At 41.2% G+C, this 70,227-nt stretch overlaps 6 protein-coding genes and 1 long non-coding RNA gene across 7 annotated transcripts; 5 read left to right on the forward strand and 2 right to left on the reverse strand.

The window, feature by feature from the left end:
- Positions 1-810: 810 nt before the first annotated feature.
- On the forward strand, positions 811-3,992 carry LOC112200253 (uncharacterized protein At4g15545). Its single transcript, XM_024341282.2, has 8 exons — positions 811-1,343; positions 1,427-1,495; positions 1,571-1,703; positions 1,977-2,072; positions 2,213-2,449; positions 2,761-2,803; positions 3,389-3,467; positions 3,581-3,992. Exons 1-8 carry the CDS (start codon positions 1,065-1,067, stop codon positions 3,671-3,673), a joined length of 1,029 nt encoding a protein of 342 aa, XP_024197050.1. The 5' UTR covers positions 811-1,064; the 3' UTR covers positions 3,674-3,992.
- Positions 3,993-5,078: 1,086 nt separating this feature from the next.
- Positions 5,079-8,924, forward strand: LOC112200252 (receptor-like cytosolic serine/threonine-protein kinase RBK2). The gene is made up of 9 exons (XM_024341281.2): positions 5,079-5,453; positions 5,844-5,992; positions 6,113-6,502; positions 6,651-6,902; positions 6,997-7,151; positions 7,239-7,318; positions 7,409-7,544; positions 8,089-8,238; positions 8,374-8,924. The coding sequence occupies exons 1-9, from the start codon at positions 5,386-5,388 to the stop codon at positions 8,557-8,559; spliced, it is 1,566 nt and encodes a 521-aa protein (XP_024197049.1). The 5' UTR covers positions 5,079-5,385; the 3' UTR covers positions 8,560-8,924.
- A 10,796-nt stretch (positions 8,925-19,720) lies between these two features.
- On the forward strand, positions 19,721-22,991 carry LOC112200839 (probable prolyl 4-hydroxylase 4). Its single transcript, XM_024341846.2, has 7 exons — positions 19,721-19,961; positions 20,051-20,108; positions 20,192-20,296; positions 20,491-20,548; positions 21,540-21,715; positions 22,227-22,296; positions 22,433-22,991. Exons 1-7 carry the CDS (start codon positions 19,831-19,833, stop codon positions 22,726-22,728), a joined length of 894 nt encoding a protein of 297 aa, XP_024197614.1. The 5' UTR covers positions 19,721-19,830; the 3' UTR covers positions 22,729-22,991.
- A 3,210-nt stretch (positions 22,992-26,201) lies between these two features.
- On the forward strand, positions 26,202-27,717 carry LOC112199417. The gene is made up of 3 exons (XM_040517745.1): positions 26,202-26,715; positions 26,812-27,363; positions 27,516-27,717. Exons 1-2 carry the CDS (start codon positions 26,636-26,638, stop codon positions 27,356-27,358), a joined length of 627 nt encoding a protein of 208 aa, XP_040373679.1. The 5' UTR covers positions 26,202-26,635; the 3' UTR covers positions 27,359-27,363; positions 27,516-27,717.
- A 1,398-nt stretch (positions 27,718-29,115) lies between these two features.
- Positions 29,116-29,751, reverse strand: LOC112199419. Its single transcript, XM_024340440.2, has 3 exons — positions 29,466-29,751; positions 29,279-29,335; positions 29,116-29,154 (listed from the first exon to the last, which is right to left on the reverse strand). The coding sequence occupies exons 1-3, from the start codon at positions 29,731-29,733 to the stop codon at positions 29,141-29,143; spliced, it is 339 nt and encodes a 112-aa protein (XP_024196208.2). The 5' UTR covers positions 29,734-29,751; the 3' UTR covers positions 29,116-29,140.
- Positions 29,752-30,745: 994 nt separating this feature from the next.
- LOC112195830 (histidine-containing phosphotransfer protein 1) lies at positions 30,746-32,695 on the forward strand. The gene is made up of 6 exons (XM_024336044.2): positions 30,746-31,118; positions 31,271-31,401; positions 31,537-31,605; positions 32,023-32,094; positions 32,214-32,286; positions 32,377-32,695. The coding sequence occupies exons 1-6, from the start codon at positions 31,059-31,061 to the stop codon at positions 32,434-32,436; spliced, it is 465 nt and encodes a 154-aa protein (XP_024191812.1). The 5' UTR covers positions 30,746-31,058; the 3' UTR covers positions 32,437-32,695.
- A 22,332-nt stretch (positions 32,696-55,027) lies between these two features.
- LOC121052637 lies at positions 55,028-55,864 on the reverse strand. The gene is made up of 3 exons (XR_005809688.1): positions 55,654-55,864; positions 55,480-55,564; positions 55,028-55,362 (listed from the first exon to the last, which is right to left on the reverse strand). It is a non-coding gene; the product is annotated as an uncharacterized LOC121052637 (long non-coding RNA).
- Between the last annotated feature and the right edge of the window lie 14,363 nt (positions 55,865-70,227).

The following is a 70,227-nucleotide window of genomic DNA, read 5'->3' on the forward strand; positions in this document are numbered from 1 at the left end:
CTGATACCATGATAAAATAATTTGGGGTTCACATCCAAAACCAATTGACATTGAATGGAGTGGCTCAAACCCTTATAAACTCATAGGCAAGGTCTCATTTTTCCCATGTGGGATGTATATATATTCTCAACAAGTGTACCGATATCAAAATATTACATATGAATTTCAGTATGCGTCCATGTATTATGATATGGGATTAATCGAACAATCATGGAAAAACCTTCCATCAAGCAAACCAGCGATTGCGAACTCTAACTCTAGAGTTTCGCTTGGGAACTCTAACTCAATCCACACGGTAGTTACTTGCACTAGTTATGAACTGTTACATTCAACACCATTATACTACTAACCCTAATTGTTGTTCTTCCCTTCCTCTAATAAATCATAGATTGTGATGTCCATTTGCCCCAAAATCTAAGGCATCATATGGTCCTTGGTCCTTGTACATTCCCTGGTCCTTCAACACAATGTCAGCACTCTGAGCATGCTTTATTCTGTTCTTTCATTTAAAAATTTAATTTATATCAGATTTTAAAGTCCGACAAGAATTGAAATATTGGAAACTCAATTCTTAGCAAATGGGTGTCTACTACTAACTCAGTCCACACAGTAATTACTTACACTAGTTAGTTATGAACAATTACATTCAACACCGTTATACTGCCAACCCTAATTGTTGTTCTTCCCTTCCTCTAATTAATTACAGATTGTGATGTCCATATGCCCCAAAATCTAAGGCATCGTATGGTCCTTGGTCCCTGTACATTCAATTGGATGTAGTACCTCTACTTGGTTACATCCACAGGTTTCTTCTTCCTCTCATCACCACACAAACTCATCACCACCATGAAAACCAGCTTCGGTTCCCACACTGCTATCCATTCCCACACCACATATTCCCCCGCCTCCATTCCCAAAAACCAAAAAAATGCTGCCTTTCCTTTCTAGGACATGTCCCTACCGCCCTTGTTCTCTGAATAAAAAACAAAAAACGGAAAGAAAAAAAATCTGAAAATAGAAATTGAGAAAAAGCGAAAAGAGGGAGGGAGGAGAGAGAAAGAGAAATGCTGGCGAGGGAATCGAGCAGTTGGAACTTCGATCTTCCCGAGGAAGTGCTGCAAGTTCTGCCACCCGATCCTTTCGAGCAGCTCGATGTGGCCCGCAAGATCACCTCAATTGCCCTCGCGACACGTGTCTCCTCCCTCGAGTCCGAGGCCGACGCTCTTCGCGCCCAGCTCGCCGACAAGGACCGCCTCGTCGCCGACCTCCAGGCCCAGGTCCAGTCCCTCGACGCCTCTCTCTCCGACACCGCCGACATGCTCGCCCTCGCCGAGCGGGAAAAGGTCCGACCCGGCCCGGTTTCACTCCAATTATTCTCTGTGGTTTTTCCGTTGACTGATTGTTGACTTGGCTGTGGTGAGTGCAGGAGGAGTTGTTGAAGGAGAAGAGCTACCTGTCCAATACTGTGAGGAAGCTCAACAGAGATGTCTCCAAGGTAAACTCGATTTTGAAATTCACAAAACGATGTCGTTTTTGCTGGACTGAGTTTTGTATTTGTAATTTGGCGCAGTTGGAGGTGTTCAGAAAGACGCTTATGCGTTCGCTGCAGGAGGAGGACGAGAGTGGAGCTTCGGAGGTGGTTGCTAAGGCGGAGGAGCAGACCGGAGAGAGCTTATCTTCTCAATCGCAGACTGGACCTGCAGGTCTGCTGACCTTGAATTATATAATTTTCAATTTTGATTATCTGAGGCTTAATAATGTATACATTTCAAGATTTCTCAGCCATTGATTTGTGACCGAAATGCAGAAAATTAGGGAGTTGTTTAGTCTCCATGTTTGTAGATGTCGTGGAAGAGGATTTTTGTTTGTTTGGTAGATGTTAAAATGTGGCATCTTCTTAACGTTTTGCATATGGTTAAGCGTTTGATTTGTATGCTTAAGTGTGAAATGAAACCATAATTTCACTATGATTTCAGAACATGATGCCACATTGCCACCTTCGAAAACATCTTCAATCCAGAGCCAATTCTCTGAAACAGGAAGCACATATACTGAGGATCGTGACACAAATGGTACAATTTGAATGCTGGTCTTAGTTGTGATTGTGCCAGACTGCTCATTTTTGTGCTAGGGAATGCTATGCTGAACCTTCAACTTACTGTGTTTATTTTAATCTTGTTGCATTTCTTGTTTCTTATTGTTGCAATGGCAGCCTCGAGGGCTCCTCGCATATCACCAGGGCTCCTATTAGCATCCCAAACCAGCACACCGCGGCTTACTCCCCCGGGGTCTCCTCCTATCTATTCGGCATCCACATCCCCAACTAGGACATCAAAGCCGGTGTCCCCAAGGCGGCATTCCATGTCATTTACTACCTCAAGAGGCATGTTTGATGATAGATCTTCGGTGCCCTCAAGCCATCACGGCTCCATGCCAGGCGCTGAACATGGTTAGCTTGAGAAACCTTTTGTAGATAAAGTTTTTTGATAGTTTAATTAGTTTATCACATGCAAATTAGGATGTGATTCTCTGCTAGATTTTTAAAAGAGTTTGGCCATTAACCAGTTTGCAAACTATGGTTCCTGTTTGAGCTATACTAAAGAGTAGCTAACACTCTTTCAGATGTAGAGTTGATTAATATCGTAACAACCATCCTTATGGAAATTACCCTCATTGAACTGCTCTTGCTTACGATTCTGCCTAAGGTAGTTCTATGTGCATTGTTTTAATGCCGTTTATTATCTTCTTAATCTGTTTCAGGAAGGACTCGAGTGGATGGGAAAGAATTTTTCCGCCAAGTCAGGTAAAGACATTGTCAGTTTTGATCATCAAGTCTGGTGGAAAGAATGATTTATAGAAAACTTTACATACTACTAAAATATGTGTTTCTGAGTATGTAAAATTGTGTGCTCTTCCAAATTAATAACACAGATGAGACCCAAATGGCTAGATGGTGTTTGTATCAGATTCAAATCAATTGAAGTAGGTTCACTAATACTAGTGACTATAAAGATAGTTCAAATGCCTCGACCCTAATCCATCCATTCCCTATTCTGTACGCAAATATTTCCAACTTCCAAGTAACTGGACTCAGCAGTTTTTGAACATCAACACATTAGCCAGGAATAAGCCCCTTATTTACTATTTACTTTAGCTCCCCCCATTTTCTTGTATCTACTTGATATGGTAGTAAGTACTGAGTTGATTTTGAATACCAATAAATGCAAGCAGCATGAGAACAAAGATTCTGGCTGTTGTGTTCTTTCAAGTTACAAATTTGTTTCTTGTATAGTCATATGTTTGTAATCTTTCTTCCTCTATTGCCATCAGAAGTCATTTTGCATATGGTGCTTTAATAAGTCTCACGTTGTGCTGTTGTTTTCCTCAGGAGTCGTTTGTCTTATGAGCAGTTTGGTGCATTTCTGGCAAATGTTAAGGAACTAAATGCCCACAAGCAAACAAAAGAGGTATATGCTCCCTACCTCTCTCTCTCTTTTTCGTGTGTGGTGTTGTTCTTTAACACTTGATTTAGACTGTTGCTTGACTGTTACTCATCTAATATAAAACTGGAGCATTTCAGGAGACTCTGCATAAAGCTGGTGAGATATTTGGCCCAGATAATAAGGATCTATATGTCATATTTGAAGGATTGATCAGTCGTAATGTCCATTGACTTTTCGTGGCAATTGAAGTCTGTGAACGTCAGTTTCACTACTTGCATCTGTTTTTCGATGTAAATTAAATATATGTCTCTACTTTTTTTTTTTTTTTTTTTTTTTTGAGACTAGGGTATCCGAGTCTTTGACCCGACTAATCCCTAGGTCCCCCGCCTGACCCCACAACATTTGGGGAACTGGAAACTCTAGCAATTGCTAGGTGGGTACCTTGGGAGAGGGTCGAACCCCAGACCACTTAAATATATGTCTCTACTAAACCAATTCTTTGAACTCCTGTAACTGTATGAGTAGTAAATTTGCGAGAATGTTGGCAAATGACTTGTTTCTAACTTCTTAAGAGCATCTTTATTTTTGAGTTAGATTTTAGCCAAAGTAGCTATAAAATCATTCTGACTAGCCATTTTAGAAAAACGTCTACACTAGTACTATCTATTTAAGCTAGTTTTGAATTTATATTATTTTTTAAATAAAGATTAAATAGTTTAAATGTACTTATAAAGTTACATAAAATAACTCAAAATGAATGTTTTAAATTATAGAGAGTCTTATCTCGCTCTCTCTATATTTAGGAGCGGGATAGCTAAAAGTTATAATAGATAGTCACTTAGGAGTTTAGTGCAGCTGTTTAAGTTAAACACACTCTCCAAAATACTAAGGAGCCAAAATATAGAGTTTGCAAAACATGCTCTCCAAAATACTAAAGAGCCAAAATATAGAGTTTGCAAAACATGCTCTCCAAAATACTAAGGAGCCAAAATATAGAGTTTGCAAAACATGCTCTAAGGCTTGTGGATGGAGGCTAGGTAACACAACACGATTAATGTTGTATGTTGAAGACTTTACTTTCTTCAGCTCCAAACTTAGGAATGTGGACATTACAACTTCATTTTACTTGCTTCATGGTCCATGTCTAATACAACTTTAAGGAAGGCCTTTAGTAATGCCCTTGTGGCCAATTGAGTCCAATATCATTTTCACATAAAATTGATACTAGTGATTGAATTAGAAAGATTCTATTGTTTTGGGATGACGATTATGACACTCTAGTTTTAGTCTTTTTCACTAACCAACTATTGTGATGACGATAATTGTAATGGATAAAGTGAAAGAAGCTAATTTTAGAGTGTCATTATCGTTATGTAATGTTTATATGACGCGGCATTACGTGGTCGCTTTATCTAGTATTGTTATGGAATGACTTGATGTTCATATTTCGTGGTCACCTAGTCCGCCTTGGTCAGGTTATTTCAAATAAGAAATAATGACCTAATTAACTATTAAGATTGCTAGTCTGGTAGCATATATATTATGATAGCCTCAACGTCCAGACCTTCTCTTGTTAATTCCGCGTATCAAGAAACCCAAAAGACGTGTATAGTGTACAAAAAGCGAGGGAATCAGTTAAGCTGCATAAGCGAAAACCATATACGTGCTTGCTTGAAAGCCAAGGTCGTTCATGAACATTCTAAAATTACCCATCTGTGTCAAAGTGACAATGAAACCCGATTTTCATGCATGAATATCCGTTGAATTGTCCAAAAATATTGGAATATTTACAGCACAAGATGATGCCAACCACTACTTTGAGTTTTCCTCTCTTTGGTTGCCTGTCATTTCCCTGGCTTCTGGAGCCTCCTCTTTGGTTTGGCAGCCTTTGAGAACAAAAGTTTATGGAAGATGCCCTACAATCTGACCCTGAAACTTCTTCATGGTAATCGCCTCCGTGCCTGCTCTTCAGTTCATAGCTTCTGGGTTTGCGGCTTTTGTCTCTAAGCAGTACGTATTCTCTCTGGCTTTTCATGCATATGTAAATGTTCTATGTAATGCCCGACTGATCTTGGCTGCATTTTGATTTTCTTTGTTGCATGTGTTTAATTTGGTTTTGTCTTTCTTTTGGATTTTCTGTTTTGCTTGATTTCCCTTGTTGCTCAAGAGATGATGTTTCAATGGTGCCTCTGTAACCGGACGCAAATCATTTGTTTGATTCTTTGGATTTTGAGATATTTTGCCATATGCCATATATTGTTTTTGGCATTTTTCTTGATTATTAGTAGTACTACTCACTATCGTGGTAGGTCTGAATTTGCTATTGGGCACTTTGGCTGTGTTGGGTTTTGTCATATTTTCTGTTTCCTTGCTGACAAGAGGCTTGCATTGAATGGGCAGCAATGGCTCGCGCGATGTCCCCAAAGAAAATCAAGAAGGACAGGCTGCTAGCTCGGCACCAGCTGCTACTACCGTGGCTGCTAGTCCTGCAGGAGGTAGTACAACAAGAAGATCAAGAGCTGGATTCTCCGACACCTTTTCAAACCATGGTAACAAATTCATTTCTTTTCCTTCTCTCTACCTCGGAATTGTTTCCTTCTCTAGCTCGGAATTGTTAGTATTCGTGCATATATGTAGTGGTACTTATGTTGGTAAATTGTCATGGTTAGATTTGAGAGCATTGAGATTGGAGGAGACGGTCATAGATGACTGTACTCCTAGAGATGTTCTTGAGGATGACCACTCAAGAAGCTTAGAATCTGAAGCATCAACTCCCAAGGCAAGCACTTCAGACTCGGAAGGAAAAATTAATAATGGCCCCATTCGTGGTTTCTTCAGAATGTTGAGAAGAGGACAGCAACCCTTCCCTCCTGTGAAGATTCCAGCAAAACCAAAACTCACAAGACGGAAAAGTAAACGAATAAGAGAAGACCTCATTCCACCACTCAACAGTCCCGCTCTGAGGTCTCCTCTGGATCCTGAACTATACGGCTTCAAATCTTCCTGGAAGAATTACTCACTCTCAGAGCTCCAAGCTGCAACCAACAACTTTGGCAATGGTCTGTACTCTTACTTCTTCAGAGAACTTGCATTACATTTTCTTAGCTAGTAGCTACTTTGATGATATTCAATAAGGTTATATATGCTCTCTTTAAAGGGTTCTCATCCTATGGGGCTGATAACGTGTTCTGTTTGTCTTTTGTAAAGAGAATTTGATTGGGGAGGGGGGCTATGCTGAAGTTTACAAGGGGACATTGGAAGATGGGCAGATTGTCGCAATTAAACGTCTAACTAGAGGTAACCCAGAAGAAATGACAGCAGACTTCTTATCTGAGCTTGGTGTTATAGTTCATGTTGACCACCCCAACATAGCAAAACTGATTGGGTATGGGGTTGAAGGAGGGATGCACCTTGTTCTTCATTTGTCTCCCCACGGGAGCCTAGCATCTATACTATATGGTTGGTATATCATTATGAATCTTTTACATCTTAAATTCCTCCCAATTTCACTGACATTCCAATTATCGGTTCTGCTTCTTTGTCAAATTTCTAGGCCCGAGAGAGATGCTAGATTGGGGCATCAGATATAAAGTAGCTTTAGGGACGGCTAAGGGCCTTGTGTATCTTCATGAGGGGTGCCAGAGAAGAATTATCCACAAAGATATTAAGGCTTCTAATATATTGCTCACAGAGGATTTTGAGCCTCAGGTAAATCTCTTTTATCAGTGGCTATTGCTGATGAATGAAAAGATGCTTTTTGAATAGTTGAAAGTTTTAAAACTTCTCTTTGTTCAGATATCTGATTTCGGGCTAGCAAAGTGGCTACCAGATCAATGGACTCACCACATTGTATCAAAATTTGAAGGCACATTTGGGTTAGTTAATCTGAAAGTTTATCTTTTTGTTTTAGTAAAGATTTTTTTTTAAGATATATTGACAAAATTCCACTCCCCCAACCATTACAGCTACCTTCCCCCTGAGTTCTTCATGCATGGCATAGTAGATGAAAAAACTGATGTCTATGCATACGGGGTACTATTATTAGAGCTCATCACTGGCCGGCAAGCTTTGGATAGCTCACATAAAAGCCTTGTCATGTGGGTATGTTTGTCCTAATTTCCCAAACAATCCAACATATTACTATGTCAAGTTCAGTAATTACTTTTATAGGGTGTGGCTATACATTATTGCTGGTGTAAGGGATTTTACAGCCTTTGCATCACTCACCAAGGACATAAGTCCTTGCATTTACATTATCTAAATGATACAACTCCAGTCATTCAAACATAAAAACAACCTTTTCTCATTCCTGAAATATGCAAAAGAGGAGATAGATGCTCACTTTAACCATATTTCACGGAACATCACTTAAAAGTCGGAGAAAAAAGCAGGTAAAAGGTTATGCATTTAGTGTAAATAAGAATCTGACTGTAGAGAAGTTGAACAAAGGCCATGATCAAAAAGAAAATGCTTCAGTCTAAGATAAGATTGGCTTACTCTTTCAGTTCAAGGGCGTGTCATTTTCCATGAAACATCGGCCTGTCTTGTCTTCTGCATTATCCTGGTTTCTTAGTTTATTTGAAGGTGGTTAGTAGTAGTGGTGAAATATTGTGGACAATTTCAATCTGTTTTGAACATTTTACAGGCCAAACCTTTACTCATGCAAAATAATATTAAAGAGCTAGCTGATCCAAGCCTTGTTGATGTCTATGATGTGGAACAAATGAAATGTCTTGCCTCGATAGCTTCGATGTGTGTACAGCAGTCTTCAGTGAATCGACCACAAATGAGACAGGCACGTATTCTTCTTTTTTATATAGTAATGACTGTTATCAAATTCATGATTTTCCGGTTTCAATATGAAGACTTAACAGTCAAATAGAGATACAGTAGTAAATATTCTTCTGATTTGAATTTAAACCTACCGCAGATTGTCCAGGTCTTAGAAGGTGATCAAGAGAGTTTGGATCTTGTAAAAAAACGGCAAAAGTCTAAAAAACTTGAGAGGACATATTCTGAGGAGCTCTTAGATGCAGACGAGTACAACTCCACCAAGTATTTAACTGATCTGGATAAGCGTCTGGAGTTTGTTTTAGGCCCCTCTAATGAAGTGTAAATATTTCTGTGAAGAATTGGTTGGAGAATGCACAAACTAAAAAGTTTGGAAGGAGGAAAACAGATCAACATGGAAGAGAATGTTATGTAAGCATTGTAGTTACTTATAATGAAAGTAACCAGATGAAGAAAAGAGGTGGTGAGTGACATACTGACAAATTTAGGGATGCGATTTTAGTGATCCATAGCTGGTGGAAAGCTAGTTGTTTTCAGTGAGGATGAGTGCTTTAATTTCTGCAATAATTCTCGTTTTTATTTGCCAGAAGTCTGTACTGTAAATTTGTAAGCGATTCTCATGAAGGATAAACCTACATCAAGAGAAGATTTCAAATATCAAAATTAGATTGTCTCATAGTTGTTTACTAAGTTGAAAATGATTCAAGATTTATTCCTCCCATACTGCCTGCCTGCCTGCTCGTTTGTTTTTTGTTTTTTTGAACATTGGTATTTGGACTGGAGAGATACAGCCCACTAGGGGTCATCATGAGCCGGGCTAGGGCCGGCCCTACCCTAAATTTTAGGGCTTAGGGTCGGACCGGGCCGGGCCTAGTCAAAGTCAACAAAATTTAGAGCCGGGTATGGTCGGGCCGGAGCTTAAATATGATAACCCTTACCTACCCTAAAAGCCCGATCTATTAGGACCGACATTCCGAATAGGGCCAAACAGGGTTGAAAAGAGCCTTATTTTGTTTAATAAAAAAAAAAACTTACATTATGTTTAAGGATATCTCTATTTGTGTTTGGCTCAAACTCTAGGTTACTTGACCTAGTGGTAATAGAGTTTAATTAGAAGAATCTAGATATTATCTTTCCTTGTATGCTTCTAACTCTATGCATTGTAATCCTCTATATAAAGAGACCCCTATTATCAATGAGAATACACAGCGATTATCTCTCAATTTCTGATTCCATACAACACGTTATCAGCACGAAGCCCTAACCTTGAAACCCTAAATTCGTAGCCTTCAAATCCCAATAACCTCCGCCGCCCACCTTGAAGCTCTCACCTCCAGGAGCCCAGAACAGGCGGCGCTGCCCCCAGAACCGGCCAAAATCAACCTGAACCGGCCACCGGAAGTGACCAAATCGGCCTCCCAAGAAGAATCCGAAGATCTCCTACCTGGTTTGCCATCTTCCCGTCCACCTTCCACTGCCATCTTTTGTCAGTAGGTGCACCTCGTCCCCAGATTCCGGGAACCGGAAAAACCATCACCAGAACCGGCCTGGAAACATCTGAACTGGCCACCAGAAAAGACTGCAACCGAACCGGCAGAAAAGAAAAGAAAAAAAAAAAAAGAGGCAGAAGCAGAGCCCAGCCCAACAGATCAGCCCTAGGCCTAGAAGCAGGCCTGAGGCCCACAGTCGCTGCCCTCGGCCCATACAGGTCAGCCCAGAGCCCGTCCACATCAGCACTGCAGCGTCATAGCCCAGTCAGCAGCCACGTCAGCACCAGTGCCACGTCAGCTATCCGGTCAACTCCAATCAACGCCGGTCAACCCTCCGGTCAACAACCGCGGGCAATTTTTTCCGGCCAACTTCCAGCGACTTTTCAAGTCATCTACAGTAACTTTTCCGGCGACATTTTTCTGGCCAACTTTTCGGTCAAGATTTCCGGCAATTTTTCAAGGTAAACTTTTCTAAAAGTTCCCGTTTTTTTGAAGTTTTTCAATTTTTTATTCTTTTCTCGGGGACTTCCATCATCCATTCTCTTACCCCCCATTCTTCTTCATAGGGGAGACCAATAGCCGAACTGTGGGGGTTCGTGCTCTCTCCAAGCTTGGAGCTTGTAGAGTCCTCCAAACTTAGAGTTTGTTGAGAAGAAAAAGATTGACCACATACATCGTTGTTTCGATCTAATCCAAAACCCCTCTTGGAATCGGATTTTCTTGAAAGTGACTACGCTCAGAAAATTCCTAATTTCTTGGAAGCGACCACGCTCAGAAATTTAATAGTTTTTCGTGGTAGCCTTTTTTCGCTCCGAAACTAACCCTAATCTTGTGTTGTTTTTCAGGATGAGTAACCTGAACAAGTTGAACTTCGTTCCACTAGAGACAACTGGCACAGGATACCATAGGTGGGTCCGAGATGTGCGCCAATATCTTAAGGCTGATGGACTTCTGGGAGCCATCAAAGAGCCTAGTCAGAACGTGCTCTCCATTGAGCAAGCTACTGCTTTTGAAGCAAAACAAGCTAAAGCCATAATTCTCATGACAAGGCACATGAATGACGCGCTCCAAAATGAATACCTCAATGAGGAAGACCCAAGAAAGCTATGGGTAGAACTTGAGCATCGATTTGGCAACGTTCGTGACTCCCTACATCCTGATTTAAAAGTGCGATGGCATAGCCTCCGTTTTTGTGATTTCAAGTCTGTGCTTGATTATAACTCGGAAGCTCTTCATATCAAGTCTCTGATGGAGTTTTGTGGCCAAGCCATAACTGATACGATGTTGATCGAGAGGACTCTCTCTACCTTCCCCGTCTCTGCACTGATGATTTCAAAGAATTATCGGATTGATGTAAATGCAGGACGTATCACAAGATTTCATGAGCTCATTGGCGCCATGAACGTAGCTGAAAAGCACGACAACATTCTTGTGAAGAACTATAATGCTAGACTCATGGGAACCAAGTCTATTCCGGAGTCTAACTATAGTCTCGCCCCCAAGGGAGGACGCAAGGAGCGAAACCCTAAGAGTAGGGACAATTCTGGACGTTCTGGTCCATATTCTCGCCCTAAAGAGGAAGGAAATCGCCAAGAGAGGCGTGCACAGAACCGTGGAGGTCAACGTGTGAAGAGAGAGAGAGGCGGAGCCTCCGACCTCGGTGGTAACGCCACCAAGAGCATAGGTCGTCCAAATCGCGCCCCAATGGCGCCTCGATCAAGGGAGCCTGACCATAATGATGTTTGTTTTTGATGTGGATCAACTGAACATTAGGCCAAAGCATGTACAGTACCCCAGAATGTTGCAAACGCATACAAGACATATCGTGAAGCAAGGGAAGCAAATTACATGGAACAAGAAGATCAAGATGGCGATCTCAATCTAAGGGTTGAAGACTACAAGGATCAAGACCCAGAAACTGGCGATTTTGATTAAGTCTTTTTATTTTCCAAGAGATGTAGGCAATTGCCATATTACTTTCGTAGTAGATGCCAATGATATTAGTCTTTCTTCAAAGTAGGCGTACTCAATGTAAGTGTGATGTCTAGGAAGGTTTTGAGATAAGTGGTACTTAAGCGAGCTTTGCTCCACCGACATCTGTCTACTCATCTAGTCACATTTACATTGAAAATACCGAAAGGAGTTAGACGACTACCATTGTTTTGCATTAACTAGTTTATTGGATTAGATTTTCTTTGATCAAAGAAACAATGATATACTTTGTTGGCTTATGAATAAAATTTCGAATTCTTTCCATTATGACTCAATTTTGATTCTGAGCATATTACTTTGTGACTACGATGGCTGGGCCATCAATATTAATTTAAGGACATGAAATAGCCCAAGTTCCCCTTGCCAAAATTCACCTTGATTACTATCGCAAAACTCTCTACGCTCCTAGGGCAAATCGCACCTATGAGTAACCAACGGATTTCATGCGAAAACGCATGTAGAGAACGGAAATGAGTTCATTTGCAATACCTCTAATGATTGCGAACAAATGCGCATCTTAGAGAAGTTTATGTGTCTCTCTAGTGGACTCTATGTCACTATTCGAGCTATTAATCCAATAAAAGTTATGAGAGAAGATCTCTTGGATTTAGACACATATTGGCTTTGTCACGACAGGATCGATCATCCTAGTCATGATATGATGATCCGTCTACTAAAAACTTCACACACACATCCATCCTTTTGAGCACAACGAAGCAAGAATCTAATGACGCCATAAATGGTGCCAACCATAAGCATAACGCCATGGTTGTTCCTCCTAGTGGCCATGACGCCGTGCATGCTAATTTCCATGGCTCCCTCGCCATGATGGGAGATGTAGTCACACATTTTGCTTCTAATAGCGCCACAGACGCTCAGGCCCAACCAAAATCTTCATTGGTTGCTTGTAAGGCCCCTCGCTCACTTTACAAAGCCTGTTCCTTAGGGAAATTAGGACTGAGACTGTCCTATGCAAAGGATATGAAAATACTCATTCTATTCTTACATCGAATCTGTGGGGAATCTGTGGACTGATTCAACCAACTTACGGACTTTTAAATATCTCATGATGTTGGTTGACACGCAAACACGCTGGTCACGTGTTGTGCCATTGTCCACTTGTAATGCTACTTATGCTACACTCCTAGCACATATCATATGACAACGGGCTCACTCCCCAAATCATCATATTCAGTCAATTGGATTTGACTATGCTAGTGAGTTTACAAATACTCTCGATGGTTATTGCATTGGGACTGATGTTGGACATCATATTCCCATGTACACACCCAAATGGTCTCGCGGAAACAACTACGATTGTAATCCGGATATTGGTAATGCGCACCAATCTCCTTATATCCGCTTGGGGTGATGCAATATCGCATGTAGCTATGCTAATTTGTCTACGACCTACCGCCACTCAATGTACCTCTGCGTTACTGCTAGTGACTAGGTACAAGTATTTTGTACTTACGCACATTTGAGTGAGCCATTTATGTGCCCATTGCACCGCCACAGCGCACTATGATAGGTCCTTACAGACTAATGGGCAACTCAGTTGGATTTGAGACTCCAACAATCATCCGCCAGTTAATGCCCTTGCAAGGCGATATCCTTACCGCTAGATTTGCTGGTTGTCACTTTGATGAGACAGTCTTCCTGTCGTTAGGGGGAGATAAGAACACAGATGTTCAGCAGGAACGACAGAAATTGTCGTGGCCTGTCCCCACTATATCTCATCTTGATCCCTATTAAAGTGACGAGATCACACAAATATGCTGCAAACATGCCTGCAAGGAAGGACGTCCCTACGAGAGGACGTAGCGCCACCCTACACGGAGGTAGGCATGGCGCCAACGCCAAAGAGAGTGGCACTCTGGCGTTATAGGCCATGGCCCCAACTATGATGCATGAGAGGCTCGTGGGTTCGAAGGATACATTGGCACAAACCAATCCTTGAATCATCGACACTCAAAATCCGTCTCATGAGAATCTTCCAGGTTATGGTTATCGTTGGGGGACGCCTCAACGTCAAAACATATTCCAGTGGCACTCTGGCGTTATAGGCCATGGCCCCAACTATGATGCATGAGAGGCCCGTGGGTTCGAAGGATACATTGGCACAAACCAATCCTTGAATCATCGACACTCAAAATCCGTCTCATGAGAATCTTCCAGGTTATGGTTATCGTTGGGGGACGCCTCAACGTCAAAACATATTCCTGAGAATATAGAGCTCTATGAAAATTACACTAGTGTACATGAGACGTGGGATAGAAACTCCATCATGATTGATGATGTAGTTGCACATTTTGTTGCACATGAGTTTGTTGAGTCAGATAATATCGAACCATGCTCCGTTGATGAATGAATGCCAACGTAGAGAAATTTGGCCTAAATGGAAAGATGCGATCCAGGTTAAGATGGATTCTCTAACGAAGAGGAAGATTTTCGAGCTAGAGATGCCAACACCTCCTAACATAAAACCTGTTGACTAATGGGTCTTCGTTAGAAAGCGTAGTGAGAAAAAGATATGGTAATCTCGCCTTATGGCGCAAGGCTTCTCACCAAACGCACTGGAATCGACTACGATGAGACATATTCTCTCGTAATGGATGTCATTGCACTCCACTACCTTGTCAGTTTGGTAGTTTCCAAATAACTGAACATGCAGCTTACAAATGTGGTCACTACGTATCTCTATGGGGATCTAGATACGGAATATACATGAAGGTTCATGGTGAACTTCATTTACCCAAGTCAAGAGGCTCTAGACCACGGAGCGCGTTTACAATAAGATTGAAACGCTCCCTAAAGTGACTACTTGATTGGGAAGGGATATGCCCACGCGTTTCCATAACAAGTTTCGGATTCTATCGCGGTTCATGTTGGACATGATCTTCATTAGAAGCCCTTAAAGAGTTAAGGGAAACCGCTAAACATTTGAAATCCATTTTTGAGATGAAGGATTATGGGAGAACACGATTATGTATCGGTTTCAAACTTGAGCACCGTGTTGATAGATGCTTAGGCATTTTGACAAGGTCAAGCCTTCAAGCACCCCCATGATCGTCCGTAGTCTTGATCCTGAAAAGGATCCTCTTCGTACGAAGGATGATGACGAAGATGCGCTAGGGGCAGAAATGCCCTAGTTAAGTACAATAGGCGCATTATTGTACCTAGCTCAATGCACAAGACCGGACATCTCATTTACCATGAACTTGTTAGCTAAGAAATAGCTCTGTGCCAACGCGACGCCATTAAATTGGTGTAAAAAATATCTTTCAGTACTTGAGATGTACGATTGATATGGGCTTATTCTATCCCTACAAAGAGATGATGGATTCGGACCCATCACACACCAGGAACGCCGCCAACGCTGGCCTGCGTTCTCTATCCTCATCCCAAAACGATACAAGTGTTTTGGAAGGTTTTGTTGATACTAGGTACCTCTCTAACCCACACAAAGGTCGCTCCCAAACTGGTTAAATGTTCACCATGGGAAAAGACCATGATATCTTGGAGGTCTACAGAACAGACTGTCGCTATATCTTCGAACCATGCAGAGATTATTGCTCTTCACGAAGTGGTTCGTGAATGTATATGGATTGGATCCATAATTACGCATGTTCGAATAATTGTGGTTTGAAGTCTACCACAGATGAGCCTACGAGCAGTTAGGATAATGCTGCTTGTTTTGAACAAATGAGGCAAGGCTACATCAAAAGCGATAACACCAAGCATAATCAGCAACAACAGACTCTCCTTGAGATCAAAGTGAACTAGGTTCAATCTGAGGACAGTGAGGCAAACTTGTTTACTAAGTCATTGCCCAAATCCACGATCGAGAAACATGTGGCAAGAATTGGCTTGCGGAAATTATCTGAACTCCCATGATCGTAGTCATTAAGGGGAGGCACAGACATCAGGGGGAGATGTCTACATGTTCGTCTCGAATCGTGAAGGGTGTGTTGTACTCTTTTCCCCTTCAACCGAGGTTATTTTTGTCCCACTGGGTTTTTGTTACTCGGCAAGGTTTTTAAAGAGGCAACGAGAGAAGCACCACGTTTGGACAACACAAGGGGGAGTGTTTAAGGATATCTCTATTTGTGTTTGGCCCAAACTCTAGGTTACTTGACCTAGTGGTAATAGAGTTTAATTAGAAGAATCTAGAGATTATCTTTCCTTGTATGCTTCTAACTCTATGCATTGTAATCCTCTATATAAAGAGGCCCCTATTATCAATGAGAATACACAGCGATTATCTCTCAATTTCTAATTCCCTACAACACATTTTTTTTTTTCCTCAAAATGTGGCTCAATGGTTAAATAGGTAATATAAGACATTGTTTTTAGTTGATCATATTTAATGTGTGTGTGTGTGTGTAGGAATTAACTTATAACATTTATTAATATTAGATAAGGTGGTTATATTCAATTAACTATCTCTCTAAATCTCCTAATAGTAATTGTTATGTAACAAAGAAAATAAAAACTAAAGAAAACAAAGCTTAAGAAATCAATTACAAAGAAAGAGATAAATTGCATATTATAGAAAAAAGAGAAACATAATTAAAAAATAGAAAAAATAGAAAATTATTAGGGCTTATTCGGGCGGGCCTAAAGGGTCGGGCCGGGTTTCATTCTCATGGCCCATACCCTACCCTATTTTAAAAAGGGTCGAGTCGGCCCACCCTAATGCAAGGGTTGGGTCGAGCTTCGGCCCTACGGGTCGGGCGGGCTTAGGGCGGGTTTAGGGCCTAAGGGCCAAATGATGACCCCTACAGCCCACCAACCCAGAACATTATGAATCACCCGTGGCCCGCAGGAACCCAACTAACATCTAAGTTCAGCGCCGCTTACCACACTAGAGCAATTAGACCCCCTGGCTCAAGGTTTCCTACCTTAAAAGCTCGCAGGCCTAGTGATGATCCAATTCTCTAGAAGCTAACACATTCATCAGCGTCACATTGGTCCCGCAAGACCTCAGTATTCAGCAACTTACCAATGAGGGACTAATTGTGAATGTTGACGCTCGATTGAGTGGGGGTTCCACTCAAGCAAGTGCCTTACCATTCTTTGCAATCCTCATTGGCAACTTTACTGCTAGTTAGATATCATATTTCTTAATGACATTAGTTGATCAAATTACTTGATAAGATTTACTCAAGGGTTGCTTTGTTTGAAAAATGACATTTGAAGGATTTAGAAAATGTAACTAAATTGAAATTGTTCCACAATCAAATTGTGGGGCGTGAATTTACACTCCTAATTTTACAAATCACGTTGCTTTTGTGTAACTAGAGGCAAATGCTAATTTTTTATGAATACGGCAGTTGCTAATTTAGTAACACCAACAATTGCCAGTTTATTAAACAAATAAAGAATTATTGTAAATATTATATATACGTGGTTGTTCACTGTAAATACTCATTAGTTATGTCCTTATGATGTAAACACTACTCCTATATAAAGAGGTCTAATGAGAATGAAACATACACTTCTACTTTCTCCTAAATTCTGTTTCTCTCTCTCTCTCTCTCTCTCTCTCTCTCTCTCTCTCTCTCTCTCTCTCTCTCTCTCTCTCTCTCTCTCTCTCTCTCTCTCTTTCTCTCTCTCTCTCATGCTCTAGTTTATAACACGTTATCAGCACGTTGTTGCTCTCATTTCTTTTTCTCCTTAAACCCTATGATGATCCGCAAGCCTGATGATGCAACACAGTTGCCTATGACCGAGGCTAATGATCTATGAGTTTTTCTCTCATTCTTTACGAATTGCTACATATATAACGTAGATATTTTATATTATTGCATAACAGATATATGTGTTTCGTATTTATCATCTTTGTTTAAATTATTGTACTTTTTTGATTGATTAAAATTTGACATGTAAAATATTATTATTATTATTATTATTATTTTAGTAGAAGGAGATCATCCATTTTTATTCAATATGGAAAAAGCAATATTACACAGTTACCCGCCCCTGTGAGGCCGTCAGAAAGAGACACCACTAAACGCAATATCACTCCACCTATTGAGTGAAGCTCAGGGGGGAGTAAACTAATAAGAAACTGACAATAAATTTTTTTCGCAGAATCCATCAGGAAACTCGCTGACAACCTCAGATTAATAATCCCAGCAGTTCCTCGCGAGCATTGATCCCAATAAAAAATTAGGTATCGAGACAAAGATCGCCTTGGATACCAAGTTTTTATAATAAATCCACCGGGATCCCAAATCCGGATCCAAAACAGAAAAAGCCCACATGTTGCAGTCCTAGTAAGCTCAATAGGGCCCAAGCCCAATTTTGGCAAACAGAGGAAAGCCCAAATCCAATTGGGGTTTGCCCTTGCAGTCAACTCAACAGAGCCTGTGATCTTGCCGCAGCCGCACCAACCTGCCACCATACCTCCGGCCATCCGGCACTGTGGATCCAGTGATATCGAGCAAGGGACCCTGACGCCCTTACCAATAGACTACCCAGATAAAGAGATGTTGACGACATCAACACCGGAAGCCACATAACCCTCGGAGAAGTAAGACTCCGACCACCTTGCATCTTCCCCACAACTCCGGTAGCCGTGCATTTTCTCTACATTCCGGTCCATTTGCAAGTGCCCTCGCCGCCATCCGTGGAAGATGGACTCCATCTGAACCCGATACAATCCCGACTCAGTTGAAACGGTGAAAAGCCCGGGATCCCAAATCCTCCAACCACAAGCAATCATCAGATCAATAGGCCGCCGAACAGAATTCAACCTCAAATGAAGAAGCGAAAAAAATTGAGAAGGAGAGAAAGCTCCCAATCTCGACTTCAAGGAGAAAAGCGAAAAAACGGGAAGGAGGGCCTGGACCGTCCTCAATAGCTACGGCACCAAAGGAAGGGCCGGATTTTTTTCCCATCAGAGATGGAGACAGGTACAGAGACGCCTAGCCATGGCCAGCTCTCTCTCAAATCCTAGCAGAGATGGTTTAATGTTTATAGTCCAATATACTTGTATGTAAAATATTATTTTCTTGACAAAACTTTTTCTTTTGAGTTTTTCAATTGGGAACTCTATATTTGCTCTTCCGATATCACATGCTCTTTACTTCTTCTATTTACTTTATAAAAAGTAAATTATGCTAACGGAACCTCTTTCAATTAACACATAGTATGTTTATATTTTTCTCATACATGTATTATTTTATATAATATTTATCACTTTGAGGACTGATGTTACCACTTCGACAACTTATATGGTAACTAAAATTAATGCATGGCTAAAACTTTGCGAATCAATAATCATCGAGATTTAATAATCAAATAGTAAGTCCGACAAGCGATAAAAAGATATATATATATATATATATATATATATTTAAACTATCATGCTTACTTAAGAGATAAGGCTGGAAGTTTGGGTTCGGCGGCTTTTTTCTTCTCCTGGCGCGACGTTACTGATGGTGGTGGTGTGCAGCTTGATTGGGTGCTCAGAGCAATTTCTGCTGGGCCTGGTGCTTGGGCTTGGGCATTGCTTCCAGTTGGCCTCTTGTTGGCTAAGGTTCTTAGGCCCAATCAGTTTTGGGTTCGCATTTGGGATCCCGGTGGATCCCCCACTGCGCAGGGTGGTCCTGGGTTCTGTCAATTAAGTTGGGCTTTTTCTTTTTCTTTTCTTGCCCTAATATTGTCTAGGTTCTGGTTTTGGGTCCTATTACTATAGTGATTTCATTTGGTTGCTTTAGGGTAGTCTGCATAGCTTGACATTGACGTGGCCCTCTCGGGGGTAGATCATGTTGTGTAATCACTTTATATTCGAATATATGAAAGGTTTGACGTCCTATTTCAAAAAAAAAAAATAATAATAATAATTTGAAGAGACTGAGTAGATCTTAGTCACATATGTTAAATTTAAACTCTAATTAATTATGTATTTATTCTCAACCGTAAGATGCAATATCCTTATAATTCAGCAGGTGTTTATAAATAAATAGATAGATAAAAATAGATGGCGCCATGGGCAGTTAAAGAGGAGCAGCAGTGAGATTAGGATACTGACTATTATTCCATTTCCAACAAGAAGTTGAATTGACTCTCCTTCTCTTTCTGAAAACCTCTCCATCAAATCTGAGATGAAGAAAAAGACTAGGGTTTCTTCGCCTCAGCTCTGCTTCCTCTTCTTCCTTCTCTCAATCACCACCACCACCTTTGCCACCTTCACCGTCAACCCTTCCAAAGTGAAGCAGATCTCATGGAACCCCAGGTAATCCATCTCTCTCTGTAAATAAATAAATAAACCAAACCCATTCTAAACTTCCATCTTCCTTGATGCCATTGAATCATCAATTTCAGAGCTTTCGTGTACGAAGGTTTGCTCACCGACTTGGAATGCGATCACTTGATCTCCATTGTGAGTAGTTTCGCAATTTTTTTCTCGCGTCTCAATCCGTTGATTTCTGTGACTTGTGGTGAATTATGTTTTTGTGGGATTAGGCGAAATCGGAGCTGAAGAGATCGGCCGTCGCCGATAACTTGTCCGGTCAGAGCAAGCTCAGCGAGGTACGCACCAGCTCCGGCATGTTCATCCCCAAGGCCAAGGTTTCTTCTTTTTCTCTTTCTCTCACCATTTCTATTCGCCGCTGTCTGTACTTTATCTGACTGTATTGTTTTTGTTAGGGAAATTTTTCGGCAAAAAGAATATTCATAAGAATCAGACAATGTGGATTTTGTATAGGGCTCTTGAATTTGGTTGCAACTCAATATATTTGTGCAATTTGGATTCTTTTGTGTAGGATCATATTGTTGCTGGAATAGAGGACAAGCTTGCAACATGGACATTTCTCCCAAAAGGTAAATAGATTAGAGAGGCATACTGTTTACATTTTTTTTTTTTCGTATCTCATTGAACGGCTAGTTACTCTTAAGTAATGTCACTGTCATCCACGGTCATCTATCTTTTGATTCAGTAATCTAGAATCAGTTCGTGCCCTTTCATTGAGTCCTCCAGAATTGCATTCATTCATCTTCAAAGTTTAATAGCGAATTAAAATTTGTTAGATTTTATCATGTATGACTGTCCCTTCTGATCATTCATGGCGGAATGGTTGAAGCGACCGGCTCATAGTTGGTGAATTCATAGGTTCAGTTTCTAATGGATGCATGAAATTGGGACCTTCCTATAAGTGTTTGGGAATTGGTTCTACTGATTTTGTGCATCCACCCATGGGAGTGTCATAAGCCCTGCAAAGAGGGTACCGTAACTCATAACCGCCAGTCTGCTGGCTGATTGAGTTCAGGGAGTTTGAAGCATGAAGCTAAGTCTCCAACTTGTTCAGTTTTGATAAAAATGGCAATTGGTAGCTCGGAAGGAACTGAAGGTGTGGGCTTTTATTATCCGCCATGGTTTGGGAAAGAGGGCACACATGCTTCACAAGAATATGTATATATGATGCATCAAATACACAATATGCGATGTATGGGACACAAATATGTGAAGGAACATGTTGATCTGCTTTTCATTTGGTTATTGTTTTATGGTCGTATACTTCTTTTCCTGTTTGAGCACATCTATATATGATGACCCATATATCTGGATGTACACTTACAGATGTTCTGATAACTGATATCGAAATGAAAACTAATTTTAAACAGAAAAAAAAAAGTTTTGGTATAAGTCTCATTATGACCGTACTGCTTCAGATGTGAACAAAGGGGGGAAAGAAAGTAAGACTAAACTTGAATATTAGTAGCAACATGGATAAGGTTTTGGAGGTTGTCTGTTCATGAATATTTTCTTAATTTACTGGAACAAGCATTCATGTATCTGCTTTATGATTCTCAGAGAATGGAGAAGACATACAAGTATTGAGATATGAGCCTGGGCAGAAATATGAACCACACTATGATTACTTTGCTGACAAGGTCAATATTGCGCGGGGTGGACATCGTATAGCAACTGTACTTATGTATCTTACTGATGTGGCCAAAGGTGGTGAAACAGTGTTTCCTCTAGCAGAGGTTAGTTGGAGTATTTACCTCTTGCATTCCATTGAGCGAACTTTAGCTCCATTTTACAGAATAATGTTATTAGAATTTCTATAATTTTATTGTCGTATGGGTTTCAGAATCTAACCTTAGTTCCCTTTTCAAAGAGTACAGAATCTTATTACCTGTAGACTATTCTTCCAGGAATTCCAGCTGGCTGCCCTTGGATTATTCCTGTTAACGACCTGAGTCTGCACTGCATTGTTCGATATCACATTTGGATTAGCAAAAATGCACTGCCTTGTTCAATATCACATTTGGATCAGCAAAAACCTCGCATTGCATATAGTGTTTCAACCCAGTGTCTGTTATAGAAAGCATGGAATGCTTGAGGATTTCAGGCAAAAAAATTAAAAAGAACAACAATAAGGAATTATTTGTCATGCTCATCTGTAGGAGGGGTTGGGCAGTGATAGTATGCCAGCTTTCTTATGTCCTTGGTTAATCTTGTTAATGGTTGTTGTGTAAACCAATCTTCCTGCAGGAAATTCACCGCCGTAAGGCTTCAGAACCAGATGCAAGTCTCTCTGACTGTGCAAAGAAAGGAATTGCAGGTAAAAGCTCTAGAGAAATTAATATTGCTTTTATCACAATATATGAACTGTTTGTAGAAAATTGATTATTTTTCAGAGTTGATTAAGTGTGATGTTATATTGTTGTTTTTCTCTCTCCATGTTGGACATATTTTAGTGAAACCACGGAGAGGAGATGCCCTTCTTTTCTTCAGTCTCCACCCAAACGCAGTTCCAGACGAAAACAGTCTCCATGCGGGGTGCCCAGTGATTGAAGGTGAGAAATGGTCAGCGACAAAGTGGATTCATGTTGACTCATTTGACAAGATCTTGGATACCGGTGGGAACTGCACAGATCTAAATGAGAGTTGTGACAGATGGGCTGCCCTTGGGGAATGCACCAAGAACCGAGAGTATATGGTTGGATCTGCTGACCTCCCTGGCTACTGTAGGAGGAGTTGTAAGGTGTGTTAGAGTTCACTTAATGATTTCCATGCTCAGCATCCATTGGAAGCTTCCTGTTCCTGGTGTGGTTATTCATTTATTTTTTGGTGGACTGTAATACTATCTTGAAAAGTATTCTACAGACAGCTGAATCGACCTTTGGTTTTGTCTAGTAATTCAATTACTGTAATTGTGTGGTCTCTACTAATTGTATTTGAGCTAAACTCTATACTTGTTTTTTTTTTTTTTTTTAAGGGAATACAGCAATAGAAAGTTACCAAAGGAAGTGTTAATGTGTAGAATCAAAGATGAAATAAAGACTTAGAGTTAATTTCATAGCATATAATTAGAATGCATCTAGTCAGTTGTGAATGTTATAGGGAGACATTAAATGTAAACTCATGTTTGTACTTGTTCGGATGGAAAGATGAATGAATGGGACAAACTTTGTAGTACCAGATAGATTATACTTGTCCAGATCGGAAGAGGTTTAGATATGCATCCATTTTAAGTTTTTAACCCATGATCTATCTTGATCTTTTTTATTTGGCAAATATCGATCTTGATCTTGAGATGGTGCAAGTGGTGTCATAGTACTGCGGTTCCCAAATGTTTGTATGCAATCTCAGATTTTCTTTTGAAGTTGGGCCAGAAACAAAGTTTAGGGCATAATTGTATTGTAACTTGGTCTTTGTTATTTCATGATCGTGATTTTAGTGACATGGAATGTTGTTATTAATTGGTTTTTGTTTTGGACAAAAATTTAACGCACTTGTATTCTCGGATTGATTCCCCTCGAAAAAGTCGTGCTATGCGTTGTGCAATTTCACTGGACCAGACTGAGATTCCCATCATTATCAGAAGCAAAAGGGTAGTGGTCCTTCATGTCTGTCCTGTAAGCATTTTGGGAACTTTGAATGTGTTCTTCATATATTCTTTTTGGAAAATAATGTCTTCTTCATATTTGGTAATTCATAAAAGCACGAAAGACCCATGTTCTTTTTCTTTAATTTTTTCAAGATTTGTGGTGAAATATATTCGAGAAATGAGGATGCAAACAAATCCAGGTGGTCCAATAATTTGAAGGAGGCCAAGCCTCCAGGGGCCTCGGTAGAGTGAACCCCCAATAAAAGCTGCTGCTTGAAAAAGAATGAAGATAAAGAGATTGATATGGGAATCCCTTATCTTCATCTGGTATGAGTTGACACCACCATAGCTTAATGAGGGACCTTCTCTGTAAAGAAACCTCCACTTAATGAGTCTCCGGGCGAAGATACACATACCCAATATTTGTTTCTTCGCAAACCATCTTGTTGCGGAAAAATTATGAAATATACGGTTTGGATTTTGACTTGCTAAATGCGGAATTATGTTTGACACACTTTTTTTTTTTTTTAAAATAAAGGTTTATTGCATTAGATGATGAGTCAAAAAGTCAAGAGTCTAACATACACTTAAAGACAAAAAAAATTTATGTAAATTCATTACAAGTTAATTTGAGACTGTTTAGTAAAGCGAACTCATAAACAAAGAACAACTCCGTGTCTTTTGAGAAAAAATCATATTCTAGCCCTTCATGCGCCAGACACGCAATTGTGGTACGAAAAGAAAGCTACTTTCCAACAAACAAATAAGAGTCAATCCTCATCCATAAACCGCTTTCTCCAGTAAAACTCGAGATAATTACCAATTTCGTAGAACCATGATCTGAATTATGACTGACATTATAGAGACCTTAAAGGCCCACCATCACCCCAGTAGGTCTAACTCTCAGGCCGGACCAGGCCAAGGCACTAAGTAATGAATGAGGGTGTCAAGGCACTCACCAACCTGGCCCAATTCGGAATAGAATTAGACCTATTCAAATGGGCCCAAAAGATATTATGCCCATATAGTCCAAGCCCAGGTGCCCAAACTCGAGAAAACAAGACGGAAGCCCTAGCCCTTGGTCGCCAGGCTGTCTACTCCATTGTTAAGGCCCCCGGCAATCGACCTGTCCATCGCTGCATTGATTGCTGCTTAGAATCTGAGAGCCCGGCAACCTGTTTGCACTGACGCACTTCACAAACATGAGTCCGACCAGATTGTCAGCCTCCTATCTTCAATCGCTGGCCACCAAATCCAGTACCACACTTACCTACGGACGACAGCTACCAACAAAACTGTGCCCTTGCTCCTTGCTCCTTGCTCCAAAATCCGTCGATGTCGTCTGTCGACTCTGAGCCCGGCGTGAGAAGTCCGTCGTAGTGTCGCTCTCCCGTCCTCAACAACACCTCAATCCTTGAAGGGAACAAGAGCTCGATGTCAAGCACCGCTAGGCTTGACGGAATCTGATTGGAGAAGACGTCGCCGCTGTTGAACTCGAAATCTTCAAACCCTAGGTTTTTTTGGTCTTCTTAGTAGCAGGTGAAGATCATTGTTTAACACTTTAACGGTATTATTATCTATTTTTCGTGTTTGACACACAAAATTGATTCCCTTCTAGATGAAAAAAATTTATTTTCCTAAAGGAATTCACTCATTGCTCAAGTAAGTAATGTTGACAACTAACAGAATCGATTCCTTCATCACGAATATCTCTCAATGCAAAATATCCAACCATTGCAGTCTATCATTATCAAGAATGAAAAAGAGAAGAATAAGAGTAAGCAGATACCTCATTTTGTTCTTTGAAAATTCACATTTTATGAGATTATCTTCAAATGTCTGACGTTTTATGGGTGGAAAGATATGTTAATTTATGTAAAAAATTTACAAAGGTTTAACTTTAAGAAAGGCATATATATGTTTTGTGCAACTGGCCCTTCTTGTTCTTGGTTGACAAACCATTATTGACATTTGATTAGAACACAAACAGCTGTTAGATTTGGTGTTGTTTCCATATCAAGATTCCCTCTGTACTAATATTATTGGTTGCTAGAAAACAAAAAAAACAAACAAAGATGCTAATAATAAAAGTTAAACGAGAAGTGATGATGAATGATTTGGCAACAATGTGTTATTTCACTCAATTGAATACGCACACCATAATTTTTCAAAAATCGAATAGTATGTTGGAAAAAGTAGCCAAATAATATGTTAGAAAAAGTAGATCTTCAACTACCTCATCTGCTCATCATTTGCTCTTGACAAATCGTTTTTCAACATTTGGCAAACTACGTAGGCCACAGGGAGTACCCTGATTATTTGGTAGTAATTTTAATTATCTTCATTACTACATAAACATCTTAACAACGTGGCTTTAGTTTAGTCTAACAGACGAAGGAGCCTCAACAACTTGACATGATAGGCACTGTTCCCTCTATATGTGGATCATGATTTTATAAGGAAAGAACTTCGCTGACCAGGGCTGGTCAGCTCACGCGGACCACACCCAATAAAAAAAAAGACAGTTGTCCATTAAAAAAAAAAATAATTCTGGTTGAAACCCCTGAAACATCTCTTTTCTCCTTCATTTACCGTCTCAGAACCAAATCTAACCCCACCCCCCCCACCCCCGGCGGGGCACCATCCAGCTTTTCCCTACTCAACCCTCTTCCCTCCTCCTCAACCCCAGCCCTTACGGTGTTCGACGACCGAGCAGTGGCTGGTGCTCTCCTCCGGGTCAGCACCGCAAAGTTACAGTGCTCCTTCTCCTCCGCCGCTCGCGGAGCAGAGGATCGTGCCTCTCCCGGAGAAGGTCAAGAAGAGTCGCCGGGGACCGAGTCACCGGAGCTCACAGTATTGCGGCGTCACGTTTTATCGGAGGACCGGGAGATGGGAATCACATATTTGGCCCCCGGCTCTCTCTCTCTCTCTTCTAATACGGGTTTCCTTCTGACTTGTACTACTGAATTATAGGGATTGGAAGCGATGGGTATCGAATTATAGGGATTGGAAGCGATGGGTATTGGATTCGAAGCGATGGAGCGATGGGTATTGGATTCGAAGCGAGACAATGGGTACTGGATCATCAATTAGGCGGTATAAATTCTGGGTTTGGTGTTCTAATCCAAACAGTTCGATCATCAATTCTGGGTAATTAGATTTCGATTTGTGTTCTCGTTTAGCTTCTTGAAACTCTTTCAATGACAAAAGTTGGTTACTTGATACTAATTTGATACCCTGTTGCAGGTTAATGGATACCCAGAATTGTACGAGCTTGGGCAATCAACTAATAAGTGATTCCGAGGACTTACAAGGTAAAGAGCAGTGTGATGATTCTCATTGTGAGCCTACTGATGATTTCCATGTAGTGAATGAAATTGAAAACAATGAAGAGGCAATTGAAGAGGTCATACTTGGAAAAGAGTTTATAGATGTTGAGAGTGCATATAAGTTCTATAAGAATTATGGTGGCAAACATGGATTCAATGTGAGGATAAGAAACAGTAGAAAAAACAATGAGAATTTTGTGACATGGGTGCGTTATTGTTGTGCAAAAGAACGTTTTCGAGAAAAGGACAAGCGTCGTACAAATGCATCTTATTCTCAACTAGTTACAAGATGTGGTTGTCAAGCGCATCTGACCATCCTACTGCAGAAGAATGGAAATTTCCAAGTTATAATTTTGATGAATTACATCTATTTTGAAACCATTTGTAGGAATTTGAAAGCATTTTGGTCAGTTCAGAAACACACCAAAATAGTGAACATGATGTTCAACTATCTGGTGTTTTGACTCAAGTAAGAACATCTTCATATTATAACGTTTTAATTTTCATGTTTTACTGTCATGCTTTCTTGGAATGGCTAGGCCGATATCGCAAGCAGAGGTGCATTATTTCTTGAAAGAACATTGTTGTTGACTATTCGTTTGTTTGATAAACTTTGTTTAGGATGGGAGATTGGAACTTGGGACCTCGGATGGAGGGTGAACGCTGAGTAGTGAAAAATCACAGTATGATGAAGACTAATGGGGTTGCTTTCTTTGCTGTCAATAGAAGATTCAGTCAACAGCTGATATTTCAAAGTTTAAGTTATTTTGGTTTTTGGTATGGTATCATGGGAAGATGTCAATATTCCTATCTATGTATAAAGCTTTTCTTTATGATAAGAGAGCGAAATTGCTACTTCTCTTTTGCTAGCTTTCTTTGCTGTCAATAGAAGATTCAGTTAACAGCTGATATTTCAAAGTTTAAGTTATTTTGGTTTTTGGTATGGTATCATGGGAAGATGTCAATATTCCTATTTATGTATAAAGCTTTTCTTTATGATAAGAGAGCGAAATTGCTACTTCTCTTTTGCTAGCACTGCATATATTACATAGCTTAAAGATGGTCTTGACAACATCTATGAAATTGGATGGAAATGGTGCCCCCAATTTTTGAGGGAAGATTGATTCCTCATCAAGCTAAACTTCAATCCAGTCCATTAAATATTCCACAAATTTTGGAGCAGAAGCCTCTATTGGTTTCTTGAATGTTAACTCCATCAACACATCCGTACTCATACTTTGGTCCTGCAGACATTGTTGGACAACTGACTGGCGTAGAATCCGTACTCATTGTTTCCGTATGAGGAACACGTTGAACCCAGTGAACACCAGATTCATATTTTAATTTGCTGTATACGCGCTTTCCTTTGATCTCCATCACATAGGTCTTGTATCCTCCTCTTTCAGGCCTAAAAGAAAGGAGAAAACTCTGTCAGTTATGTCAAGAGCAAGAGGATATACCTCTATACAATGTCAGCAAAAAAGGATATACCTTTTTTTCTTTTTTTTTTTGAGGGGCAAATTTCAAGTCCTGCAAATTCTGCAAAATATCTCTAAGATTTTTTCCTCGTATCCTTTTCTTTCTTTTTTCACCAGTTTGGTGTTGTATGCAAGAATGGCAGATGGAAGATTTCCTACAGATTTTAGCAATGAAGAACTCTTTAGTTGAAATGAAATCAAAGGGCAAGTACCATCATTGCCAGCATAAACGTAACATTATTAAATTCCAAATATCAGGGGGAAAAAAGAACGGTATAACTTGAAAAGAGGAGCACCAATTTAAATGCTTATAGCCTAATAGAAGGCTCACCAAATCGACAATATTAGATCAAATTAGGCCATCACATACCTTAAGCTTCTCCTCAAGTTCTTTCATTTGATTGGACAAAGACTCAATTTCATACGATATCATTGCTGCCATTTCTTCATCATTGCCATCTTCATCCGCTGAAGCTGATACATTGGTTATAAACAAGGACTTTAGCAAGAAAATACCTTTAATATGTTCGAAAGTAAAATTTTACTTCAAATTGCAGCAAACCTTTACTCTCTTCTAAATGCTTCTCACAGTCCTTATATTCCTTACAGATTGACACAACCTGCCCATCATAAACAACAGTAGAAAACTGTCTTCAGCGAAATCCAAAATAAACTCAATTAAAGAATCTGCTAAGACAAACTCTGCAGTACCTCATTGAGCTCCGCCACCGATTGTGCCAGCCTCTGGGATTCGACTCGACATCTGGATCAGCCAGCTTGACCTAATTTAATTTCCAATTTCCTTCTCTATGAGTAAAACTCAAATCTAATAACAAAGCAGTAAAACTCGTAGTGAAATATTTACTAAACCCTAACCATTCCAATCACAGTAATTGAAAATCATACCGATAATTCCTTCCATGTCTTCTCTGCAGATTCTAGCTTCGTAATCAAATACGGCGCCTGCAATTTTAACAACAGTTGACACAAGAAAATTACTCAGGCAACCTCAGTTCGTTTCTCGGCAAACAATCTCCATGGAAACTAAAGCAAAAACTTAATAAGGAAGTTACAAATTGCTTAATGGACTGACCGCCATGCAAATGATTCGTGGAGCTCTGAGATGAGGTTTGGGGATGGCGATGGAAGTCCATGAATTGTCGGTGAAACGGTGTCGTGCTGGGATTGCGAGTAATCGCGGCGGTGCGGAGGTGGTGGTGAGGCCACTCATTGCCGCCGTGGGGAAGAAAAGCGCGGCGGCTCTTCTTGACCTTCTCCGGGAGAGGCACAATCCTCTGCTCCGCGAGCGGCGGAGGAGAAGGAGCACTGTAACGCTGCGGTGCTGACCCGGAGGAGAGCATCAGCCACTGCTCGGTCGTCGAACACTGTAGGGGCTGAGGTTGAGGAGGGAAGAGGGTTGAGTAGGGAAGAGCTGGATGGTGCGGGGGGGGGGGGGGTTAGATTTGGTTCCGAGACGGTAAGTGAAGGAGAAAAGAGATGTTTCGGGGGTTTCAACCAGAATTTTTTTTTTTTTTTAATGGACAGCTGTCTTTTTTTTATTGGGTGTGGTCAGCGTGGGCTGACTAGCCCTGGTCAGTGAAGTTCTTTCCATTTTATAAAGAGGATTAGAAAGTAAGCTAAATTTTAATATACAAGCCTTGTCTTTTAAAATGAAAATCATACTATTCAAGGGTTGCTACACATGGGTTGCAGTGGATTATAGCTAACTCTAAATTTGAAAAAAAAAAAGCTTAATTTTAATTTTAAAAATTAATTTAATTTTTTTTGGTTACAAAAGAGCCCACATAGACCCAAAAATGAAAGAAAAGTAAAAATTAAAATTTTAAAAGAAGCATACCCAAATTTTCCAAAATTAGCTAAAATATTATTAATTAAATATTAAAATATTTAGTTAACCACCCTATGCTAAAATCCTAACTCCAGCCTTGATATTACTTATGATGATAGGATGATAAAGACTTATTGGTGGGGAAAATTGAAAACTTAGGTTTATATAATGCTTGTAGCAAATGAAAGAATGACTTTGGTTGTCCAAAAAAAGGAAAATGACTTTGTAATTTAGTGAGGAAAAAGAAGCATGAAGAAGAAATGCACATTCTTAATAAATCTTAAAAAAGGAAAATGAAGTCACTTATGTGTTCAACACTCAAAACCCATGTACAACTTACAATGAGGACCAGTAGTTATTGGCCAAGAAAAATCAATCAGGACCAATAGTTTTTTTCTTTTAGTTTTTTAAAATAAAAAAGGGTCTAAAAACTAGAAATGAATGGAAATAAAAAATAAATAAAAAATAGAGAGAGAGAGAGAGAGAGAGAGAGAGAGGAGATTAAATGCTCATAAATCAGTAAAGAAATGGCCAATGCCCATTGTGGGGTTTATGATTCTGTGAATAAAACTACTAAAACAACCAGAGCACATATCCACGGAGAGAGAGAGAGAGAAGAAGGGGGTCAGGGTCAGACTCTACAACTAGTACTAGGCAATAGACAGACCCAAAACAAAGCTTGGATTTTGTTTCTTTCACATTGAACTTATCAAATCCTTTTCAGGGTTTCCAAGCATTTATATGTTTGTGCAATAATTCCTCAAGATCTGTAATTTCAAGGCACAAGCTTTTGCTGCTGCTGGGTCTGTCTGTGTAGGGAGGAACAAAACCAAAAACATGGAGGTGGGTCAGATGCAGAGACAGTGGGTTGACTACACAAAGTCCTTGTTTCTGGAGGTAAGGAACAGAAAAATGTTGAGGATTTATGAATAATTTTCAGATGGGTTTGTTTTGGTTTTGTTGAATTTTGGTTGGTTTTGCCTTTTTGTTGTGTTCTTGATTTTGTTTGGTCATTTTTGTTTTCTGGTGGGTTTTTGGGGGGAGAGAAGGGGCTTTTGGATGGACAGTTTCTGCAGCTTCAACAGCTTCAAGATGAGAGCAACCCAGATTTTGTTGTGGAAGTGGTGTCTCTATTCTTTGATGATTCTGAGAAGCTTCTCAATGATATCACCCGAGCTCTGTAAGGACCCAAGATTTTTCCTTTTCAATCTGTCTTTTTCTCTTTTGGATTGGGTTGCTCGGTTTTGTGTTCATGCTTTGCTTTTGGATACTTCGATTTTCATGGGGTTTTGCGTCTTTTGTTTTCATTGAACAGAGAGCAGCCAAGTGTAGACTTCAAAAAGATTGGTGCCCATGTTCACCAGTTCAAGGGTAGCAGCTCCAGGTACACATAAATTTCCCTTTTTTTTCTCTTAAATAGAAAATTACAGAAAGTAATGTCTCAAATTGAGGCATGAGCTAAATGATCCATTTACAAATCTTGGCTTTTTGGTTACTGCAACAATCGTTTAATGTCTCTCAAAATTGGGTTATGAGCTAAATGATCCACTTACAAATCTTGGCTTTTTGGTTACTGCAACAATCGTTTAATGTCTCTCAAAATTGGGTTATGAGCTAAATGATCCACTTACAAATCTTGGCTTGTTGGTTACTGCAACATTCTTTAAATGTCTCGCAAACATGGGTTAATTCCACTATCTGCATCCTTCAAATTAAACTATGCAAGAACCTTAATCTAGTTTCAGATCTAGGACATCAAAAAGGTCTAAAGCTCACTGTGGTGAATTTTGTTGTTTGACAGTGTTGGTGCACAAAGAGTTAAAAATGGCTGCATTCCTTTCCGCAACTTCTGCGAGGAACAAAACATTGAAGGGTAAGTTTCCTCAACGCTCCTCAGATATAAACACTCCTAGATTAGCTTTCGTATAAGCTTTTTCTTTATCAGCTCTTGAAAATTAATGAAAAAGTTAACTGAGATCTTGTTGTTAACAGGTGTATCAGATGTCTTCAACAATTAAAGCAAGAGTACTACCTTGTGAAGAACAAGCTTGAAACTCTTTTCGCGGTGAGTAGAATACACTGATTTATTCTGCTGAACTCGTAATTTATTTATCTATGCTTTTGTTTCTTAAGATTACATATTGTTGATTGCCAGATGGAGCAACAAATTGTGGCAGCTGGTGGGTCAATTCCTATGTTGGAATTAAGTTTCTAAGCCTACAATTTGTCAAAAGAAAACAAGAAAGTTGGGAGGTTGTAGAAAATCTCTTCAAGATTATTGTATAACACCTCTCTAAATTGATTGAAAGTTCTCTTTCACTAATGAATTATGCTTGTATGAATTGTATGGAAAGGAGTTTTCTGTCTGGTACAACTTCTTAATGAACCTTCAAGGGTCAAATAACCTTGTTACCTTTGTAACCTATGCTTTTCTTTTATTTACTTGCTATAATTTTGTACATGAGTTTTGTTCATTGGAAATTATTTACTAGCTGCTCATTTACATGTCCATTCAGATCTAGGGTGGTTTTTAGACTTGAGAAAAGAATTGGTTATGTTTGAAGTTAAAAGCGCAGAAATCGATTTTGAGTTTGCATATGACACCATGAGAAAACTGACAGCTTGCAGTTTTTGCTTTGTGGAACCTTTGCAGTGAATCAAGTTTGTTTTTGTTGTTCTGTTTGATGGTCTCTATTCTATTATTAGCCCTTGGTTGTCATCCTGCTATCAGAGATTAAACTAATGATAATGGAGAGCCTGTCTACTTTGAGGAATCTAATATAAAAAGAAATATGAATCCATTCGAAAGATTTGATTCTTTGAAGCCTTGGTGGTCAATCTTGATCTGCTTTGGTTGTCTCTGTGTCTTTTGCTAAAGCACGAAAACGTGGAGAATCCATGTATAAAGTCAATCACCAAAGTGGCCATTAAGTTCTTGCTCCTTAATCAAAATTATCCTTGTTTGGTTGCGGAGAATAAAAGGAGAAAGGGAAGCACCATCGTCAGCCTAGGTGCCTAACCAAACAAATTTAGAGCTCTGATACAAGTGTGGTTACAACAACTTTACTTCTGCGTCTTAGGGTTCATAATCATCAAGCAAAGAGCTGCATTTCAATTGTTGATACTTGAAGACTACTACATAGAATTTTCCATCGAGTCAGTTCATTTGGTTCAGAAACCAATCGAATTATTTAAATTAGTCAGTGTAGAGAAACGAAATGAGTCAAATGATTGATGCATACATCAATAGATACAAAGTGGTCTACATAAAAAGCCTTCAATATTGTGAAAATTATTGATAGAATCAACTTCAAAAACATGGCTTCAAAATTTTGATGCAGCACTGCATAAGATACACTGTTGGCAGGTCAGAGATGGTGAAATAGCAATAATAACAGAGAAGGTGATAATTAAGTTTTGTTGGTTGCAATGATCCTAAATTCTTTAATCTCCTAGTTGTTCTTTTAATAAGCAAACCATCCTTGTCAAAATCAAACAGAAAGAGAGTAACATTATCTTCTTCAAGTCATTAGTGACACTTGTGCAATAAAAATATACATAATCATGGGTTGCTTATAGGCACAATGAACAGCTTTTGGTTTGTTAAACTTATAAGCCAAAGACCAAAATTCCAATGACAATTTCTATACTCCTGGCCGGTTCTGTATCCTTTTCTCTGTGCTAAAATTAATATTAGAATACCTACTCGGCAGGCTCAGTTTGATTTGGCGGTTTCTGCCACAGGTTTTTTTTGCTCTTCAAAACTAGCTAATACAGCAGACTGCTTTGAATCGCTAAGCCGTTTCTGCGAAAAGTTTATAATATGCCCTGGGGATTTACTTTGTCCGATACTTTGACTAATTTTCCTTGGTTTTGATGAATCAAAATTTCCCCATCTCTGGATTCAATATCATCAGCAAAAACTTTGATGTGTTTGAGTTTGAAGCTTTGGCTCAGATGTCACCGTCCAAGAGAACTGCACCAAGAAGTTTCCCCAAGAAAGTTCCCTGCACAATAATAACATATGAGAACAAAGATCATTCAATAGAGGGGGACCAAATGTACTTGGGATCAAGTTAAAAGCTCATGTCATAAATTTCTCAAGCTCTTTAAATGCGTATCATCTTATTCCCAGCCGATCAATCTTTCTTTTATGGAAACAAACTGTGGGGTAACCAAACTCTGAACTCCCAGTCAGTTCTTGTTTTCAATTATGCTGTCAGGGTAACAGTTTCACAACATAGCAGCCCAATATATAGTAACAGAACATTGACCAAAATGGTTGGGAAATGTTCTCTTGGCAAACATTCCTTGCATGTTATGTTTCGTACTGTCAATTTGAATCAATGATCAAATATGTAGTGCAGATTATTCTCTCAATGCATAGCATGCTAGATATCACAAACAGAAGAATATTCCTAAAATCGCTACATGCATGAAAAACCTGTCATAATACAGCTAAAGTATTTAGGCATTTTCTTAGATAAGAAGCATTACCATGTGGTGATAGCTATGGTGCAATTGTTGCAAACGGTATAGCCTTGACAGCAATCGCCGGGCAAACAGTGCTTCTGGTGTTGTCTTCTTCGTGCTGCGCAGCCTTTTTAATATTTTTGGAAAATAACTAACTCTCTGCTGGATGCCAAGAGGAATGAGTGTGATGTTAAGTGAGGAATCAAACACAGACTTTGCAGCCAACGGGTCAAGAAACATATTGAACTCTGCATATTCACTGGAAGGAATCGAAAACACATTTCCTTTGTCATTTTCACTGCGGCTGATATGTCCTCCAACTATATACACATCCTCCAATGAACATCATCATCATGGTATCATGTCATTGTTAGCTTGATAGACATTGTTCGTATATTATGAACTAAACCAACTTACCTGAATTAGAGAGCTAGTGTTATTTTCCGACAAAATAATGCTTGCTAGAGTCAATGGTCCATTGGTCAATATGGTAACCTTAGATCCTGGATCCAATGTTTTCAGCACAGGCTCCCAAACTTCCAACGCTAGTGGAGTCAAATAGAATAAAGGCAAAGAGAAAGTTTGGGAATTTCTTATGTATCTTGATTTCTAAAAATAGAGTATATATACAAAGTATGCAGAAACCTAATAGGAAAGTGATTACCTAATTACATCGTAATATACTCCCCCTTAACTACATAACATTCTAAATAATTACACAATCCTAATTACATAACAATTTCTACAATCAAGGAATACAATTAAGGAGTGACTCATTCCAACACTCCCCCTCAGGTTGAAGCATACAGATCACGTATGCCCAACTTATCAAGTGAGTCATAAAATGCCCTACTAGAAATTGCCTTTGTGAGAATGTCTGCCAACTTCTCCTCAGAAGGTACAAAGGGAAAATAAATAATATGCTGATCCAACTTCTCTTTAATGAAATGTCTATCAACTTCCACATGTTTGGTTCTATCATGCTGGACAAGATTATGAGCAATTTCAACCACAGCTTTGTTATCACAAAACAAGGGCATGGCCTTTTTTTGTTTGAATCCCAAATCCTTCAACAAATGCCTCAACTATAACATCTCACAAACTCCACTGGCCATTCCTCTATATTCTGCTTCAGCACTAGAGCGGGCCACCACTTTCTGCTTCTTACTCTTCCAAGTAACCAAATTCCCACCAACAAACGTAAAGTAACCAGAGGTAGATCTCCTATCAGTTATACAACCTTCCCAATTTGCGTCTGTATACCCCAAAACATCCAAATGCCTATGCTTAGAGAACACCAACCCCTTGCCTGGGGCAGACTTCAAATACCTCAAAATTCTAATCACAACTTCCATATGAGCCTCACTAGGATTATGCATAAACTGACTCACAACACTAACCGCATAAGCTAAATCTGGTCTAGTGTGCGACAAATAAATTAATCTCTCAACTAACCTTTGATATCTGCCATTGTTTGTGGGTACCTGCTCCGGATACTCACCTAACCGATGGTTCTGCTCCATAGGTGTATCAGCTGGTGTACAATCGAGCATACCTGTTTCTGCTAACAGATCAAGAACATACTTTCTCTAGCTCAACATAATACAATCTTTTCCTTGAGCAACTTCAATCCCCAAGAAATATTTTAAAATCCCCAACTCTTTCATCTCAAACTCTGCAGACTCTCTTTGCAACTTCCTCATCTCCTCAATATCATTACCTGTCACTACCATGTCATCTACATAAATAATTAGAGCTGTGACTCTACCTTTCTGATGCTTAAGGATTAGAGTATGATCAGATCGAGTTGCTCTACCTGTATCCAATCTGTTTCATAAAAGTTGTGAATCAACCAAACCAAGCTCTTGGGGACTGTTTGAGGCCATATAGAGACTTCCTTAGACGACACACCACCCTGGTCCCAGTGGAAGTACCATACCCCGGAGGCAAGCCCATGTAGACTTCTTCATTCAAATCACCATGTAAGAAAGTATTCTTAACATCAAACTGTTGAAGAGGCCAATCAAGATTAGCTGCTAGAGATAGAAGTACCTGAATTGTATTGATTTTTGCTATTGGGGCAAAAGTTTCATCATAGTCCACGCCATACTTCTGGGTGTAACCCTTTGCTACCTGCACCCAACTGTTTTCTTTCCAGGAGGTGGTGATACTAACTCCCACGTTTGATTTTTCTCAAGTGCATCCATCTCCACGACGATTTCTTTTGCCCACTTCTCATCCCTCATTGCATCCTGCACTTTACTAGGAAGTGACACAGAAGTTAATTTATTCACAAAGGCTACATATGGTTTAGATAACCTATGAGTAGACACATAATTAGCTATAGGGTATTTGGTCTTAGCACATAAACTTGGTTCATATTTCTTGGGAGGCTGACCACGATTGGACCGTTCTGGTAAGACTCGGGTTTGAACATGTGTAGAATCAATTAAAGGAGTAACACTATTAGACAAAGGTGGGTTATAGGACAAAGGCAAACTACTACGTACCTCAGATGAAGATTGAACAGGGGAGACTACTGATGGAGAGAGAGAGACTGAATGATTAGGAGCTCTCTTCTTGAAGGGTAGACGATTCAGCAATTGTCTTTTCTGTTTCGGAATTCATAATGCTCAGGTTTTTGATGTGATCCTCGATGGTGACACTCTTGAATAGCATATCGTCGACGTATACTTCCATTATTTTCCCGATATGATCTGCAAACATGGTATTAACTAACCTTTGGTACGTTGCTCCAACAATTTTCAAGCCAAACGACATTACCTTGTAGTAATATAGACCCTTGTCAGTGGTGAAGGATGTGTGCTCTTATTAACTAACCTCTGGTACGTTGCTCCATGGCGATTTGGTTGTACCCCAAGAATGCGTCTATGAAGCTCAAAAGCTTGTGGCCCGCTGTGGAATCGACAAGTTGGTCAATTCTTGGCAGGGGAAAACTGTCCTTTGGGCAGGCCTTGTTTAGGTTGGTGTAGTCAATGCACATTCGCCATTTTCCATTGGGTTTCTTTACCATTACAACATTTGATAGCCATGTCGGGTAGGATACTTCCTTGACGAACCCGATATCTTAGAGTTTCTTGACTTCTTCCTGGATGGCTTTATACTTTTCTTCTGTGAAAGCCATTCTTTTCTGTCTAATAGGTGGAACGTCCGGCGATATGGTGAGTTTATGAGTGAGTAGGTCTGGCAAGCGGGAGTATGAATTTCATAAGAGAAGGACGTCTCGGGAGCACAATGTAGATGCCTAAGGATCATAGATGACTCATCCATCTTACCCTTATTTTGCCTTTCCATTCTTTTTATGTTTTTTTCTATGTTTTATTTAGTTATATTTTGCTAAACCTTTTTCTAGGGATAACATGATGCCCTATCATGATTATTTATGTACTTTGGTGTTATATTGATGGATTTATAGTTTCTTTATGATGAATGCTTAATCACTATTTGAATTGATGCTTTGTGTTTAAGTTCTTTGATTGATCACCTTAGGGCTTTGCATTTAGAAATTGGAAGACAAATTTGAAGCAGAGATGCAATATAATTTGATTAGCTCTTGTGATTAAGTGTGGTAAACTACATTATTAATACTTGAGAAAGACTAATGGTTTACTTGATTCTCTTATTTTCTAGAACGTAATGAATCCTTGCATGTTAAATTTATACCTGAGAAGGATAGACTACATATCTACGGTATAAGATCTTTACCCGAGAGGGAGAGCATCATACACTTAAGGAAAACTTTGGTCTAGGGTACCTGAGAAGTACTTAGATACGGGAATTATCATATAGAGAAACAAAAGAATCTGTTAATTGCATCGAAACATAAATAGGATTATTAGTGGTTGATTCTGATACCCTAGGTTTTATCATCTTTGCTTTTCAACTTATAAACTTTATTTTGTTTGTTTGTTTGTTTCACAGTATTTCTCTATTTGAAAATCTAAAAATAATATCTTATTTCTCGATTGTTCATTGTGTTGTTAGGATTTTGTGTTTGGATTAATTGAGTTAGGATTTGAATTGATTATCAATCCTCAGTTAGAACGATCTCGTACTTGCACACTATACTAATGATGATTCGTGCGCTTGCGAGTTTTAATTAAAATTTCACAACAGTCAGCTATCAACCACTAACATTAGCTGTACTTACATAGGCATTTGCAAGCATAATTAGCTACAATGAGCCACGCTCATACTACCGTCAGCGGTACCAACTCCTGCCAAAGGAGTGACCTACGGAAACACAGCCAAGCAGGCTACCGCCTGAGCCCCGGCTTACCCCCAGATCATTGCCGATGCGCCGCCATGCGCTGGGCCCCAAGACAGCATCAGAAGCTCCAAAAGCTGGGGACTAAAGCACATCAGTCCCACATCGAAAAAATGGAGAAGATCAGCTCCCTCCTCACCTGTAAAAGGTTCTCTCCTCTCTCCCTCATTAATTACGCATGTACTACTTACCTACGGTTACTTTGTCAACATAAATACATTGACTAACTTAGGCATCGGAGTAGAGAAGACCGCCCAACGCGGTCTCCCTCTGACACCCTCTGTATTTTACTTGACTGGTAAACGGAAGTTCTGAATATCACAAGTAGCGGTCCATCCATCGGATCAGTGTTAACCGAAGTCCAGCTACCACTAAACTTTTAGACATTAACATTGGCACCGTCTGTGGGAATCCTTGAACAAAAGGTGATCCACCACTACCATGACTAGCGGTAGCGGGGAAAACGCTCAGCAGCAAGCGGACCAGTCCGCGGGACCCCCACCCCACAAACCTAGCAGCTAACGTTGACCCAGTGGTAAACGTTAATTGTGCATTATTCAATACCCCATCAAACCTTGCGACGGAGACCCAGCCGGGTAGCAGTCGCCCACTGGTCGGGGACCTCGCCGCTATGTATGAGCTGGCATTGGTGGACCTCCACAAGGCAAACAAGGAGCGCGAGCAGGAGCTCATAGAGAAGGCTGAGGCCCAAAAGCAGGTGGCCACGCTGATGTCAAAATTCGACGAATTAAAAAAGGCGCTGGAAGCAAAAGCTAACACAGCACAGAGGGAGCAATCGCGGAGCACCAAACACAGTCGACCCAATACAGGCGGGATAGTACCCGTACCAGTCATACAGATGCAGGTACCGCTGAACCCACCAGAGGTGATGGGCCCACCTCCTCTGCCCCGCCTAATGATGGAGCAGGAGGCGGAGTCACAGCCAAACGCCAGCCGCCCAATAGCCAGGGCCAGAACAGAAGGTAATCCACCTACCCCCAGGCGGGAGATGATTTAGCGGAACCTCCAGGCGAGATCCGCTGGAGACGCAACCGCCCTAATCCTGAAAAGGATGCAACACTTAGAGCAAAGGCTAATCCGGGCGGAGGCAGGCGCCCCAGTGCAAACACCAAATCCGACCTTTACATCCAGACCAGGATCATTCACTGCCAGGATCCTACAGGCCGTCAGACCAGCACACGCAAAGACACCAAAGATGTCACACTACAACCGCATGTCCGACCCCTTCGTCCACATGGACAACTTCAAGAAGATTACTAACAATAAGGGATTTGATGACGCCACCCTCTGCCACTTGTTTAGCGAAACGTTGGACAGCGAGGCAATGAGCTGGTTCTTCGAATGTCCGCCAGGCTCCATCGGCTCATTCCACGCACTGTCAAACGCTTTCCTATCTCAGTTCATCCTATTGACTGCTGGACATCACAACATAACTCAACTGTTCAACCTCAAGCAGGGGATAGCGGAAACATTAAAGGGCTTCGTCACCAGGTAGCGAGCGGCGGCATCTCAGTGCCGCGATCTCGACAAGACAATGGCGTTGGCAGCCTTCAAGCAAGGACTCTTCAAGGGACCATTTCTCTATCATCTCAATTACAATCATCCAAATGCCGCATATGACCATGTCATGAGTGAGGCGGTGATCCATGCACAGGCAGAATTCATCACGTATGGAGAAACCCCCCCCCCCCCACCGCCACCAACGCCTACAAAGTCCACCCAACCTTCCCCAGCAATCAGGAGACCGCTAGCAAAACCTTTGCTACGCCTCCAACGGATAAGAAGAGAGAGTGGCAACAAAGCACTTACCAGAACAAGCGGCAGAAGGACCAGCATTACAACAAGGGCAACCACTCATCCCAGGGGGATAACCGTAATAAACAGACAGAGTCCTCTCAGCGGTATGTAGTGTTCACGGTCCTCACGGCCTCGTATGAAGAAATATACGACCAGTGCAAGGATCAGATTCCACCACCACCCCTGTAGATACCTCTACTAGCAAGCTACTTTGTTACATCACCAAGCACAAGTAACACCCTCTTTTGGGGGCCCACAAGCCATGGTGGGGCCCAACCGAGACATGCATCTCGTAGCCCGATGTCCAAGCAACATCACGGTAGTCGGAAGCGGCCAATACCTCGCTGGGAAGCCACCTTCCCGGCCTTGCCAACATGCCTCCACAATATGGCTTTCTAGGCTAGAATAGTGGGTTTAGTATCCCATATGGAAGAAAATGTAATGTGGAGGGGTTCCCTTACCTATAAAAAAGACCTACCCACTTAGATCACCATCCCATTACATCTTATGTAATCCTCTTGGGCCGCAAGGCCCAACACACCAGTTAAGCTTTGAAGTGGACGTAGTTTCCCGCTAAGGCGGGAGACGAACCACTATACTTCTTGTCTCTCTCTCTCTCTCTCTCTCTCTCTCTCTCTCTCTCTCTCTCTCTTTCTCTAAAGCTAACTAGAGACCCCCGCGGACTCTAACGTTAACATTGGCGCCGTCTGTGGGAAGCCAACACAAGGGCTTCGTCACTTATCATTGAGTTAAGTCATCTTAACAGAGCTCAAAATAATTTTTCTCTGAATTATATAATTGATATTCTTAGCGGCACATTGGCCTTTTTCGACAACATCAACCCAGCGGTAAAACAAAACAAAAAAAATCTACCGCCAGCAGCTCCAGCGGCACCGCTAGCCTTTTTCAGCGGACAAACGCCATCTTCGAGCCAGTCACGGCAGCTCGCCACAGCAGCTCCAGCGGCACCACTAGCCTTTTTTCAGCGGAAAAATGCCATCTTCGAGCTAGTCACGGCAGCTCGTCATAACAACTCCAGCGGCACCGCTAGCCTTTTTCAGCGGACAAACGCCATCTTTGAGCCAATCATGGCAGCTCGCCACAGCAGCTCTAGCGGCACCGCTAGACTTTTTCAGCGGACAAACGCCATCTTCAAGCTAGTCACGGAAGCTTGTCACAACAGCTCCAGCGGCACGGCTAGCCTTTTTCAGCAGTCTTTGAGCCAGTCATGGAAGCTTGTCACAGCAGCTCCAGCAGCACCGCTAGACTTTTTCAGCGGACAAACGCCATCTTCGAGCCAGTCACGGCAGCTCCAGCGGCACCGCTAGCCTATGTTAGCGAGCAACAGCCAAACTGCCATCCCCTTCGAGCCACTTAGCAGCTCCAGTCACAGCAATCCTTGCTCTTCAGCGGCAAACCCTCTAGTTACCCAGCGGCAAATTTCAGCGGCAACCTTCAGTGGCATACCCGCTAGTAGCCCCGCAGCAAATCCCAGCGGAGACTTCAATCCCAGCAGACCTTCACTTCATTGCACATATTTAATCAATTTAATCATATGAGCAAAAGTGCTAATCATTTACCTTATCTTATGTTGACGAGGCACAAGCACCGTTTCAATCAACGAGATCATTAGCCCTCTACTAAGGAACTTTGCCAGAGCAATGGAGTGTCATGCTTGGACAACTCCAACATGATTTGGGTACTTATATCAATTCCAACCCCAACTCACTCCAAATCGGCATACGATAAGGAACTATATCTTATCTTTTACTCTCTTGCAATTACAGCTATTGCTATGCCAATGCCATGCTTTTACTACTTCTAAGCATGCCTACAATATATCACACTTGATATGCATTTACATGTCTTCATGATCCTTAAGCATGCTTACAACAAATACAAGATGTTATTAGCAACTTTACTACAAGTATATGCTATACACATGTCATGCTTCTATTTAATTGCAACTCAATTAAATAAACATGTAGCGCTTAGTTAAACAAACTATGCCACGCTTATTTGTTGATTAGCAAGATTTATATGTACACTATGTAAATATTTTGTCTAAGCCTCTTGGCCACCATATCTTGTCAAACTTTCCCCGAGGGAAATAGACCTAAACGGGTCTAGACTTCACGAGTCTATGGTCTACGACCAACCACCAAGCGGTAAGGCAACGCCTCATAATGACGATGACTGCTGCGCGGCATTATAGTCAAGCTTTTCTCCTCCGGAAAAGAGTAAAGGGACTGGTTAACACAGCCCACGGCAGCCATTGATCCGGCAGTTAACCCCGACGCTTGGGTATCAAAGATTAGGTTCGCTACCTAATGCCCACTGCCTCCGCCGCATCCCCGAGCTCCGCACCCCCGAGCTCCGAGCCCCTAGCTCTGAGCCCACGAGCTCCGCGCTCAAGCGCTCTAACGCTCACGCCTTCGAGGCACCCCTGAGCTCCGCGCTCATGAGCTCTAAGGCTCACGCCTTCATTGCACCCCCGAGCTTCCCACTCATGAGATTCCGCTCATGCCTTCACAGCACCCCGGAGTTCTAACTCTCATGCCTTTGCCACACCTCCGAGCTTCCCGCTCACGCCTTCGCGGCACCCCCGATCTTTCCGCTCACTCCTTCGCGGTACCCATGAGCTTCCAACTCAAGCCTTCCCGACAACCCTCGAGCTTCCTGCTCATGCCTTCCCGGCAACCCCCGAGCTTCCTCCTCATGCCTTCCTGGCAACCCCCGAGCTTCCCGCTCATGCCTTCCCGGCAACCCCCGAGCTTCCCGTTCATGCCTTCCCGGCAACCCCCGAGCTTTCACGGTCTTGCCTTCCGGCATTCCCAAGTTTTACACTCACATCCCCTTGACATAATGCACATTAATGGAACATTGAATTCTTCTACCATTTGTCATTTGCAACAAATTGAATTCTTTTCGCGTTCCACTAATACGAGCGAAAACTAAACAAACTAAAGCGTTCGCGTATTCATCGTTCATGAATTACAAACGCTTGCCTTCACGGCACTCATGCAACTTACACCTCAGGAGCATAACCTCGTCAAGCTAGACCCCATTCGTTTTCTCGTGCGCATCACGCATTTATCATATGCAATCTGTATATTTAGTCTTAGTATGCTCAAACAACCATATGCGTTCTCGAGCCTATACGTCATAAACAATCATACTCGACGACATTCTCATATATACATCAACTTGTATCATGCACCTCGTACATTCGTATATGCCAACGCATATCAATGCAACTCACATACGTTGCTCAATACAACAAGCATTCTCTATATGCGTGCTTTTGTCTTTAAAATGCAGGTTAACGAGTCCCTTCTTACTTACGGAGTTCGGAAACTTGTAGAGGCTCAGTGCCTCCCGGTTACTTATGCTTGATGACATCATGTTTATAACTCCCCAACCAAGAAGCTCCTCTTACTTGGGGACTTCGGGGACTTGTAGATACCTCTACTAGCAAGCTACTTTGTTACATCACCAAGCATAAGTAACACCCTCTTTGGGGGGCCCACAAGCCATGGTGGGGGCCCAACCGAGACATGCATCCCGTAGCTCGATGTCCAAGCTACACCACGGTAGTCGGAAAAGGCCAATACCTCGCCGGGAAGCCTTGCCAACATGCCTCCACAATATGGCTTTCTAGACTAGAATAGTGGGTTTAGCATCCCACATGGAAGAAAATGTAATGTAGAGGGGTTCTGTTACCTATAAAAGGGACCTCCACCCACTTAGATCACCATCCCATTACATCTTATGTAATCCCCTTGGGCTGTAAGGCCCAACACACTAGTTAAGCTTTCAAGTGGACGTAGTTTCCCGCTAAGGCGGGAGACGAACCACTATACTTCTTGTGTGTCTCTCTCTCTCTCTTACTCTCTCTCTTTCTCTAAAGCTAACTAGAGACCTCGCCGACTCTAACGTTAACAACCCCCAAGAAAATACCCAAGGGTGGGAAAGCCCAGGAACACCGGTAAATGGTGCAAATACCATGAGAACAGCGGCCACAACACCAACAATTGCAACGCTCTCAAGATAGCTATCAAGACTTTGTACCGCAATGGTAAGATGGAGCAATTCAAGATCCGCCAACCGCCACCCGTGGTCATCAACATCAAACAAATGGACCGCATCAATACCATTGACGGTGGTGCTCCAATTACCAACATGTCCCACAGGGCAAAAAAGCGTTATGCGCGCGCTAACCACCCCAACGAAGTTTGCAATATCCACTACGAAAGGTCCGCCAAACTCCCAAGATCTGGTTGGGGACCCATTACCTTCTCAGAGGAGGAGGAGCACGGAGTGCATCTACCCTACGACGATCCATTCTTAATCGACGCCATACTAGATAAATGGTCAGTGGGGAGGGTCCTTGTGGACAGCGGATCCGCTGTCAATGTCATCTTTAATGGTTGTTACAGCAAACTCCAGCGGAATAGAAAATTACTCCAGGATCATGAGCCATTGCTCAGCTTCTCTTGAGATATCACGCAACCATTGGGTTCCGACTACATGCGACTAGTTATTGGCATCATCCCATGTATGGCGGAAATCCATATGGAGTTCAACATTGTCGACTGCTTCAGTTCATACAATGCCATCATCGGTCGATCGACACTCAACAAGCTCAAGTGCATCATAGCCGAATACATGCTTATCATGAAGTTCCCTGTGCCCAACGGGACAGGCTGTGTCAAAGGAAGTCAACAATTGGCACGAGAATGCTACTCCACAACTGTAGCATGGTTGACGCGTTGCCATGAGATACTTACAGTAAGAAACCATGCGCCACCGCCAGACATCTTTGAGGACCCCAGAGATGACGAGAAGAAATATGTCAAAAAGGAGCCTGTCAACCCAGAAACATCTTTGAGGGTTATCATCATCTCCGACGAGCACCCTGAGTGGACAGTCCGCATCGGCCCTCAGCTAGACACAGAGGTAGCGGAACTCACCCAGTTTCTACGCGACAACGCCGCTGTCTTTGCATGGTCCTACGCTGACATGCCAGGCATCTCCCCTAAGATCATCACACACAAACTGAGCATCAAACCATCCTCCTACCCTGTCAAGTAGTGGCGGAGGGCCTTCGATGAGGAAAGATATCATGCAATTGGGGAGGAAGTCGCAAAACTACAGAACATCAGGTTCATCCGCCAAGTCAATTACCCTCAGTGGATTTCCAGCCTGATCATGGTCAAGAAACCTAGCGGGAAATGGCAGATGTGTGTCAACTTCAAGGGCCTCAACAAGGCATGCCCCAAGGACAGTTTCCTGCTACCCCGCATAGACCAACTGGTCGATGCCACCACTGGACACGAGCTACTAAGCATGATGGACGCCTTCTCCGGTTACAATCAGATCAAGATGCACCTTGGTGACCAGGAGTGCACCGCCTTCACCACCGACAAGGGCCTATACTGTTACAATGTCATGCCCTTCAGTTTGAAGAACGCCGGCACAACTTACCAGCGGTTGATGAATTCCATGTTCGTTGAGCATCTGGGCAAAATCATAGAGGTATACGTGGATGACATGCTGGTCAAAAGCATTAAAGCTAGCGGACACGTGGCCAACCTCCGCATGATATTCACCATTCTATTGGCTTATGGCATGCGCCTTAACCCGGAAAAATGTTTCTTTGGCGTCACTGCCAGCAAATTCCTAGGTTACATAGTCAGTGAACGGGGCATAGAGGCCAATCTTGACAAGGTGTAGGCCATCCTCAACATGAAGGCTCCAGAATGGAAAAAACACGTGCAGAGCCTCCAGGGCAAGCTAACTGCTCTCTCTCGGTTCATTTCCAGACTCACTGATAGATTCCTCCCATTCTTCAAATTCCTAAAGACGACACACAAGAAGGTAATCAACTGGAACCCAAACTGTGAGGCGGCATTCCAGGGCTTAAAATAGTACTTGGCAGCAGTCCCACTTCTCTCCATTCCTGTGCAAGGAGAGACACTATACATATACCTAGTGGTATCACAATCAGTCGTAAGCTGCGCCATTGTCCGACAAGAGGGCCAGGAGGAGCTCCCCTTATTCTACGCCGGCAGAGGCATGAACGGGGTAGAAACAAGACATGCCCCCTGGAACGACTTGCTCTCGCACTTATTGTTGCCGCTAGACGTCTCCGCCAATATTTTCAAGCCCACACCATTCATGTCTTAACAAACCAACCGCTGAGGTAGGTAATGCAAAACCCTGAGCACTCTGGGCGCCTCAGCAAATGGGCCATCGAGCTCAGCGAGTTCGACATCGACTACAAACCAAGAGCCGCCATGAAAGGTCAGGCGGTGGCAGACTTCATTGCTGAGCTCATCGAGTGTCAAGATGAACCCAGCTAGGGCACACAAGAGGCCAACACGAAAATGATAACTGTTGAGGAACCAGTCCCCCAGCAACAGTCAGACTGGAACCTCCACGTTGATGGCTCCGCTTGCGCCAAGGCCTGCGGCGCCTGAGTCATTCTCATAGGACCGGGTTGACTAAACCTAGAATACGCGTTGAAGTTCAATTTCAAAGCCTCAAACAACATGGCAGAATATGAAGCACTCATTGTCGGCTTACTCCTCGCCATCGACTCGAGCACTGACAGTGTCAACATATTCAGCGATTCCCAGTTAGTCGTTAACCAGGTCAATGACAATTTTCATGCCAAGGACCAACAGTTAGCGGCATACTTGGGGTACGTCAAGACACTCCTCAAAAAATTCAAATTTCACACCATCACACAGATCTCCAGGGAAAAGAACACCAAGGCTGATTCACTAGCGCGGCTAGCAACCGCTCAACTACACCAATGTCCAATGGACACAAGGGTAGAACGCCTTGACAAGCCAAGCATCACAAAAACCCTGGCGGAGATTTTCAACATTGAGACTAGGCCCAGTTGGATGGATGAAATCATCGAATACAAGCGCAATGGAACATTACCAGCGGATAAGGTCGAAGCACGACAGCTCAAGAGAAGAACAACCGGCTACAACGTACAGAATGGCAAACTTTACCGCAAAGGGTTTACTTATCCCAACCTCCGGTGTCTGACCCCAGAAGAGGGAAAAGACGTGCTTACAATGATACACGCCGGGGAGTATGGAAACCACTCGGGCGCCAAGTCTCTGGCCAATCGCACAATGCGACAGGGATACTTTTGGCCCACGCTCGGCGACGACGCCATAAGGGTGTCCAGGTCCTGCTGATAGCTAAATTTATAAGCTATTGATTTTCCTTATTCACACTTAAGATTGTCAATTGTAGCAAGGGTAAACAAGGGTCTTTCCCACAGAGGACTAAGGTTATAACTACTCAAAACAATGTCACAAAAGTGACCACTATTCCTAGCGAACAGCAGTCGAAAACCTAATTAAAAACCTAATCTAAACTAATCAGAAAATTACGAAAATTTACACTAACGTACTAGACATACAGAGCGTCCAGCATACAAAATTTGGTGATTTTTGGAACTGATTTACTATATTAAAAAAATACTAAAAGATAGAGGACAGAAAGTAACGAAAACAGATTTTAAGATGGTTTGAAAACAATATGATAAAGATAGCTAGGGAAGATGCATCCACCCCGGACAATCACACACAAGATAATTTGTTCAATCATAATTCAATTAATCTAGATGAAGATGCTCAGGTTGGCTCGGTACGCTTGAACACAACCTATTACCCTTTCTTACTTCGTACGCTAGGCAGGAAGTGCTCTACACCTAGACTATTCCCAAGCAATGCAACCTAAAGGTACGCTTATTAGATTAAACATGCAGAGATCATTAAGGTCTAAAAGAGTTTGAGACATCACTAGGCATCGCAATAAACTTAGCGCCTTGCTAAACCTAGGACTTAGTTTACTTGATAGTGAAAACTAACAATTGCTTCTCTAGAAGGTTTAAGGAGTCCAACTATTGACACAGGCATCAAACAATCAAAGTGTTAGAACACTAACATGCATACTAAGCGTGCACTCAAAGCATACAAACAAGCATTCATCAATGGAAAAGTAGTCAACTAAAGTTTCATCTTGGATTAAAAGAAAATAACTTCAAAAGTCAAATCATCTTGTAGTTCATGTCTAGGGGCTTCAAGCAGCCCCCTAACGAATAAAAACTAGCAAAACATAGAATAAACAAAATTAACTAAAGAAGGGGAGAGGGAGAGAGAGAGAGAGAGAGCTGCTGCAGATTGATATCCTTTTATATGCTTAGAGGTTGCCTTCATCTTTCTTGTTGTATAGCTAGGAAATCCAAAACCTAAAAGAATTAGGGTTCACGTGCTTAGGTGGAGTTTTCCTATTGGCTCTTGAACTTGATGACTCATTCCAACCATTCCCATTGTGCCGTTTTTCCATATTAAGTTGGAATATGATACAAAACTCGTCCTCGGGCTTCTCGGTGTGATTTGGGTCTCGAAACATAAATTCCCGTCCAACCTCAGATTCACACGCAGCCTGACCTTCTTGTACTAAATCGGCCATAACTTTCTTTAGAAAAATGATATTGACGAGCCGTAAAAAGATCTGGAAACTAGACATCTGGAGATTTCCATAAATATAAAGATCAACATCTGGTTCATTGTGAGCTGATCTCAGTGATCTGTCGAAGTTGACTGATCTGCACAGGCAGATTTGCTGATTTCGCCTTTCCATCCCTCTTTTACTTCTTTTCTCCTTCTTTGCTCCAAGATACCTATAAAACAAATAAACAACGTAAATAACTAGAAAATATACTAAACTAACAAAGAAAGTATAGAGATTAACGTTATTAATATTGTATAATTATGCTCCTATCAAATAACCCACACTTAAGCTTTGCTAGTCCCTAGCAAACAGAGAACTAACTAGAACAAAAGACACGGACCTAGCGTCTTCCAAACATCTCAGAGAATTTATAATCCCACATGTATGGTCAACAAGATTCAAGCAGTCATGAAATCAAACTCATAATCAGACTTAAGAGCTAATTTACTTTGATAAGCATCATGCTCAAAATATAATGCAAAGATAATCAAAACCGATGCAACAAGAGAAAACTCAACATCTTCATGTTTCAAACAAGCTTCAGCTTAATTTCTCACCAAGATGCGCTCAATTTCTTTTCACTCATGATTTTCTGACTTTAATGCACACAATCCTAAATATTGCTACGTGAGAGAGATGATATATATAAGGCAACAAAAAGCTCACGTAGATAGCATGACAAGGAAAGCTCTTTTTGATAATACATTTTTTTTTTATAAAGATTTCACGAACGATACTAGCATAAGACCAAATGAACCCAAGCCATAGGCTCATCTCCGTGCACAAATCTCCACAGACCAACTGCCGTCCCCAATGATCAAATAGGTCTTTTATTTAGGGTTGTAATGGGGCCAAGTGTTAAGGTTAATAGAAAGAATAACAAAATCTTGAAACTCCTCAAGGTACTCAATCTTCGAACACATGAAGCAAGTATTTTTTTTAAGGCCATATGTCATCTTCTTGGGCCGTTGTTCATTCTAAACCTTCTTTTTAACACTTGTGAAATAGGACAAAGGCCAAATTTTCTTGAACAGGCCTTCAATTCAAAACAATCTCCTTATTCACAAGGGGGGGGGGGGGGACTAAAATCCATGCACGCTTTTTTTTTTTTTTTTTCTTTTGCCATATACTTATTTTTTTTTAATTTTTTTTTCTCTTTTTCTTTTTCTTTTCAGCATACATATATATTTTTTTTATGGACAAGTGTTACCCCCACACTTGCTTACAAAAGTACCTTGAACATAAGTAAGTCTCTCTAAAAATATTTGCTCCACTATTTCCTTAGGACAGGGTAAGGATATATCTATACTAAGTTTTAAGGGTAGGAATTTGCGGATGATGAAAGAAGTAGGCTCAAGGGAGTTAACTAGGGGGTTGCACATCTTGTGTGCATAAAGGGAAACAGGTTAATTTGGCAATGGTGGTAATCCTAGTGCCTTTATCCCTTCAGAGGTTCAAGCATTAGATTGGCAAAAAGTTTCGACAGGCATGAAAGACAAGTTCTAGCATTCTCTAGTCACATTAAAAGCTGCGGTCAATATGCATAGTCAAGATGAAACGACATGTGAAATCAACAAACCCTCGTCAAGAAAATAGGATGATCTAAATTAAAATCACTCAGAAAAGAATAGCACAAATACTGGCTCAATAACTCACAAGGGTAAAATCAAGTTTAACTCATTCTAGCATTCTTCAGCCAAATTTTCAGTCATCACATAAGCTCTAACTGTCTATTGCACCATAGATCAAGCATAATAATCATAAAAATCTATTAGCAATTACTTAAGATTATGAATCCAAAATCATGCTTGCAATCATCTTGTAACCATAATAGAACTCATATCAACAGTTCATGCTCATCATAGCATTGAAAGACTCCTAAAGACTCAACAAAAATAAATACTAAATTAGACTCTTTTTTTATTTTATAATAAGACATAAAAAAAAAACTAACAACCTAAAAGAAATAACAAAAAGATTTCAATTTCCTTCCCCCCACACTTAAAACAAACATTGCCCTCAATGTTTGACCAATGATAACAAGTAATGAATAGAATTAAGTATAGAAAGAGAAAGAAAAGGAAACAACAAAAACAAATATAGTTAAGAAAAGTAGAGAATGCTCCCTCTCGTAGACTTCTCAAAGCACATGATCTTTGGAGACAAAGACACCAACCTCAAGGCTATTAAGCCTTGACTTCCTAACATAAGCTCCATGCCGAAATCACTCCAAAGATACTCCAACAATGCTCAAAACAATAGGAAACATCACTTTTCACAAACTGATTTCAGCTAAAACCTTGCAGCAACCCTACTTCCGAGGCTTATAGCTCTTCTATTCAGAACCAGAATCCAAATGTCCTACTTGGAGATAAAATTTCATATTCAGGGCTTTCTGTACATATGTGGCACGAATTCTAAGTCCAAGGGATGTGAAAACTAGAGACCTGCAAAGTTAGCCAAAAATTACAGAAAACTGGCAGAATGCTGACAGAATGACCTTTGTCCATTCAAACCTGAATATCGGAAGCTACAGAGGTCACATTTAGAAACCCTTTAGTAGGAATGAAGTAGAAATCTGAGGCTTCAAATCCATATAAGGCTTGTCTTATTTGGACGCCAGGAAGTATCCCCTGTTTTGCACTTTATGTGTCTCAGCTGCCCAGTTTTCTGGTTTTCTGCCCCAACCTTTCTGTACTCAACTGGAGACTGCAGACTCATTAGAACCCGGAATTTGGATCTGCCAACTCCATTAAAAAAGAGACTCCTGGGGCGTTATATCCATATAAGCTACGTCTTCTAGTTCCCAGTGAGCTGTGAACGGCAGCCATTCAAAGTAAACTGATCCGCGAGGCAGAAAAACTGTTTTGCTCAAAAGTGATTTTCCTCGAACTTTCCTCAACTATATGACCTGCACACAAACCAAAAACATAAAAGCGAACAGATATGAAGCAAAGATTGAGAAGAAAAGGAATAAAGAGAGCGTCCCTTATAAGTAGAAGCTTTAAATGTTGCAATCTTCTTCCTCTATTAATTGGGTTGCCTCCCAAGAAGCGCTTGATTTAATGTCTTCAGCCTGACAGAGCAACTCTTCATCAAGAGTAATCAGGAGGTTTAGGTCTTGGTTCCACCAAATGCTTGACCCTCTTAAGTGAAGTTTCATGGTCTCTTGACAGCAACTTGGGTACCTTAGGAGCAATGGAAATATATGATTGGATGCTCTTCTTTTTCTTTCTCTTCTTCCATTGTCTCCTTCGCTTCTTAAATCCACCAAGCAAGGTTAGAAGAATCGCCTTATCGGAGTTTGGATATTCATTTATCACCATCTCCACATGTTCAAAGAAATCAAATGGTGCTTGGATGGAGGGAGCATGTGTAAAACTTGAGTGTGGCAATGAAGAATCAGGTGGTCTTCCATGTGCTAGAAGTAGAGGCCCAAATGTAGGAGCTTTGATGGTCTCCTTCTCTAAGCAATCACCTATGTCATCCTTGTTATTTTCTTGAACCTCATGATGTATTGTGATTGCTTCCGGCATGTGGAACGCATTGTCATTAAACTTAATTTGAAGTTCCTCATTGAAAGAATCGTCATCATCACTATATGCACAAGCTTCAAGCTTAGTTGTGTATCGTACTGCATAATCCTCACAAGTCGCGGCCTTGAGTTTCTCTTCATGGGGCTCATCCAAATGCAAGCCTTCATCCTCATCAAATATTGATTCAAGTGGTGCATCATGAGGTTGAACCAAGGTTATAGTTGTAGGGGGCTCCCATAGAGTTATCATAGGTGTAGGAGGGTGCTCTTGCAGTACCATGGTCTCCAAAATCTCATCAACTACCGGCCAATCATCATCCTCATCTGTGGATAACTCTTGACTTAGTACTTGCTCCTTTGACTCTTGATCCAAACATGCCAAAATTGTCTCCACATGTTGCCCAATGTTCTCAACAGATTCATTAAAACTTTGGTCATAAATTTCCATGTTTTCCTCATAAGTTTTCATGTCTTGGATACAAGAAACCACAATCTGCGAAAAGGAAGAAACATTTTTAGGCTTAGTTTGGGATTGCTGTGCTGTGAGAGGAAGCACTTCCGAACCTACTGTGAGAGGAAGCACTTCCGAACTTGCTGTGAGACAAAGCAGCTGAGGTGTTGGGTAAACTATTTTTAAAAGTGCTGTGAGAACGAAAAGCAATTTCTAGGTGTTTGGTAAGTTGCAAGGCAAGAGTGCTTTGGCCAGATATAATTACCAAAATGGTCATACATGCTAAGATATGCTACTAAAATACATAATTTTGTTTTTTGATTATGTAACCATACCAAATAAAAAAATTTCTCATATATTATTCTTGTATCCTTGGTTGGATCAAATAAAATATTTACTTTAAACCCTTCAATATGCATATTATGTTTTACTATTACACAAAATAAGTCTAGAATATTTGGATTAATTTTCCGAGTATATTTCAAGGGGAACCATTACATAAAATATATTAAAGTCACTTGAAATTTGGAACTAAATGCTAAGTAATTGCATTCATTAGACTTTGTGCAATTGTGTTTCTTTTTTTTCTCCACTAATAATTATGTAGCCATTCTCGACTGAACAAAAACAGAATTACTGTGCACTCCAGAATAAGAATTTCTACTAATTGTTGAAGAAGCTTTTCGAGGAAGATGCATGTCTTTAAAGCAATTAAGCTGTGCTGGTTGAATATTACAGAAGGCTAGTTTGAAGTGCATGGTCCAAATCAGCAATGAGATCATTCACATCCACATACCCCACATAAATACAAATAAGATCTTCATATAGACATCTAGCCTCTCGCACAGCAGATGGTATGCTTGCATGTGACATGAAGCTGGGGAGGCTTATAAGAGAGTAAATGAACTTCACACTCCCAAAACTGACAGTTATACTCTGAAGTATTTGGTAGTCTTGACAACATGCTTTGATAATGCCAGTGAACCTATCAGAAAGCTCAATACAGATCCTGCACCCTTTGCTTGAGAATAATGCAAGGCATGGCCAGGATTCCATGCAAAAAAGCTCATAACATATATAGTTGAAAAAAATTAAGCCACAACTCAATAGATTCAATACAACTCTTTTCGCATTAGTGTATTGTGAACAGAATTCCAGAAGGAAGTATGATTAATTGAAATGATATCGATCCAAAACGGAGACTACTGATGATGAATACAAAACAACATTAAAATCATAGTACCCAAAATCTGAAGGTCAATCCTTAAATTATCACACAAACTTATACAAAGACCAAAGCATACTCAAAGAAGTCATCCTTCTTACAGCATTCTCAATTAAAGAAGCACAAAAATTGATTCAAGTTTACAGCAAAACATTTCCCCGTCCAAACAATCAAACAAACATTTCCCCATCCAAACAATCAAACAACCATTTCCCCTTTTTAATTGCTAGGTTTCATATTTCATATTGCACGAGGAACAGAACAAAATTAGATAGGAGTAGTCCAGCAAAACATTTGAATAGAATTAAAATGAAAGGCTCATGGCTGCTAAAGCTTCCATACTCTTTGAGTCTTCTATCTGGCCTAACAACTGAAAGTATTGCAGCAAGTACACAAATATTTTAGCAACCAAACAGAATAACAATGCAATAGGAAAAAAAAATACATATATCAATCGCAGCAAAGTAGCCAGATCAGTTTTATCAAAATATAATAAAGCTTGGTAACATGGTATCTCCTTTTGTTTCGTTTCTCTCATCTCCTCTCTATCCTTCTGCATTTATTTTTGTAGATTTCTTTTCTTCTAAACCTCTGAACAGTCATAGTTACTAAACATTCGACCATCTAACACACCAAAAACCTAAGACACAACTATGCAACTCATTATATGGAATAGATTATCAATGTAAAACTCTTGTTTGCCAATTTGTGATTACCTCCAAGACACACAAACCTCCAAGATTATTCATGTGATTATCTGTGGCTAAGAGTAAGGAGGTGATTGCTTGTCAATTTGCCATGCCCAGTCTACAACGGTTAGTCAAGAGCAAACAAACTTTTTAGAAGCAATAAACATAAACATGAAACTGATTTGAGAGCAATCACACTATTGAAAATGACGATTTTTGAGAGATAATAGCACACCCGACAAAAAGGAAAGGAAAAACAGGTCGTGTAGGATGAGGCAGAGAATAACACATCAAAGAACCTATGTGCTATGTAGGTGATTCTGCAAAAATTTCAACAAAAACCAAAATTTCAAAAGAGAAATCTTCAAATAAAAATTGCGAATACATAGAATTAAATAAGAATGATCACCATCTGGGTCATCTTGTTTATAATTGTGTGAAACTTGGATCTGGAGGATGAGGGGTGCGTCCGTGATGGCATGATGATTGAAGAAAGATTGAAACTTTGGGATCAGATTGAGATATGCATTCATTAGAATCCATGTCAAAATATCGAACAATATTGCCTTTTTCAGTGAGATAGAAGATCATTGAGATAGAGAGAAGGGAAAATGTCGACGATGAAGGCGGTGCGAAAGTGAAATGAGAACGAACGACTTTCTGATGTAAATTTCAGAAAAGCAAGAGGACAATTTAGGTTGTTTATTAAAATTCATTTAAACCTCCGCATCAGGACTTGCTTCCCGCAAAAGCAGAAACCAAAAAGCTACGAATTGTAGCTTCCTGATTTCTCCGGTTGGAAGAAGCGCTTCGGGCCGAAAGCTGCCCCCAAGTGGTTTACCAAACAGCCCAAAAGAATTTTGGAAGCGCTTTTGGGAGGAAAAGCAGTTTCAAAAGCCCTCCCAAACTGGGCCTTAGTCATAGAAGCAACTAATTCTTCAAGAGATTCACCTTGAGGTGTTGGCGATTGATAATCATGGTATGATAACAAAGAAGCTTCAAAATCATTAAAGGATCCGTGTTGGATATTTGAGTAGCCATTCCACTCAGAGTGTGGAGGATATTCCCATGCCCGATTGTTTGCAGGCGCATAATGATCATTCCAATGCCCCTGGTTTGCTTGATATCCTCCAAACATGCTACTTTGATGAAAGTCACTTTGATATTGCATGTTTGGGCATGTCTCCGCTGAATGCCCAACCATGGAGCATATGGAACATGCTTCATAATCTTGATGCCACATCTGAAACAAAGAAAACAAAAATCAAATTAGTAATATATACAAAAACAATCAAAACAGAAAACAAGAACACAAGTAATTAGAACACAATAGTCCCCGGCGACACGGCGCCAAAAATTGATAGCTAAATTTATAAGCTATTGATTTTCCTTATTCACACTTAAGATTGTCAATTGTAGCAAGGGTAAACAAGAGTCTTTCCCGCAGAGGACTAAGGTTATAACTACTCAAAACAATGTCACAAAAGTGACCACTGTTCCTAGCGAATAGCAGTCGAAAACCTAATTAAAAACCTAATCTAAACTACTCAGAAAATTACGAAAATTTACAGTAACGTACTAGACACACAGAGAGTCCAGTATAAAAAATTTGGTGATTTTTGGAACTGATTTACTATACTAAACAAATACGAAAAGATAGAGGACAGAAAGTAACGAAAACAGATTTTAAGATGGTTTGAAAACAATATGATAAAGATATTTAGGGAAGATGCATCCACCCCGGACAATCACACACAAGATAATTTGTTCAATCCTAATTCAATTAATCTAGATGAAGATGCTTAGGTTGGCTCGGTACGCTTGAACACAACATATTACACTTTCTTCGTACGCTAGGCAGGAAGTGCTCTACACCTAGACTATTCCCAAGCAATGCAACCTAAAGGTACGCTTATTAGATTAAACATGCAGAGATTATTAAGGTCTAAAAGAGTTTGAGACATCACTAGGCATCGCAATAAACTTAGCGCCTTGCTAAACCTAGGACTTAGTTTACTTGATAGTGAAAACTAACAATTGCTTCTCTAGAAGGTTTGAGGAGTCCAACTATTGACACAGACATCAAACAATCAAAGCATTAGAACCCTAACATGCATACTAAGCATGCACTCAAAGCATACAAATAAGCATTCATCAATGGAAAAGTAGTAAACTAAAGTTTCATCTTGGATTAAAAGAAAATAACATCAAAAGTCAAATCTTGTAGTTCATGTCTAGGGGCTTCAAGCAGCCCCCTAACGAATAAAAACTAGCAAAACATAGAATAAAAAAAATTAACTAAAGAAGGGGAGAGGGAGAGAGAGAGAGCTGCTGCAGATTGATATCCTTTTATATGCTTAGAGGTTGCCTTCATCTTTCTTGTTGTGTAGGAAATCCAAAACCTAAGAGAATTAGGGTTCATGTGCTTAGGTGGAGTTTTCCTATTGGCTCTTGAACTTGATGACTCATTCCAACCATTCCCATCGTGCCATTTTTCGATATTAAGTCGGAATATGATACATAAACTCGTCCTCGGGCTTCTCGGTGTGATTTGGGTCTCAAAACATAAATTCCCGTCCAACCTCAGATTCACGTGCAGTCTGACCTTCTTGTACTAAATCGGCCATAACTTCCTTTAGAAAAATGATATTGATGACCCATAAAAAGATCTGGAAGCTAGACATCTGGAGCTTTCCATCAATATAAAGATCAACATCCGGTTCATTGTGAGCTGATCTCAGTGATCTGTCGAAGTTGACTGATCTGCACAGGCAGATTTGCTGATTTCGCCTTTCAATCCCTCTTTTACTTCTTTTCTCCTTCTTTGCTCCAAGATACCTATAAAACAAATAAAGAACGTAAATAACTAGAAAATATACTAAACTAACAAAGAAAGTATAGAGATTAACGTTATTAATATTGCATAATTATGCTCCTATCACCTGCCACAAATGTGAACAATACGCTGACCTCCCCCATGCCCCGGCGGAACCCCTGTCAATCATCATCGGCCCATGGATCCATTCCATGTGGGGCTTAGACTTGTTGGGAAAATTCCCAACCACCAGGGGTCAATTCAAATACATCATTGTCGCCATTGACTACAACAACAAGTGGATCGAAGCCACTGACGGCAATAACTACCGCCAAGGTAACTCACTTCCTCTGGAAGAACATTTACTGCTGCTACGGCGTTCCCCACACAATCATCACAGACAATGGCACACAGTTCAACAACAAGAAACTCATCTCTTTCACTGCTAACTTGGGCACCAAGATGAGCTTTGCATCCGTCGCTCACCCCCAAACCAATGGCCAAGTCGAAGCAGTAAACAAGATAATCAAGAAGCTGCTAAAAAAGAAGCTCGACGACGCCAAGGGTTTATAGGCGGAAAAACTCCCGAAGGTTCTATGGGCCATCCAGACTACTCCAACTTCCGCCACCGGCGAAATGCCATTCTGTATGATGTTCTGTACTGAGGCCATCCTACCCATTGAGGTCACACAACCTACCCCCAGAATCGAAGGCTACCACTCTGAGACCAACGGCGAGGGCGTCAACTTCGACAAGGACCTCCTCGAGGAAAAACGCCACAAAGCCCATCTGCACAACTTGCAAAACAAGCAACGGGTTTCACGTTTTTATAACGCCAGAGTCAAAGCCTGGAACCTCCAGCTGGGGGAATGGGTAATGAAGGAAGTTATTCCGCCACCAACGGCACTCCGCCCAACTTGGGAAGGTCCATACAAAATTGTGGAAGTCGTTAGCCCCGGCACCTTCTACTTAGTGGACAAGGACGGCGTCACAACGACTTGGAATACCGAGCACCTTCTGTATTACTACAAATAGCCATGCCGCTACCCCAGAGCATCTTGACTTAGCTAAATTTTTGTCCAATATTTAGCTAAGGGAAGCTACCCAACGGGTACAACCCCGCTTTTGTAAACGCTGATCAGTCAGCTAATCAATGAAACGAGGAATTATTCAAACCATTGTCACCAAGCCAGGCACAGGTTCAAGTGGCAACGCCAACAGTATTCGGCAGACCATGTCCTCTACATCGTGCACTTGGAACAATTTTAATTCCTTTAATGTTTCGATGATTAACAAAAGCACAAGTCAAAACTCTGGCAGTAAAGGCAACATTCAAACAACAAATAATCGAAAGGCATACGACATTGAAAAATTTTCACACTTCCATCCATTTAGGGTCTGGACTCCCCGCCCAAAAATAGTCATTACAAAAAGAAAGCAAATAGTACATATGCAGGCCTCAACGACATTACAATACGAAAGTGTAGTGGAGGGCAACGTCTTCAACAATTTTCAGCACCGCCCTTCTCACCCTCGGCCTGCGGTTGCTCCTCACCCTCAGCCGGCAGTTGTTGCACGCCCATGCGACTTGTCTGATCGGAGCCATGCGCAGTCGGGCTCGGGGTCATGATGGTCCCGTCCGGCCGGGTACGAGTAGCCAGAACATTGGCCCTGGAGACCTCGGGCTGGGTGGGCACCAAAGTCCTCTGGGAGGCTTCCGCCGGGTCATCATCACTCTCCCCACTACCGGAGCGCAAGTCAGGCTGAACCGCCGAGGACCCGCCCCCTGGGGCTGACGGCTGGATGGGTGTGCTAGCGGACCCGGACGCCTTCACCCAGTCAATGGCGCCCTTTTTATTCAGAAGCTCTACGTTGGCAACAACACCGGCCTTCGCCGCCTCCGTCAAAGCATTCTTATACGCCGCAGACTGCTTGAAGCCATCCACAGCGGCGGCTTCAACACCGCTCCTCTCCGCCTCCAGTTGGGCAGCCACACCATCTAATCTCTTCACCTCGGCGGATTTGGCGGCAGAGTCTTTTTGAAGAATGTCAATCCTCTTAACCTTGGCCGATATCTGCTCTTTCAGCTGAACTATATCCTGCTGGAGCCGGTTGATAGGACCACAATGTGCGACGATATTAATGAGTATATGCTCCATTTAAGCCTTGTTTCTCCCTTAAGTTTCGTGTTTTGAGTCATCGAGTCATTTTAAGAGTCTTGTAGAGTGTTTGGCGTGAAATAGGCAGAAAACGCAAAATTCATGAAGAATCCTAGCTGGATCAGGATTCCTCACCGTCATGCTAATATGTGGGCCTTAAGAGAGAATTTATGGGTGTATTTTTCTAAAATTAAATTGTTTTAATTTCTTTTATTTTCTCTAAAGAATTTAATTTTGTGCCCTTTATTAAATCAGGTTGACCAGCAATGAAGAAGGGAAATAAAGTGAAAGATGTTTTCAGTTGGAGAATAAAGGAGAAAGATGTTTCAGCTTGGAAATTGAAGGAATTGCCCCATTATAAGAGGAGTTAAGGCCTTAAAGGAGATGTTTCAGTTGGAAAATTAAAGGAATTACGATGCAATCCCATCCGTCCAATGATGAAGGGTATGATCGACAAAAGCCAACCAATGCTCCCCTATAAATAGGCAACATCCGGAACTGAATTTGCATCACTTCCTGGCCAAAAACTTTTCCGAGACTCTGCCCAATTCACTCCTTAAACTTCCATCACCTACAAGACCGTGACACCATCCATCCATCAATCTACGAAGCTCTAAGGCACTGAGTCAAGGACGCTCCACCACCATAGCAGAGACGAGTTCATCACCGTGATGCTAAGCCGCTGAGGAAAGCTTCAAAGTGTAACTAGACTCTACTTATAATTTTTATTTCGGTTTTGTGTGTTTCGATTTGCAAGTTGTGTAATTGGAGACACGAAATTTTCAGAATATTTTTATTAATATTTTTGAGATTTTCAGTTTATTATTGAGTTAATTTCGAGAATTCTTTTATGATGCATGTTATAATATAGTGCCCTTTTACGTGTTTAGGTAATTTTTCAGAGTTAGGTTCATAAGTTTGCATGCTAGAATAACGGTGAGAGTTCTTGTGTGTTTTCTTAATTTTCCAAGAGTAATTGTTATTTGTTAAGGCGCTGAGTTAAACAAGTAGCAACTAGTTCTAACGGGTGGTAAAAATTATGCTTTAATGATTAAATGATTCTGGAAATTACGTGTTAAATTTTATGTGTAATGGTTAATTTGCACGTGTGAGTTGATTTGAGGGTTAGATAATACTACTAGTTAAGAGAATTACGTTGAGTGTTTTCGAAAATTAGTAGTATTAGGCTTGGTAAGGACTTTTCCGATCCAAGCCTACATTAGAACGAATCAGATAAATGGATTGATCCGCTGAGGCTTTTCATTTGGGCTCTTATCTAGGCATTTAAGATGGGCACATTGTTGTAGCATGTTGAAATGGACTTTCTATTTTTAAACTTAGTAATTTCTGAGTGGTATTTGTTTAGGTTAGGGAAGTCGATCATTGTATATAGTTTTATTTTTTTTGTTTTTATTTTAAGTAGATTAGCAACCAACTTTCAAAACCCCTATTTTATTCTTTTATTTGTTAATTGACCTTTTTGTGTAGGTGTACCCTACAATCCCCGGACTGAACGATCCCTGCTTATCCTATACTGACAACTACATTTTGCAGGGTTAAATTGTGAAGTTGTTTCAGCAGCCATCAATTTTTGGCGCCGTTGCCGGGGATTGTTAAAATCCCTTGCACTTAAAGTGTCATCGATTTTGTTGTTTATATAGAATGCATGCTAAATTTTTGTTCTACACTTGTAGAATGGTGACAAATTGCTATTTATGTTCGGCCAACATATAATTGTGATTTATTTAAGTTTTATGAGTGTTACGAAATTAAGCATGTCTTTTAATTGTTGTACGATATGTAGAAGTTGTTTTTGTTAGCATGTTGTAAATTGTATGTGTTCCACTTAGATTAATATACTTAGGTTATGAATTTAGCTAGATACTTAATTGTTGTAAGTGTGTAAAATTGTATGAGTAGACAAGGGCCCTTTTGTTAATATTGGCCTAAACCCTTCATTAGTACCTTTGCTAAGGTCTCTTGAGGTTGAGGGCGGCCTTTATTAGTACTTGGAGAACGGTCTAACACATAAGTTAATTTCCCAGCTGAGTAAGGGGCGCATAGGGATGGTGTCTTAGATTGGGACCCTGGGTGATGGGTTCAATTGGATCTCAGAGATACTATAGAATGAGCCTAAACCACTATGTGGGAGTAGCCAATAGGGGCCTAAACCTCAATGAGGGAGTAGCCTCCGTAGTATCACTAAAATGAGTCCTCCCTCTCACTTACCTCTTAATCTGGCCATTCGGCCTTCTGAAACAAAGGAAAGACACTTATGTCTGGGCGACTATCCCCATATCGTATCTCACCAATAGTAGTGGTTTCTATTGGGCTCGACTTACAACTTGGAATCAATTGAGATATTAACTATGTTTATAATAATAAAAAAAAAATGGTGTGACCTGCTTAAGGTATATTGGATTAAACATGACTTTGTCAAGGGTAGCTGTTCTATAGTCCCATTGCACAAACGAGGTCCTCTGTTCCAGTACCTATGTATGTAAATGTAAAAGTAACTTAGAAAGTAGGAAAGACATAATGTTTGTATTTCGAACCTTGTACATGTTACTAACACTTGATTTGGTCTTAAAGGTCCATGAATGTCCACTGTCTCTGATAAGACTAAGGAGCTCTTTGAAAAATTGGAACGTGCTAGGCAAAGGGCAGAACTCACTTTTTCAGACCGCCCTCCTCTAGAAAGGAGGGATTCTCAGGACTCTAGCTATTCAGGTTATAACTCCTCAACTGGATCAACCAAGGAGATCAACAAACCTGACCATTTTGAAGAAGGAGAAGAACAAGTCTTGGAAGAGGAAGAAGAGGAGGTCACTGACGAGGAAGAAGAGGAAGAGCACGCCTGTGTTGAGCAAGTACAGGCACCAATGGCTGAGACTATTAGGCAACTGTCTAATCCTATAGGTGGGGGTGTTGCGCCCTTATGCATTGCCTATCCAGAACCAGGAGAGGGGCTTAATGATGATTTTGAGTTAAAGAGTGGGTTTCTGCATCACTTACCCAAGTTTCATGGGATGAGTAGTGAAGACACCAACAAGCATCTCAAGGAGTTCGAGTTTGTCTGTGGGAGTATGTGCCCTAAAGGAGCTGATATCAATATCTTGAAGATGAAGGCATTTCCCTTTACTTTGGAGGAAAAGGCCAAGACTTGGCTATTTGAGCTGCCTGCTGGGACTATCAACACTTGGGATAGGATGAAGGGTGAGTTCCTTACGAAGTACTTTCCGGCCTCAAAGGTCACTGTTTTGAGGAAGCAGATTAGTGGAATTACGCAAGGACATGAGGAGAATTTCTGCAATTATTAGGACAGGTTTAAGAGCCTTGTAGCATCATGCCCTAACCATGGGATGAGTGAGGGGTCCCTCCTTACCTATTTTTATGAAGGACTCACCGCTAATGAGCGTGGTCTGTTAGATGCTGCTGATGGAGGATCCTTTATCGATAAGACACCTGCTGATGCCAAGGTGCTACTTACTAATCGTGCACTAAACTATCAACAATATGAGGGGGTACTTTCCTCTCAACGGAGGGTACAGGAGGTGTCCACTAACTCTGCTCTTGAAGACAAGGTCAACAAGATGTCTACTCTGCTGTCTCAAGTCTTAAACGTTAATGGAGGAGGAGCAATGGCTCAAGTGTGTGGGATGTGCTCGACTCAAGGGCACCCCATTGATAAATGTCCCCAACTTGCCTCTCCAGAAGGATGGGAATCTGTTAATGCCCTAGGGTATCAAGGAGGTCAAGGAGGCCCGAGGTATAACCCTTACTCCAATACTTACAATCCTGGGCTTAGAGACCACCCCAACTTTCGTTGGGCCAACAATGATAACACCTTGAGACCACCTCAAGGCCCAGGTCAGAATTCTCAGCGCCCACCAGGTTTGTTCTTGAGGCCTCAGGTACCTCAAACTTTTGGTATTCCCAATTTTGTCCCTCCACCTCCTGTTTCTAATACTTTGAGTGCCCCTAATTATGATGAATTGTTGAAGTCCCTTGCTGCAGGGCAACAACAACTTAACACAGCTACTCAAGCTTTGGTTGTAGGACAGGCAACCCATTCAAAGGATATTGCAGAGCTCAAGAATCAAATGGGCCAAGTGGTGGATTTCATGGGCCGGATTGCTGAAACAAGGAAACTTCCAAGCAACACAGTGCCTAACCCAAGGAATGAGCACGCCCAAGCCATCATCACTAGGAGTGGGCGCGTACTAGTTGACCCTCCCAGAGCCTACAAGAAGGCCCAAGCGGCCCATAATGAAGAAGAAGACGTTGTGGAGGTGTCTAAGAAGGATGTTGAGAAGGACCCAGCTACATCACGGGTTGAAGTTGACTTGCCCCAAGCTGAGGCACCCAAAGGTACAATTCCTAACTCTAGTGGTTTAGTTAAGACTAACCCAGTTGTTTCTATACCTTTCCCAAGCAGGTTTGCCAAGACGAAGAAAGATAAATCTGATCAAGAGATCTTGGAAATCTTCAAGAAGGTTCAAGTGAACATGCCCTTGATCGAGTGCATCAAACAGGTGCCTAAATCCGCCAAGTTCTTGAAGGGGCTATGCACCACAAGGAGGCAAACAAGAGAGAAGGAGGTGGTGAAAATGAGCGAGACGGTATTAGCCGTTATCCAGAGGAAGCTACCCCCAAAGTTGAAGGACCCAGGGAGTTTTTCTGTTCCATGTATCATTGGTGACACCAAGTTTGAAAATGTGATGTTAGACTTGGGGGCATCCATAAATGTTATGACTTATAATTTGTATGTGTCCCTAGGTCTAGGCCCTCTTAAGAGGGATAGTGTTGTCATTCAACTTGCTGATAGGTCTAACAAATACCCTCAAGGGTATGTTGAGGATGTTCTTGTGCAGGTAAACCATATGATATTCCCTGCGGATTTCTAAGTATTGGACATGGAGGAATCGCCCCTAAATACCACTCCATTACTTTTAGGGCGTCCCTTTATGAGGACTGCAAGAACTAAAATCGACTTGTACAAAGGGACTCTCACCATGGAGTTTGATGGTGATGTTATACGCTTCAACATTCTTGAAGCCATGAGGTACCCTGTTTCTGATTTGAAACCTTGCTTTGCTATTGATGTAGTGGATTCACTCGCGCAGGTTTTCTCTGAAGCAATGGTTGAGGATGAATTGGCTCTGACCCTAGAGGAGGGGGTCGGATATGATTCAAATGGGGAACCTATCCCCAAGGTTGAGTGGGACGTTGAGGAGCCTAGAGTGATCAAGACTGTGGCCTCACTGGAGGCTCAGCCTATAAAGAGGTCAATTTCCTATTTCTCAATTCCGGTTTCTACTAATAAAATGCTACCCTCTATTGTTCAGGCACCCAAGTTGGAATTGAAGGTACTCCCTGAGCATTTGAAGTACGTGTACCTAGGAGAAAAGGAGACCCTCCAGTGATCATATCATCAACGCTGAAGGTAGAACAAGAAAGAAAGTTGGTGGACGTGTTGAAGAAGCACAAGACTGCCATTGGTTGGACTCTGGTAGATATCAAGGGGATCAGCCCAACCACGTGTGTCCATCGGATCCTGTTAGAAGATGGCGCCAAGCCCACAAGAGAAGCCCAAAGACGTCTACATCCGCCCATGATGAAGGTGGTCCAAGATTAGGTGATCAAGTTGCTTGATTGTGGGGTGATCTACCCCATTTCTGATAGTAAGTGGGTCTCTCCAGTACAAGTGGTGCCCAAGAAGTCTGGGGTGATAGTGGTGAAGAACGAGGATAATGAGTTAGTGCCCCAGAGATTAGTCATTGGTCATAGGGTATGTATCGACTACCGGAAGCTGAATGCCACAACGAGGAAGGATCATATGCCCTTGCCTTTTATTGACCAAATGTTGAAGCGCTTAGCGGGCCATTCCTACTATTGTTTCTTGGACGGATATAGTGGGTACAACTAGATCTGCATAGCCCACGAGGATCAGGAGAAGACGAACTTCACATGCCCCTTTGGGACCTTCACAGGTACTTTCCAAAGATGTATGCTTTCCATTTTCTCAGAATACATTAAAAATACTATTGAAGTCTTTATGGATGACTTTAGTGTCTTCGGTAAAGATTTTGATACTTGTTTAGAGAATCTAGGATTGATACTTGAGAGGTGTGTAGAAACTAACCTTGTGCTGAATTGGGAGAAGTGTCACTTCATGGTGACATAAGGAATAGTGTTAGGACACATAATATCTGCTAGGGGCATTGAGGTAGATAAGGCTAAGGTTGATCTTATACGTCACTTACCCTCCCCCACAACTGTGAGGGAGGTACGCTCTTTTCTTGGCCATGCAGGATTTTACAGGCGGTTCATCAAAGACTTCTCCAAGGTGGCGAGACCTATGTGTGCCCTATTGCAAAAGGATGTGCCCTTTGTGTTCAATGAGGATTGCAAGAAGGCGTTTGAAAAGCTCAAGAAGTTGTTGACCACGGCCCCCATCATATGCCCTCCGGATTAGAGTCTACCCTTCGAGCTTATGTGTGATGCATTGGACTATGTTGTTGGAGCTGTGTTGGGCCAGAGGAAGGATAAGAAGCCCTATGCTATTTACTATGCTTCTCGCACCCTCAACGACGCCCAGCTCAACTACTCCACCACTGAAAAAGAACTCTTAGTTGTAGTCTTTGTTTTAGATAAGTTTCGTTCTTATTTATTGCACTCTAAAGTAATTGTTTACTCTGACCATGCAGCCTTGAGATATCTGATGATCAAGAAGGAGGCCAAGCCCAGATTGATTCGATGGATCCTGTTGCTTTAGGAGTTTGATCTAGAGATCAAGGACAAGAAGGGCAGTGAGAATGTGGTGGCGGACCATTTGAGCAGGATAATACATGAGGAGGACGTCCAGCCCCTACAGGAAACTTTCCCAGATGAGCAGCTCTTTGGGATAGAGGTTAGTGTGCCCTGATATGCGGATATAGTTAACTATTTAGTCACTAGGATATTTCCTGACACACTTTCCAAAGCTAGTAAGGATAAATTGAAGAAAATGGCTAGGCACTTTATTTGGGATGAGCCCTATTTATGGAAACATTGTAGTGACCAAGTCATTAGGAGATGTGTCCCAGAGTCTGAGCATAGGTCAATTCTGTCATTTTGCCATAATGAGGCTTGTGGAGGCCACTTTGGGCCTTGTAGAATAGCCTTGAAGGTCTTAGATTGTAGATTTTATTGGCCCACTATCTTCAAGGATGCAAACTTGTTTTGTATTTCTTGTGATATGTGCCAACAGACTGGTAATCTTGGCCCAAAAGATCAAATGCCCATGAGCCCAATAATAAATGTAGAAATTTTTGATGTTTGGGGCATTGACTTTATGGGCCCATTTCCCTCGTCGAATGGTTGTTTATATATACTATTAGCTGTGGACTATGTATCAAAGTGGGTGGAAGCAAAAGCCACCAGAACTAACGATTCAAAAGTGGTTGCAGGTTTCTTAAAAACTAACATATTTTCCAGGTTTGGAGTGCCACGTGTGCTAATCAGTGATGGAGGTTCTCACTTTTGCAACCGTACAATCGAGGCTTTGTTGAAGAAGTATGGGGTAACCTATAAGGTGTCCACGCCCTACCACCCTCAGACCAGTGGCCAAGCAGAGGTATCCAACAGGGAGATCAAGAGGATACTAGAGAAGACAGTGGGCCCGACAAGGAAGGATTGGAGCCAGAGATTGGATGATGCGTTGTGGGCCTACAGAACAGCCTACAAGACGCCTATTGGGATGTCTCCCTTTAGGTTGACCTACAGAAAGGCATGCCACCTTCTAGTGGAGCTAGAGCACAAGGCTTGGTGGGCTGTCCAGAAGTTCAACATGGATTATGATGAAGCGGGCCTACATAAGCTACAGCTAAATGAGCTTGAGGAGATAAGGAATGAGGCCTACGATGCTTCATGGATCTACAAGGAGAAGACAAAGGCCTACCATGACAAAATGATTAGAGGAAAAAGCTTCCAAGTGGGCCAGAAAGTTCTGTTATTCCATTCCAGACTTAAGCTATTCCCGGGTAAACTTCGTTCTCGTTGGGTTGGCCCATTTATAGTTACAAATGTGTTTGTTCATGGTGCTATAGAGATCAAGAGTGAGAAGACGGGGAAGGAGTTCAAGGTAAATGGGCATCGTCTCAAGCCCTACTATGAGTCCTTAGTGGGGCACACATTAGAAGAGATACCCCTCCAGGAGGCACCCCATGACGTGTGAACAAGGAGAAGAGTCCAGGCTGAAGGACTATAAATATTAAGTGCTGCATGGGAGGCAACCCATTTCAACCGAAGCTGTGAAGGAGCCATCAACGAGAGTTTGACATTTCTATCCCTTCACTTGCTTAGGTTGAATTGTACTTGTGTCTTTGTTTATTGTTTGTTTATTTTAACCTTCCCTTATTTTCTTAGCACCCCCCATATTTAGGGTCTATATACCATATTCCTTGCCTACATTGAGGACAACGTAGATTCTAAGTGTGGGGTGGGTTTACACTTTTATTTTAGTTTACACCTTTATTTTAGTTTAGAAAAAAAAAACAATAATTGGTTTTAGAGTCTTTTTGTGTGTTTGAGTCTTAGGATGCCCCTAACGTCTAGGATGAACATGTCTCTGAATTCATGGCTGAAGGTTTTCACAATCAAAATAGGACTTAATTGAATTCTGTGGTTAATCGACGTTGTGATACTTGTATGAAGATTTGAGATAGGATTGTAACTTGGTTCATTAAGCATGCTAGGATTAAGTCTAATTCAACAGTGAGCTGTTGAGCGAAAATGCTTTCTTTTCGAGTGCTTAATTGATAATTCCAAAATTTTATGGCTGTATTTGCAAGACCTCATCATTCTTTGAAAATCCAATGATCATGTGCCATAGATTTTAATGGACTAGAGAATACTAGAACTCGACTATTGTGACTGTCAAAACTTGTATGCCATAATATGCTTTGATCCTGGATAGGATAGAAGGCATTAGGGTAACCACCATAGCCAAACAAGCATGCGTCCCCAATTGTGCCCATCGTGGGACTCCTTAGAATAACCCCTTTGAGCCTACGTTGAAAACCTTTGTTTCATCAACCTCACTACCCTACCATGAGCTTAGTACAGGATATCTCTACCCTTGTCTTAGGGACTTAGTAGAGCATGACATAGTGTGTAGGGGTGACGATGAAAGACTAGTGTGGGGTGGGGAAAAACCAAGAAAAAGAAAGAAGATTGCCGTGAAAAATGAATGAAAGAAAATGAAAAAAAAAAAAAGAAAGAAAGAAAGAACAACGGCAAAAGAGAAGAAAAATTGAAAAGAAAACTCTTGGGAAATTGTTGAAGTGTGGTTTTGGACTTTCAAATTTGTAGAAGGCTCAAAGTTGAAAATTAGGCCTTTGTCCGTTTCCATGTTCATTAGAGTAAAGGTTGGGCCCAAAATAATGATAATTGGCCCACAAAAATGGTGACATAAGGTGGTCTATATATGCTCTGCTAGGTCCTTAGGATTTTTGTATCCTTAATCTTCATTTCGAAAACCCTAACTTAGCCCCATTACAACATGTTTTAAGTGCTTACTTGATCCTTGAGATGGGCAGTCTTTGGTTAGTGGAGTCAGTTACACAGTCGAGCTTATGGTTTAGGTCCATTTGTGCACTTAGTCATTTCATGAGGTCTTTAATAATTCTTCACAAAATGCTTTTATTGATGAAATATGAAAGTTGTTTGTTGCCCTACAATTTGTTCTCTTGCATATACTTAAGTGTGAAGCTTTTAAGCATAGCCATTTCTGAGAGAAAAATCGAGAGTATGCCTTGTGAGTTTGGATTAGACTTGTTCGAAACAAGCTATCATTCACTATATAACTTAAGTTCTCCATATCTTACTTAGTCATATGAGTGTCACATGTTTATTAACCATGGAATTATCTATGCGATTTTGATTAAGTGTTTAATGTGAAAGCCATGAGTTTGGAGTCTCTGAGACAACAGTTAGGAGTAATAGAGTCATTTACTTGCTTTTCGTT

Source organism: Rosa chinensis, chromosome 4 (genome assembly GCF_002994745.2).
Source record: "Rosa chinensis cultivar Old Blush chromosome 4, RchiOBHm-V2, whole genome shotgun sequence".
NCBI classification, from domain to species: domain Eukaryota; kingdom Viridiplantae; phylum Streptophyta; class Magnoliopsida; order Rosales; family Rosaceae; genus Rosa; species Rosa chinensis.

What these genes read in the sequence shown, in the direction of transcription:
- LOC112199417 (XM_040517745.1), top strand. Translation starts at nt 26,636, where the DNA reads ATGGGTACTGGATCATCAATTAGGCGGTATAAATTCTGGGTTTGGTGT. An exon ending in AGTTCGATCATCAATTCTGG is followed by an intron (nt 26,716 to 26,811) that starts GTAATTAGATTT and finishes ACCCTGTTGCAG; the next exon opens with GTTAATGGATACCCAGAATT.
- LOC112200839 (XM_024341846.2), top strand. Translation starts at nt 19,831, where the DNA reads ATGAAGAAAAAGACTAGGGTTTCTTCGCCTCAGCTCTGCTTCCTCTTC. An exon ending in GCGATCACTTGATCTCCATT is followed by an intron (nt 20,109 to 20,191) that starts GTGAGTAGTTTC and finishes TTGTGGGATTAG; the next exon opens with GCGAAATCGGAGCTGAAGAG. An exon ending in CAGTGTTTCCTCTAGCAGAG is followed by an intron (nt 21,716 to 22,226) that starts GTTAGTTGGAGT and finishes ATCTTCCTGCAG; the next exon opens with GAAATTCACCGCCGTAAGGC.
- LOC112199419 (XM_024340440.2), bottom strand. Translation starts at nt 29,733, where the DNA reads ATGCTCTCCTCCGGGTCAGCACCGCAGCGTTACAGTGCTCCTTCTCCT. An exon ending in CACGAATCATTTGCATGGCG is followed by an intron (nt 29,336 to 29,465) that starts GTCAGTCCATTA and finishes TTAAAATTGCAG; the next exon opens with GCGCCGTATTTGATTACGAA.
- LOC112195830 (XM_024336044.2), top strand. Translation starts at nt 31,059, where the DNA reads ATGGAGGTGGGTCAGATGCAGAGACAGTGGGTTGACTACACAAAGTCC. An exon ending in CAAAGTCCTTGTTTCTGGAG is followed by an intron (nt 31,119 to 31,270) that starts GTAAGGAACAGA and finishes GGGGGAGAGAAG; the next exon opens with GGGCTTTTGGATGGACAGTT. An exon ending in AGCTTGAAACTCTTTTCGCG is followed by an intron (nt 32,287 to 32,376) that starts GTGAGTAGAATA and finishes GTTGATTGCCAG; the next exon opens with ATGGAGCAACAAATTGTGGC.
- LOC112200253 (XM_024341282.2), top strand. Translation starts at nt 1,065, where the DNA reads ATGCTGGCGAGGGAATCGAGCAGTTGGAACTTCGATCTTCCCGAGGAA. An exon ending in ATCGCAGACTGGACCTGCAG is followed by an intron (nt 1,704 to 1,976) that starts GTCTGCTGACCT and finishes CTATGATTTCAG; the next exon opens with AACATGATGCCACATTGCCA. An exon ending in TGAGGATCGTGACACAAATG is followed by an intron (nt 2,073 to 2,212) that starts GTACAATTTGAA and finishes TTGCAATGGCAG; the next exon opens with CCTCGAGGGCTCCTCGCATA.
- LOC112200252 (XM_024341281.2), top strand. Translation starts at nt 5,386, where the DNA reads ATGGTAATCGCCTCCGTGCCTGCTCTTCAGTTCATAGCTTCTGGGTTT. An exon ending in GCGGCTTTTGTCTCTAAGCA is followed by an intron (nt 5,454 to 5,843) that starts GTACGTATTCTC and finishes TTGAATGGGCAG; the next exon opens with CAATGGCTCGCGCGATGTCC. An exon ending in CAGAGGATTTTGAGCCTCAG is followed by an intron (nt 7,152 to 7,238) that starts GTAAATCTCTTT and finishes CTCTTTGTTCAG; the next exon opens with ATATCTGATTTCGGGCTAGC.